Source organism: Haliotis cracherodii, unplaced genomic scaffold (genome assembly GCF_022045235.1).
Source record: "Haliotis cracherodii isolate W230 unplaced genomic scaffold, xgHalCrac1.p SCAF_6, whole genome shotgun sequence".
Lineage (NCBI taxonomy): Eukaryota > Metazoa > Mollusca > Gastropoda > Lepetellida > Haliotidae > Haliotis > Haliotis cracherodii.
In genome coordinates this window covers 19,790,836-19,862,924 of record NW_027266319.1, presented here as the reverse complement: position 1 = coordinate 19,862,924, position 72,089 = coordinate 19,790,836, and the positions used below count along the sequence as shown (strand labels likewise).

Below are 72,089 nucleotides of genomic sequence, written 5' to 3'. Positions count from 1 at the left end.
CTACAGAAGGCCTAATATCAAGGTGAGTTGTAGACGCTCTGTACTGTACCTTACTCCTAGTGTCGCTCGTAATGTACTGGGTTCTGTACAATAGCTACAGAAGGCCTAATATCAAGGTGAGTTGTAGACGCTCTGTACTGTACCTTACTCCTAGTGTCGCTCATAATGTACTGGGTTCTGTACAATAGCTACAGAAGGCCTAATATCAAGGTGAGTTGTAAGGTCCAAGGTCAATACGTCTCTTCAAAAGCTCTGTACTAAAGACGCATGCATAACTTTACTTCCACTAACTAGACTAACATCTAGTCTCTGAAATGAACATATCGTACAGAAAAAACAGTTGTTCAGTTATCTTAATTAAGATATAATAAAAGGGAGCCCAGTGACTCTCTTCATTCCTGATACTGCAGTAATCTAGACTTGCCAAACATTATAAGACTTGCATCACGGTCTGTAAGACAGACTATTCCCCTATCTTAAGCATGTCTATAAGACAAGGGCGGACTCTCATGAAAACCTGGGCCCACATTTATATAATTCATAGTAAAATTCTTCTCTCTAAATATGTTGAAGGTAGTTCTTATAGCATGTGGCCTCAGGTAAAGTCAGTTGTAGATTCTTCAAGGTGAACACTCGATAACATTTAAATTAAATGCACTCTGTATATGTATAATAACAACTTCTTAGTTTGTATGTTGGATTTAATCACATGTTTGCAGTTGCCAGTCCGAGATCCTTCGTCTGGTTAAGCAGTAACCCCGTGGCTGCAGCAGGGGAGAGCACTCTGATCGACCCGTCAAGTGTCAAGTATTACTCGCGCATGCCGGAGAGCGACAGCAACGTGGAGATGGCCGCGATCGAGCCCCATCAACCGAACAACACTGAGCACCAACAACCATATGAATCTTAGTTTAACGAATCTGACAAATATCTATTTTATATTTCATTGTTGCGTTTATGAATGTATGTTTTATTGCAGTACTACATATTCATTATATCTGCATGTTAATGAGTGGTGATATTTCGTATGAAACTCCACACTAGGAATTACTGCGTAATCGTTGAAATCCATTTTACAAGGGGTATCTTTCAAAGAAAACATTTTTTATTTTATATGAAGATGACATGTTATGTCTTTTGAAGTTTCACATTTATATGTGTTACTTAATGTTAGACAAGAATTATTAAAGGTTGTTAAGGACACATTTATATGTGTTACTTAATGTTAGACAAGAATTATTAAAGGTTGTTAAGGACACATTTATATGTGTTACTTAATGTTAGACAAGAATTATTAAAGGTTGTTAAGGACACATTTATATGTGTTACTTAATGTTAGACAAGAATTATTAAAGGTTGTTAAGGACACATTTATATGTGTTACTTAATGTTAGACAAGAATTATTAAAGGTTGTTAAGGACACATTTATATGTGTTACTTAATGTTAGACAAGAATTATTAAAGGTTGTTAAGGACACATTTATATGTGTTACTTAATGTTAGACAAGAATTATTAAAGGTTGTTAAGGACACATTTATATGTGTTACTTAATGTTAGACAAGAATTATTAAAGGTTGTTAAGGACACATTTATATGTGTTACTTAATGTTAGACAAGAATTAGTACAGGTTGTTAAGGACCGACTATTTGATGTTGTGTGGGGTGGGGTTGGAGACTGTTTGGAGAGTGTTTGGAGACTGGGTATTAAGTTTCAGCTACAGCTGCAGAGTGAGATCTTTATTTAATTAAACCTATGAAACTTTGAGCTTAATTATTATTCATAAAAACCCACCTTGCAAAAATGTATATTTTGTGACAGACATTTTTTATTAGTCTGTAGCATTATTTCATTTCTATTATGTTCCGTGACAATTTGTTGTTTTTTTCCGATAAGATTGCAGACCCACCCCCATACCACCCCCAGAATATGAAATAGTCGGTCCCTTAGGGTGTTTAGAATTTTCCAGCTGACCGAGTTTTGTTAATTTAGTTTGTGCAACACTTACAAATGTTTTGTCAGTGAATATGAGCAGTGCATGGGTTAACCGCCCTTCATCAAATCAAGTGATTTTTATCCCCTACCTACAGCCTAGCCTGTCCCTCATCCCTCTCCTCCCATTTGTCTGACCCCTTGCGATATGGTTCACTAACTGTCTGACCCCATACCCGATACCTACATGTACATGAACGAACTGTTCCGGTTATTTCTTGACGGTTGAGAACAAACAAGTTGCAAGTGATTCCGTGACATTTGATTGGCTGGCGTTGCTTATATGCCACACCCACTAATTGATCACTGTGTCCTGATTAGTTGACAATATAATGGGCGGGTCTTGTGTGGCAGTACTGCATTACTTTATGTAACTGTTATTACGATTTGAAGCTGAAAATTATTTCAAATTAACAGCTCAGAATGGTAGTTTCCATTCATAAGTAAACCTCGTTGTTGACTTGAAACCCCGCTACACTGGAACAATTTAGCCTGCCCAGTTTAGAAGCAGCTATGGAATGCTTGCATCCAGTATTTTTTGGGACACGTGATACGTGCCAGATATAACTAAACTACTAGCCATCACCGCTACAAGTGCACTCACATCAAACGACATAAAAGCACCCCCCCCCCCCCCCCCCCCCACACACACACACACACCCTCCCTCCCACTGTCATCTCAACCTCCAAGACCTCAGCACCCACACTCACCCCTCTCTCTTCACAACAACCATCACGAACGCAGCCCCGAGCCCCAACCCCACCAACATCAACTATTATGTACGCATCCCCTCCCCCTCTCCGAGCACACCAGCCATTCATGAACGCCTCCCTCAACTTCGCTGTGCCCGCCCATTACCCACCCACCCCACCACCTCCCACTACCCTAACCTCTCCCCATGTAATCATCGCCAGTATTATGTAGCTTCTGTCACGTGATAACGACGTCTAAATCGTTGTGAAATGTATATGTTTGTGTATATTGTTCATGACTGTAATTATGTACAATGTTGTTATTGACCTTTCTGTTGTTTGAAACCACGGCAATACGTGAAACAGTTTCACTTGTTAAACCTTTGCTTATAGTTTATGCTTTCTGGACAGTGATATACCGTATTCGACGCAATAAGCGCCCAGGGCGCTCTCAAAATTAGAAATGGGGGGCTCTTAATAGAATGTTATTTTGGTGAGAAACAAAACAGCCTTGAAAGATAAGTTTCGTGGTTTATACGACAGATATGTTTTTCCAGAATTTAATTGCGTATTATACGCGAATAAATAAGTCTTTTGTACATTGATCAATCGGAAGGGGTGCTAATTGGGATTGTTCACCAGCAAATAAATTAGTAAATATCGCCGTGGGAGCTTATTTGAGCAGGGCGCTTATTACGTCGAATACCGTAGTTGTCAGTAATATTTAGACAAAAACCTACACCCAATCAATTAAAGATTTATCTTACTTATTATGTAAAAATCTATTAAATCTAAAAGAACCGTAAAAATATGACAACCACTTTTTATAAGAATTCCAGAAATATCCATTTTCTGGTAAAGATATTACGCTTTAGTATACTTGACATTAAGAACTGAATGTCAGACGTTCTGTCTCGTGGCAGTGTTGTTATTAATGATAATAATGTTTCTAGCGTTCCGACAGCGAGTCGGCTACACCAGATGTGACTGTGATATATTGTTTATGGGTGTATTTGCTAGTATGTTCTCTGGTTATAAAATGACACAGTCGAGCTTGCCAGACATCAAGGGCCAGTTGTGTGGGGAACAGTACCTGCTGGGAAAACACACTTTGTTTGATGACGTCATCATGTTAGCGGACTTGTTTCATCAGATGGTCAGTCCGACATTAAACCTCAAGTAACATTTTTCTTATATTTGGTTTCCAAGTATGCTATACCTGTCGTAGTTCGCAGGTACGTAACAAGGTGAATCTATCCGTCGTAGCGCGCTGTTTCAAGGTGAATCTACCCGGCGTAGCTCGCTGGTTCAAGGTGAATCTACCCGGCGTAGCTCGCTGGTTCAAGGTGAATCTACTCGACGTAGTTCACTGTTTCAACGATTATCTATCCGCAGTTGTTCGCAGGTACAAGGGGAATCGCAGGTTCAAGGTCAACCAACCATTGATGAGTATCATATTCTCGCAAAGACATTCTGTCGTAGTATCCCGTTGTAGGTGAATCTACCCATCAAACCTTCGCGTTAATAGTCAACAAATATTGATGAAACACAAGTTTAGACATGTAATGGCGCAAGTATAAATTATCGATGTTATTTTCCCATAACATATTGTATTCTGGATGGTTGTGCACCACCTTCAGGCCCGTGTCGTTTCTTGGAGTCATTTTTTCATTACAGTTTTCGAAGCGTGTATTATTTTCTCGTTCGCTGTAGTTTTGTAGCCTTGAGCACCTCTCCGTAATGTCAGACGGTATGATGCTTTACACCATTCGTGACCAACTCGTGTTATTCCGGGACAAGCCGAATAGCGACTCGTGCCCCTCTCGTGGCCATTTTTGCGACCGGGTTCCGTCTTCGCGCAAACGGGCATACCTAAAACAATTGTCAACTCGTTGCATAATGGTTCACGCATTTTCCCCATATATTATTTATATTTTAGATGCAATTTAAAGCACATCGGGACGTGCAGAATTATACAGTATGATTGCATACATTAAACTGTGTCTTTGGTATATTTTTAGATGCAAGACATATGTAAAATCAAACATTATTTCTGAGGGATTCTTTGACGAAGAACTTGAAATCATACGCGCATTCTGATTGGTTTGTCGTATTTTCGCACATAACATTCATCGATAGGGGGACGAGTCTTCTTGCAGGTTACGGAAAGGGGCGAGTGTTGACGAATGGCTTTACACAACACCACGGAACACGTGTAGACTTGGGAGTGAACGACGCATGTGAGGTTTACCACCAGCCAGATGACCCTGCTTGATTGGTGATGATGGAGAGGTAGAGTAGGAGTGGTACGTTTGGCTCCCCAATCAATAATACACAAAATAACTGATATCAAACGCACAGTGTCTGTTTAGTTGCCGATGTTTGTTGTGCCTCTTTGAATAGATGGCAGTGCTCAGTTCCTGATTTTAGGGCATGTTTCCTCCATGTATTCCAAGGTTCAGTTTGCAGGAAAAAATTCAAAATGTTTCACAAATAACACAACGAAAAATAATTACTGCTTCAAGTCATGCATTGTACACATACCTGAGCCCAAGTGTCCAGCAAGTCCATGTTTCTATAAATTTAAAATAAACTGCCAGGCCAAAAAAAAAGTATACACTTTAAAATTTTGATTTGTCTAATTTAATACAAACGTTATCAAAACATAAAAGGCTGAAAACAGTCGTTGAAACACTGAAAACTTAAGGTTCAAAACGCGGGTATGATAACATATCAAATACATCACTATCGAACCATTTCTGATTTGTTTCATTTTAGCCGCCATGAAACATGGGTGTATACTTTCTTTTGCCTGGCAATTTAGATCCGAGATATTCGCTCGCAGTCTGTATGTTCCGAAATCGCTGTACCTCAGTTAGGTGATAATAACCGCAGAAGCCGAATGAACCCGCATGTGTTAGATTACGTCGATGATGTCCGACTCAATACTAACCATTTGGGGAACTCGGGTGATGAAGCAATTGGCACAGCTTATTTATTGCTGAATTGTTGTGTATATAAACATATATGTGTTACAATATTCTTATGCTCAATGAGTGTTTGTGTATATATGAATTGTGGTCCTCGCTAGATCGAACATTGTTTTATATTGTTAGTCTGTGATATTCGTTGTTATTTTGTAACGTGTATAGATGGTGATGATGATGATGATGATGAGGGGATGAGACGACGCGCGAGATGCTGCAGTTATGAGCCATCACGATACGCACCATGATTTTGCATCACGATACGCATCATGATTTATACTTCACGATACGCATCATGATTTATACTTCACGATACGCATCATGATTTATACTTCACGATACGCATCATGATTTATACTTCACATACGCATCATGATTTATACTTCACGATACGCATCGTGATTTATACTTCACGGTACTCATCATGATTTAAACTTCACGGTACGCACCATGATTTATACTTCACGATACGCATCACGATTTATACTTCACGATTCGCATCATGATTTATACTTCACGATATGCATCATGATTTATACTTCACGATACGCATCACGATTTATACTTCACGATACGCATCACGATTTATACTTCACGATACGCATCACGATTTATACTTCACGATACGCAGCACGATTTATACTTCACGATACACATCACGATTTATACTTCACGATACGTATCGAGATCACACCTACTTTATTTCGATATAACCGTTACGATATGTCACATGCACCTTACGATACGTATTGCAGTATCTGCCCAGCGATACGTGTTACGATGTCTACTTTACGATACGTAGTACGGTATATGGTTTATGATGCGTGTCACGATATCTGCCTAACGACACATTTCGCAATGTAGATATCACGAGAGATTTAAACTTCCTTTCTGCGATCAGTTGATGCAGTTGGGAACTTGGGATAGGAAATGTTTGCTTAAGTGTGTTTCTCTAGCTTGGAATCGAGCGTCTAGAGTATCGTGGATGTGTGTCGTGAGATGCCTATGCTCAACAGGCACTCGTCTCATCTGCAATGGAACTTGCCGGGCAATATGACGATGGTATGGTTGTTGTGTGTGTCCTAATGGGTCAACCGCATAGCTCTATTAAGCACATCTTCCCGAGGCAAGGGTGTTAACTGCGTTATATAATTCCGGAGTAAAATTTTGGCTGGACTAACGAGTCTATGCATAGTCCAATCAAATTCGCGTAAAGACCTAGACATCCGGTTTGTGAACAACATCTATTTCAACGTGCAAATTTCGGTCGACTGCAGGATTTGCAAAGCAAGTGTACCGTCAACTGGGTGTTGACAGATATTTTGCAAATTTATTCATGTTTTGAGTCAGGGTGCTCAAGTGATTTCATGCACTTCGTAGGGTAAGACCCGTTTTATTACAATATAGATCTTGATTGTCGATCAGATCGTCTTGACTGTGCGCCGCCATTTTGTTTGAAGCAAATGCAAGTGATATGAGAGATGGATCTGATTGGTCAGAAGGAGGGACATAGAATAGACGTAACTCGTAATAGCCACAGGTGGCGCTACGATCGAGCCTGGAAACTCCAGCCTAGTTCGGCAAGGGTGGAAACTGGAGTTTTATTGTCAGTTAACGCCCTTGCCTCGGGAATATGTATTAAGGACCAAGCTATACAATATAAAGGGTTTGCTATAAAAACCGTACTGTATGTTTTACTTATATCAGTATGTATTTATCAGGTGTGCAATAAAAATATCTGCTCCTGTCGATATATTCCGCAGTGCACTCTACCAAACAGTTGAAGGCCTATGTCGAAATGTTGACCAATATAGGATTGTAGTACATGTACAACGTGCGTGCGGTAACTGAACCCTCCTTTAGGAGGTCTTCGGTAGATTCTTGACAAGCAATACATCTATTATACATTGTTGATATCAAATCAGCTGCAAATTGACATGTTCCTTGACTTCCGCTTTGAGCAATAATAACAAGGGTAATCGTCCTGTCGTCTGTCCTTTATACTCGGCATGGTCTTATATAACTGTTTCCAATCGTCCCAGTCTGTTGGCGGGCCATCGCGGAACCAGCATAATTGTAGTATTGCCTCGCTTAGTGGGTGAAAGTGGTCCTGAGATGGCCAGCAGTTGTGTAAATATACTGTAAATCATGAAATTCATTTGTCACTAAATCACTGGCGACCCCTGGCCTTAAATGCGTCATAAACTTAATGCAAGTAGCCCTGACAGAGCTGTAAAAACTAAACATCAAAAACTGACACCAACACCGTAGGCGGGATAGTATGAGGCGATAGCTGTTTGAACTAATACTATCATTTGCTATCTTCACAAACTTAACTTCAACTGCTTGACGTGAAATCAAACTAAGGAAATTCCAAAAGCGCATATTCAAGCAAGATAGGTCGGGTCACCGAAGATTGCAAGGTGTTATACTAGTGTTGTTACACGAGAGCGCACAATCCTTTGAACGTAGGGGGCACAGGTGTCCCAGTCGCCTAAGGCGCCGCGATTCGCTGTGCAGAGTTGCGTCCCTTGGGCACGTCAGAAACCTATGATTGTGGGTTCGGATCCCGGTTCGCTCCGATCATGTTTCTAGGTTTGTCAGCATCACACCCGTGCTCGTGGGTTTCACCGAAGTGGTAAACGTCTGAGACCTGCATCACTTCGGGCTTTCCTCCCACATTAAGCTGACACACCGTGACATAACTGGAATACTGTTAAAAGCGGCGTTAAACCCAACTCACTCACTCAATCACCTTTGAAAGTAAATTAGCAGTTTTATGTTTTCCTCACAATCGTTGCTGCTCATGTTCACTACGTGCGTCAGCAGTTTCACACTATTAATGCAAGCAATAAACTTGGAACTTTCGCATTGAATCCATGATTTACAGTAACCCATAGAGAACATAGGTCAGTCAAACATTTTAGCATATCTTTTTATGTACACTTTATGTCCTAGCAATACATAAAATCATATTGGTCTGGGCCACGACCTACAAAGCGTTCATAGTGGTATGACGGTCGTATGTCAAAGTTGATCGTGTGTAGAAGTAGTATCGCTGCGATCCCTTTGTGGTAGGGTCTCAGCTGGTGAACAAGTCATCAGACCCACGGTAGCGATTAGATATTTTACCACCGCTTCAAGTACAAGACATCTTCACAATGGTGTTGAGTTGTTGACGACTGGAACGTCCGTCGTCGCTGTTGATGATTTGCAGGTTAAGATGATGTGAATGTTAGAATTTAGATGTTGATCGTTTGGGATATATATCACCTGAAATAAACGTTAACACACATGTGGTCTTGTGTATGATTAAAATGTGGCGGCATCTTGATGGATCGGAGCCTTCAGAGGCGATGTCAGCCTTGAGATTGCTCTCCTCGCCGAAGACCCGAGTTCGATTCCCCTCAAGGGTAAAATGTGTGAAGACCATTTCTGGTGTACCTAATATGCCTTGGTATTGCAGGAATATTTTTAAAATCGACGTAAATCAATACTCACTCACTCTCTCTCTCGTTCTAACCGTTTGCCGTTCTATCTTCGTTATTCAATACAAGGTGTTAAAATGTGCTCACAAATATTCTACTACGTTGACAGACATTTGCTTAACATAATGGCCTGAGAGCACAATTGTGTTCCTACTTTGCTATCTAAGTGATATGGGACACATGAAGATCTGGGTCAGAATAGTTCTTTGAACAGGAACCCATGCTTGTTGTAAAAGACGACTAACGGGATCAGGTGGTCAGGCTCGCTGACTTGGTTGATGCATGTCATTGTAACCCAAGTGCGTAGGTTGATGTTCATGATGCCAATCACTGGATTGTCTGGTCGAGACTTGATTATTTATAGACCGCCGTCATGTAGTTGGAATATTGCTGAGTGCGGCGTTAAACAACAAACAAACAAACAAACAGTGACATGGCAGCCCACAATACTATATAAGTCGTAGACTTGTCACACAACAGAAAAACATCACTTAATTTGTCTTGGCATCAGATGTGTAAGGGATTTACTCATAGATAGTATGCCCATGCCTACGCTTAAGCTCAGTGGTATTTTCTGATTTGTGACCCTTTGCAAAATAAACAGAGACGAAAATATATTTCAACATTAAAATATTGGCACCCACGTTTCATGGCAATCCAGGTGTGGATCAGGCAATCCAGGTGTGGATCAGGCAATCCGGGTGTGGATCAGGCAATCCAGGTGTGGATCAGGCAATCCAGGTACTGACATCATGTCCTTTAGTTTTTTTACAACGCAACACGAAGTCGTGATGGAGCCTCATAAAACGCCAACTGCGACGAATGTCACTAAGCCGGTTTCATTATGGCGCTATGATGTTAAAGGACGTTTTATCTCGCCTATCACAATGGCCGTCTTTGACGCCTACTACAACGACGGTTTAATGGTGAAGATGTGAACATCCAACAACTTCGTCTTTGACATCTACTACTACGAAGGTTTCACTGTGAAGATATGAACGTCCATCAACTTCCTCTTTTGACGCCTACTACAAAGCCGGTTTCACTGTGAAGATGCGAACGTCCATCAACTTCGTAATTGTTTTGTTAATTTATCTAATTAATCTGACCCCACAACAAAGAACCGACAGGGGTAATGTGGTCTAATTTCTGGTACCCAAGATCGTGTCGTGATTGTGTGCATGTATCCCAGTGCGTGTGATTTATGTAGTGCAACAACGCGAGCTTGTGAGGAGACAGGTGTCCATGTGTATCGGCAGGGTTACCTCCCTTACTTCACCAGACGTTGATGCTGAAGCCTGTGCTGTGTAAGGAGCCTGTAGAAACATTTAGTCCCGGAAATAAAGTTGTCTTGGTTAAAAATACGTATCTACTTACAAAAAAGTCAAAATGGAGTCCAGAACAATGTTTAGCTTCAAAGGCAATCTAGCCTTGCCAAATCATGCTAGACTTGAGATTCATTTTAAATCTATTCTCTGGGGTCTGGGACACAGGCTAGACGGAGCCCTGTTGAGAAAAATATTTCTCAAATAATTCGTACTGATGAAACATTATTTCATTCCCAGTTGTCATGTTATGAAAGAGGGACACGCATAGGAATCCATACTGTGTTATGGAGGAAGAAATTTGAGTAAACATTACTGAAACAAATGCTTAAATAACATATTTCCTTGAATTACCTTCGCAAATTGTAAGCATATTAGCCTTAAGGTGTGTATTCAAGTCTGATGCCATAGCCAGACATTAAACACGTACTTCCCTCACTTGTAGGAGCCTATCACATCGAGAACGAGTCTACCAGTTGTCAATGACATGTTTATATGTAGTTTTACGTTATTTATTATTTGCGTGGACCGCAGAGCACTAAAATACACATCTTCAGTTTGGACTGTTCTACACACGTTCAGTAAGTTCATTGAAGCCGACACACATGTTCAGTGAGGACCACACACTGTTCTACACACATGTCCAGTGAGGACAAGACGCACTTCTAAACACATGTTCAGTGAGGACTACACACTGTTCTACACACATGTTCAGTAAGGACTACACACTGTTCTACACACATGTTCAGTGAGGACTACACACTGTTCTACACACATGTTCAGTAAGGACTACACACTGTTCTACACACGTTCAGTAAGGACTACACACTGTTCTACACACATGTTCAGTAAGGACTATACACTGTTCTACACACATGTTCAGTAAGGACTACACACTGTTCTACACACATGTTTAGTAAGGACTACACACTGTTCTACACACATGTTCAGTAAGGACTAAACACTGTTCTATACACATGTTCAGTGAGGCCGACACACATGTTCAGTAAGGACTACACCCTGTTTTACACACATGTTCAGTAAGGACTACACACTGTTCTACACACATGTTCAGTAAGGACTACACACTGTTCTACACACATGTTCAGTGAGGACTACACACTGTTCTACACACATGTTCAGTGAGGACTACACACTGTTCTACACACATGTTCAGTAAGGACTACACACTGTTCTACACACATGTTCAGTAAGGACTATACACTGTTCTACACACATGTTCAGTGAGGACTACACACTGTTCTACACACATGTTCAGTAAGGACTGCACACTGTTCTACAGACATGTTCAGTAAGGACTACACACTGTTCTACACACATGTTCAGTGAGGACTACACACTGTTCTACACACATGTACAGTACAGGCTACATACACACTGTTCTACACCCATGTTCAGCGAGGACGACTTACATGTTCAGTAGGGACTACACACTGTTCTACTCAATTGTTCAGCAAGAATCTGTCTCTGAGACGTGATTTCCCTTAATGAAGTTTGGACTATCATTCTTATGGGCAAAGTAACTGTTGATTAGCTGCGAGTTCACTGACCGGGGATTGGTATATCATGCAATTACGGCTATTCTTTCTCACAAACTGAAAATAATCTGCCTTTTCACGGATTGTTTGCGTCTTTGAAACGTCCTGTTGACGTGACGGTTGACGTTTTAATTGAAACATTTTAAAACATCGACAAAACATGTATATCGCAGAAACGTGTTGTCGAGTTACCATGCCGACGTAAATATGGTGGGAGTAAAGCGTTAAATAGGAGTGACAATGTGCGATTTAGTCGTTTCGCGATATCAGAATTCAATACCAAATATAAAACCAACTCTGTACATTACAGATACTATATTTCCAATATAACATTGGCTAGAAGTAACCAAATTCTAATCCCTTAGGCAGGTAAATATTTGTCTATTTTGTGAGGGCGGTGGGGTAGAGTAATGGTTAAAGTGTCCGATCGTCACGAAGGTCCGAGTTCGATTCCCCTCGTGGGTAAAAAGTATTAAGTCCATTTGTGGCGTCCCCTATTCTGACATTGGTGGAACATTGCTTAAAAACGACATAAAACTACACTCACTCTAACTTGCGAAATTGTGATGTGAAGCGATCGAGTGAGTTGATGATGATGATGATGATGATGATGATGATCGTCCCCGTATTAGTATACTGTTGCTAAAGCAGGCGTGATATCCCACGCACCCACTCACTTGAATAAGAAGGATAAGTTCACCATACACCAAATCGATACATCGTCCTTGTACTAGTTATAACTACCAATATCCGACACGAAACAGGAAACAGATTATATTACAGCGTGGCTTGTGTCACTTATGGTCATGTAAGCCCCCTCACCTCGTCAATATCCTGTTCAAGCCCCGGCCAAGCACAACAAAGAGGATGTACATTAAACGCTTTTATTATGTGTCAACCACAACAACAGGATACGCTTTTCAGTTAATCTGAGTTGATTTTAAAAACGTTCTTACCGGATGTAATTTGATTGCGTAGGTTGTGGAGTTAGTTGAGTATCAAATCCTGCTATTTACTTTTGTGTTAGATCACCGAGGGTATTTGGAGTGATAAAATAACGGCAAAGAGATCAAATGGACACTTGAGACTCGACTTATTTCGACTAGAATCCGTATCTGTGGTATGTGGGTTAAGCTGTATGGCAAGGATACGGCTACGGGTAGAAATACGCGGGTACGGGTACGAGTATGGGATGTGTGCGGATGCGGATGCGTGTGCGTTTGCGATTGCGGATGTGGATGCGGATGCGAGTGCGCTTGCGGTTGCGGTTGCGGGTGCGGGCGTAGGTGGCTGTGGTTGAAGGGCGTGGCTGTGGTTGTAGGGGGTGGCTGTAGTTGTAGGGTAGGCTGTGGTTGTAGGACGTGGCTGTTGTAGGATGTGGCTGTTGTTGTAGGGGGTGGCTGTGGTTGTAGGGCGTGGCTGTGGTTGTAGGGGGAGACTGTGGTTGTAGGGCGTGACTGTGGTTGTAGGGAGTACTGTGGTTGAAGGGCGTGACTGTGGTTGTAGGGCATGACTGTGGTTGTAGGGCATGCTGTGGTTGTAGGGCGTGACTGTGGTTGTAGGGCATGCTGTGGTTGTAGGGCGTGACTGTGGTTGTAGGGCGTGACTGTGGTTGTAGGGCGTGGCTGTGGTTGTAGGGCGTGACTGTGGTTGTAGGGCATGACTGTGGTTGTAGGGCGTGGCTGTGGTTGTAGGGCGTGACTGTGGTTGTAGGGCATGACTGTGGTTATAGGGCATGCTGTGGTTGTAGGGCGTGACTGTGGTTGTAGGGCATGCTGTGGTTGTAGGGCGTGACTGTGGTTGTAGGGCGTGACTGTGGTTGTAGGGCATGACTGTGGTTGTAGGGCATGCTGTGGTTGTAGGGCGTGACTGTGGTTGTAGGGCATGCTGTGGTTGTAGGGCGTGACTGTGGTTGTAGGGCATGCTGTGGTTGTAGGGCGTGACTGTGGTTGTAGGGCGTGACTGTGGTTGTAGGGCGTGACTGTGTTTGTAGGGCGTGGTTGTGGTTGTAGGGCGTGGCTGTGGTTGTAGGGCGTGACTGTGGTTGTAGGGAGTGCTGTGGTTGTAGGGAGTGACTGTGGTTGTAGGGCGTGACTGTGGTTGTAGGGAGTGCTGTGGTTGTAGGACATGCTGTGGTTGTAGGGTGTGACTCTGGTTGTAGGGCGTGGCTGTGGTTGTAGGGCATGCTTTGGTTGTAGGGCATGCTGTGGTTGTAGTGCGTGACTGTAGTTGTAGGGCATGCTGTGGTTGTAGGACGTGGCTTTGATTGTAGGGCGTGACTGTGGTCGTAGGGCGTGGCTGTGGTTGTAGGGCGTGGCTGTGGTTGTAGGGAGTGATGTGGTTGTAGGGCGTGGCTGTGGTTGTAGGGCATGCTGTGGTTGTAGGGCATGCTGTGGTTGTAGGGCGTGACTGTAGTTGTAGGGCATGCTGTGGTTGTAGGACGTGACTGTGATTGTAGGGCGTGACTGTGGTCGTAGGGCGTGGCTGTGGTTGTAGGGTGTGGCTGTGGTTGTAGGGAGTGCTGTGGTTGTAGGGAGTGCTGTGGTTGTAGGGCGTGACTGTGGTTGTAGGGCTCTGGGTTGAGATTGGTGAACGAATGAGGTTGCGACAGGGAAAGTATGGAAACGGGTAGATATAGAATAAGGACTGGGGTGGTTTAAGGGATGGGTGTGGTTACGGTGTGTGGGTGGATGGGTTGATGTTGATGGGCGTGGTGGAAGGAGGTTGGAGTATCATTGTCGGTAAGGGTTGGTATAAATAATGGTGTTGGCTCAGGCCTACATCACAACCAACATCTCTCCAACAACTGAGAAAAAGACACGCGATCTCTCCCGGCCTCACCAATCACTATGATTGATTCCGGAAGTCATTTCCGGTTGCATGACTTTGCGTTTTGACAGGAACAAATACATCTGTGACAGTCGCTAGTCAGTTGCTGTCTGAACACACGGAACCTCTGACCTCACGGAAGGTCGCGAGGAGAGCGGAGTGGTTTGACTCGGGTTGGGTTATCAAAGCAATTATTTTACACTTTCGACCTCATATATCCGTAAGAGAGTTCAACAGATCCAGCGTTATTTCAAATTTTACTTCCACACAACTAGAGGTTATAAGTGCAAGGAGTGCCGTCAGTGATATCGTATCGTGTCGTGGTTTATCTTTTGGTTGTAGACAGGATAAACAGATGAATAGGTGAACGATTCTTTTGATTTAACGCTGCTTTGAAAAGTATTTCCTTCGTGAGTTTCAGGGTGTGTCAATTTAATATACGTTCACAACTGTGTTGATCAGAGTTGTCTTTCAGAACTACCATTGGGTCTATATCGATACGAAACTGAGCAGATCTCTGCAGCAAAGGGATGTAACTCTGAACACGACTTTCGAAATCACTTGAAAATAAAAAGGTGTTTTTAGATACCACGTTGATAAATCACTACTTTAAATGAAGAGTTTTCGATCCCCTAAAATGTATGTCTGACCTAACTTTTAACAATCCCAATACACATAAATTACGTCTCACCTTTTAGAACATATATTTCTGTTAACACTTTGATGGTTAAATGACCGTGTCTTGTTAACTTTATAGTGTTAATGGTTCGCGGATGCAGTCAAATCGGGAGCACAGGTGGTCCAGTCGTCTAAAGCGCCGTGATTCGCTGTGCAGAGTTGCGTCCCTTGGGCACGCCAGAAACCTATGATTGTGGGGTTACAGGCCGGCAAAGCCACATTTCGAAAATAGATAGCCCAAATTGATGTGGCTCTCGCGGCAATGGTTATGGTTGCGTGATTGTATAATGTGGCTCTCGCGGTTATGCAGTCAAAACATGCTTTGTGATTCTAACAGGTTACCGTATATAACAAAACAAGTCTTGTTTTCTCATTTTCTATTCAACAAGGATAACATATTCATCAAAACTTCACATTGATGAATATGAATAGCATATGAATATCATAATGCAGATGAAGGAGGTCGCCCACGTGGTGTGGGTTCAGGAGCTAGATCTTGAGGGACGCAATACGTGCATCGATTGCCTTGTACTTCTTTCTTCGTGAAGGTTCTGATCACTGGTGTGAGAGTCTCAGGACTGCAACCTCTTTGAGTGACTGCTCTCGCTGAAATAGCTTCACTACCTCGTAGATGTTCGGGTGGCACTTCTTGGCAAGTTTCTTTATCTTGTTGTGCAACCCTTCCAGGTGATTGTTGGTACGGTGGCCTTGGTTTTCGAAATGGTTCCAAATCTCTGGCATGAAGGCCCCCCCTTGAACCCAACAGGTTGTCACGTAGTCCATGAAGGCAGTCACTTTAGGGCCAGCAGGAGAGTCAGCAATGGCATCAAGCCACACATCATCCACTTTGTCACGAGGTACTAGAGGGAGGGCAGCAGCTCTTGTCACCAGCTTCTTCACCTCCTCATCTTCCTTATAGTCCAACACCAGACCTTCTTTCTGCACCCTCCTCCAGATACATTGGGTGAAGTGAAAGAAACACCCTCTAACTAATGTCCCAGGAAATACCTCAGTCACGGCATTGTGAGCTGCACGTTCAAAGTCCAACTGAATTGTAAGTGGGGCAAACTCTAGACCTCCTCTACTAGCAAAATCGCATAGGTACTGAAACATGTTGACATAACTTTTGTTCGATTGGACAACAAACAGTAAACTAATGGAAACATATGGCCAAACACCTCAGCATGTAAACAATAAATCTGATCAAACAACTTGGGACAGTTGTACCATCACAAAATACAATGTCTGCAGTACACAAATGTTCAATCTTCTTGTCTGTAGTGAAGATGATGATGTCGTCACTAACACGGTGTAGGAACTGGTCGCCTCCCTCAGTCTGGGAGTACCGCGCTTAGTAATTTAAATGTGGGACACTCATATAAAGGTATCGGTAATCGGATTAATTAATTACCCGCTAGAATAGGCGAAATGCACTCAGCTGAAAATGTGGCTTTACCGGCAATAGCCATTTCTGAAATGTGGCTCTCCCGGCTAGACACCGATTGTGGGTTCGAATCTTGGTTCCCCCCGATTATGTTTCTGTGCTCGTGGGTTTCACCGAAGTGGCAAACGTCTCATATCTGCATCACTTCGGGCTTTCCTCCCACATTAAGCTGACACGCCGTGATATAACTGGAATACAGTTAAAACGGAGTTAAACACAACTCACTTACTCACTCACTCACTCCAGACAAGTCGATCTGGCGCCATCTTGTAACGGTCACGTAATTTTCCCCATTACAGTCAAAAGTTAAAAAAAGATGCACAACATCAGTCACGTGACATTACAGGCAGGACGTTTACAAACAGCAGTCGATACATCATCGGTGCAAACGATTGTGCTGATGCAAAATTATCATCAGATCAGGTTTCATCATGTTAAAATGTGCATTTATGTTTTGAGGTATGTTGTCATTACTTATTGAATATTTTACCTCGTGGAGCTTAATTTGTAACATAATTGCAGCTGCAAGTGACGAACACTTTGAGGTTCAGTGGGTTGACGCGTCACCCTTGATTACGTCATTAAGCACGTGGTTACATATTGATTAGAGGCTCTCAACAAACACGTGGCGTGGGTATACATGTACTATTTACGTAATGACCCGTGAAGATCCGGGGTAGAATAGGTCTTCATCAAACCATGCTTGCCGTAAAAAGCGACTGTGCTTGTCGTAAGAGGCGACTAACGGGATCGGGTGGTCAGGCTCGTTGACTTGGTTGATGTATCGTATCCCAGTTGCGTAAAAAACTTGATTGTCTGGTCCAGACTCGATTTTTTACAGACCGCCGTCATATACTGGAATATTGCTGAGGGCGGAGTTAAACAACAAACAAACAAACAAACAAAATCATTGTAAAATATTCGGTGGTGTTCTCATCGGATTCCCTTGGTTAAATCCACCCTTAAATTAGATTCTAGTATTTGCTAGTATTTTTTTAGAGCGATCACAGATTTGATTCTGAACCCATTTTCAGTTTGTAAACGGTAATAAGATGCGTCTTGTGTAAGAAATACAGCCAAACCACTTCAATGGCAGAGAGATCACAGTTTTCATTCTGATGCCATGGTAACCGATGTCGTTACAATGCGAAGTATATCTCCTTGGAGATGTCGTTGACCTCACCCAAGCAATATCTCCCGTGGAAGCCGGATTTGGAAGATGATTTTAATAACTATACTGTAAGGGTGTTACGACAATCGGACAAAATGATAATCAAGATGCGACAATTCACGCACCCATACTGGCACGATAAAATACATTTTTTAGATTAATTTCAAGAAACAAGCCGATTTTATATTACACCAAGAGATTTCTATTGTATTACTACGTTATGAGGGTAACGTTGATTTAGCATGTGTTGGTATTGTCATTGTATGGATCCCATCCTGACACCATGTGGGGAATCGACTCGGTGTTGATGACGTCACGAGCTTTACCCACTGGGCGTACACATCGCCCTGGTTTGTTTGTTTGCTTGTTTGTGTGTTTTTTCCAGCCATATGACAGCAGTCTGTAAATAATCGAGACAGGAACAGAAACCTAGCAACTGATATTTGAGCAGCGATCCACGCCGTCGGATAACGCTGACATGCATCGCCCAAGTCGTTGATCACCCGATCCACCACGTCGCCTGCCTCTCTTGTGACGAGTTCAGGTTGCTGGGGACCGATTCTAACCTGAAGGTTTTAGGATTTTAGGGGTGGGGGTAGAGGATGCTGGGGACCGATTCTAACCTGAAGGTTTTAGGATTTTAGGGGTGGGGGTAGAGGATGCTGGGGACCGATTCTAACCTGAAGGTTTTAGGATTTTAGGGGTGGGGGTAGAGGATGCTGGGGACCGATTCTAACCTGAAGGTTTTAGGATTTTAGGGGTGGGGATAGAGGATGCTGGGGACCGATTCTTACCTGAAGGTTTTAGGATTTTAGGGGTGGGGGTAGAGGATGCTGGGGACCGATTCTAACCTGAAGGTTTTAGGATTTTAGGGGTGGGGATAGAGGATGCTGGGGACCGATTCTAACCTGAAGGTTTTAGGATTTTAGGGGTGGGGATAGAGGGTGCTGGGGACCAATTCTTACCTGAAGGTTTTAGGATTTTAGGGGTGGGGGTAGAGGATGCTGGGGACCGATTCTTACCTGAAGGTTTTAGGATTTTAGGGATGGGGGTAGAGGATGCTGGGGACCGATTCTAACCTGAAGGTTTTAGGATTTTAGGGGTGGGGGTAGAGGATGCTGGGGACCGATTCTAACCTGAAGGTTTTAGGATTTTAGGGGTGGGGGTAGAGGATGCTGGGGACCGATTCTTACCTGAAGGTTTTAGGATTTTAGGGGTGGGGGTAGAGGATGCTGGGGACCGATTCTTACCTGAAGGTTTTAGAATTTTAGGGGTGGGGGTAGAGGATGCTGGGGACGATTCTAACCTGAAGGTTTTAGGATTTTAGGGGTGGGGGTAGAGGATGCTGGGGACCGATTCTAACCTGAAGGTTTTAGGATTTTAGGGGTGGGGGTAGAGGATGCTGGGGACCGATTCTAACCTGAAGGTTTTAGGATTTTAGGGGTGGGGGTAGAGGATGCTGGGGACCGATTCTTACCTGAAGGTTTTAGGATTTTAGGGGTGGGGGTAGAGGATGCTGGGGACCGATTCTAACCTGAAGGTTTTAGGATTTTAGGGGTGGGGGTAGAGGATGCTGGGGACCGATTCTTACCTGAAGGTTTTAGGATTTTAGGGGTAGGGGTAGAGGATGCTGGGGACCGATACTAGCCTAAAGGTTTTAGGGGTACAGGTTGTGTCTTGTAAAACAGTTTACTCTCTGCTAAGAATTAAATAAATTTATTGGTAATAGCTGTGTAGAACTTGAGAGCCTGACCACTGGTCGCCTTTTACGCCCAACATGGGATGGGGACCCGACCCTGGCACTATTTGGAGACTTTATCATAGATGATCAGTTAATTATGTGTACATTGTATGATATTATTGAGATGGGAATATAACCAGTGTATTATGTGTACAATGTATGATATTATTAGTATTGAGGTCAGTGCAATACCGGTAAATTATGCATGCAATGTATGACAATAATAGTATTAGGGTGAGTGTAAAAACAATTAATTATGTATACTATGTGTGATATCAACGGCATTAAGTGTGAAACCAGTTATACAATGTATGATATTAATGACACTGAGTGTAAAACCAGTTAATTATGTATATAATGTATGATATAATGACAATTAGTATAAAACCAGTTAATTATGTATACAATGTATGATATTAATGACAATGAGTATAAAACCAGTTAATTATGTATATAATGTATGATATCAATGGCAATGAGTGTAAAACCAGTTAATTATGTAATGTATGATATTAATGACACTGAGTGTAAAACCAGTTAATAAGGTATATAATGTATGATATTAATGACACTGAGTGTAAAACCAGTTAATTATGTATATAATGTATGCTATTAATGACAGTGTAAAACCTGTTAGTTATGTATACAATGTATGGTATTAATGACACTGAGTGTAAAACCAGTTAATTATGTATACAATGTATGATATTAATGACACTGAGTGTAAAACCAGTTAATTATGTATATAATGTATGATATTAATGACACTGAGTGTAAAACCAGTTAATTATGTATATAATGTATGATATTAATGACAGTGTAAAACCTGTTAGTTATGTATACAATGTATGGTATTAATGACACTGAGTGTAAAACCAGTTAATTATGTATACAATGTATGATATTAATGACACTGAGTGTAAAACCAGTTAATTATGTATATAATGTATGATATTAATGACACTGCGTGTAAAACCAGTCAATTATGTATATAATGTATGATATTTATGACACTGAGTGTAAAACCAGTTAATTAGGTATATAATGTATGATATTAATGACACTTAGTGTAAAACCTGTTAGTTATGTATACAATGTATGGTATTAATGACACTGAGTGTAAAACCAGTTAATTATGTATACAATGTATGATATTAATGACACTGAGTGTAAAACCAGTTAATTATGTATCTAATGTATGATATTTATGACACTGAGTGTAAAACCAGTTAATTATGTATAGAATGTATGATATTAATGACACTGAGTGTAAAACCTGTTAATTTATTTAATTATGGCCACCATGGTCATGGTGGAAACGTAATTTGTGGGAAAACCCGTCTAAGACCCGCAATACTTTGGGCATTCGTCCGACGTTTTATAACAGAAACACTCCGCAAAGTGGCTATACACTGTATATTCACTATACAGTGTGGCCGTTTTGTCAAGGCGAGGTGAAATTGGGTTTACGTCGCGTCCAAGATTATTGCACTTTTATAGCGACGTGCATGCAAGTGTGTGTTGCTGCTTGTACTAGTCCGGACTGATGCCGATTTATAGTGCTAGTTCACTGAGATATCATGCCGCAGTTTAACACGAATACCCCACTCAGACACAGTATACTCACTCCGAGCCGACCAGTTCTTGTTTTAAGTGCCTTAATGGCGAGCGCTAGACAGGGTAACAACAAGTACCATCTTTTAACGTCTTTTGGTATGACGTGGCCGTGGATCGAACCCCGAACCTTCCGCTCTCCGGGTGGACGCTCTAGGACCAGACGACGGAGGGGGTCCGTTTTATCAAGGGGGTAAAATGCACCATATAGACTGTTTTGCCTCCTGTTGTACACAATCCCTAGTAAGGCATCATAACCGAATATATCCTGGCCGTTTTTTTGTGTTTTTACCAGGTATACGTTACGATCAGTTGCACATTTTGACCAGAAACATTATGATCAGTTTGACCTGATAAACAAATGCATTATGAGCAGTTTGACCTGATAACAGATGCAATATGATCAGTTTGACCTGATAGCAGATGCAATATGATCAGTTTGACCTGATAGCAGGTTTAATATGATCAGTTTGACCTGATAACAGATACAGTATGAGCAGTTTGACCTGTTAACAAATGCAATATGAGCAGTTTGATCTGATAACAGGTGCAATGTCAGCAGTTTGACCTTATAAACAGATGCAATATGAGCAGTTTAACCTGATAACAGATACAATATGATCAGTTTGACCTTATTAACAGATGCAATATGATCAGCTTGACCTGATAACAGATTCAATATGATCAGTTTGACCTGATAACAGATACAATATGATCAGTTTGACCTGATAACAGATGCAATATGATCAGTTTGACCTGATAACAGATGCAATGTCAGCATTTTGACCTTATAAACAGATGCAATATGAGCAGTATGACCTGATAACAGATGCAATATGAGCAGTTTGGCGTTATAATCAGATGCAATATGAGCAGTTTGACCCGATAACAGATGCAATATGATCAGTTTGGAGTTATAATTAGATGCAATATGAGCAGTTTGACCTGATAACAGATACAATATGATCAGTTGGACCTGATAGCAGGTTTAATATGATCAGTTTGACCTGATAACAGGTGCAATGTCAGCATTTTGACCTTATAAACATATGCAGTATGACTTGTTTAACATTATTTTCAGATGCGTAACACACATTTTGGAATTATATACAAATGCTTAACGGTTAGGTTGGTATTAGAAAGAGATGTATGAACTTAATAACTATAAATTTGGTATCATAACCAAATACCTGCGACTGTGATTAGTCGCTGTCTGAAGTACCCGTGTATCGGGAGGGTAGTGCTAGATATCTCTCAGTGTAAATCTATCAGTGACTTCGGACAGGCCTCGTTTTTCTCTCACAATTATTTCAGAAAAAATGGTCTTCAAAACTACCAGCTGTTGAAGCAAAACAAAAACATTTTTTATCATAAAACTGTGTCAGTAGCGACAGTTCATGGTGGGTATTATTAAGGGGAGACCGATCTCTGCTCACAAGGACGTGAAATTTGATGTCGCAACCAGTTTGGCATTATACACGGGCCACATTATGCTCTTAATTTACCTGTAAGTGTAAACATGACCCTTCCTGCTGCAAGAATATACATCATAATGACACGCCAGCCATCTGCCAGCCGAGAATGTTGACCTCGTAACTTTCTTGGGCTGCACACAGAGCTCATTACTCCCCATTAAACAGCTGTCGCTAATGACAAAAACGTTCAAATTGCTTTCGCGTTTTGCCAAGAAAAGTAAAACCAGCGTGCAGCGAGTGTCATTCTTCACTCAAAGAATAAAATATTTAATTTTGACATAAGCGTCGTCTGTCATGTCACTATGCCCACATAGCCTGACAATCCATCCAGCGTAGAAAGTTAATGTCTAATCTTTAACTGTTTTGTACGCTTAGTTTCCAGGCACGCTGTATTACGATCTTAAAACACTCCGCCTAGGTCTACTTTACTTTCTCACGCGTATGAATTTTAATGATACAGTTCGCCACAGAACTCAACCCCGCCCGAGGTCACAGAGTGCGTACAAACTGGGTGCCGTCTCTATATCCTCGGGGCTACAACACGTGCAGTGCGCAGCCGGGCGTGGAAGGGCGCCCACCGCGAGATATGTCAAATGGCAATTCACAATCGTCAGCTGTTTATCATTGCCTTATCGTGTGGAAGGAATTTCACTGTAAGTCACAGGCAAAGGTCAAATGAATACAATTCCCTGCATAACACGTAAATATAACAGTTCATATGCATTTGAACACACTGTACTTATAATATGTTAAGAACCACATTATTATAAAGGTTCATATGAAATCAAAATATTTTTTAGGAAATGAATAGTATTACACATATGTTTGCAAAATTCACAGTAAAAATACCAAGGACCACAATCGTGAGACTATGGAATTAGTGAGTGAGTGAGTGAGTGAGTATGGTTTTACGCCGCTTTTAGCAATATTCTAGCAACATCACGGCGGGGGACACCAGAAATGTCACACATTGTATCCATGTCGAACGCTTTGACCACTAGGCTACCCGACCGCCCCTATGGAATTAGTACATTATCCTTACAGGTCAATAATCAAATAATTAACAAACAAACAAACAAATAGTATAGGCTTAGGTACGTGTCAATTGCTGCTACTCTATTGTTTGTGTTGTTGTTATTATTAACATTATTGGGAAAAGACTCCTGTGAATACATGAGATTATAACCTATTCACTAAACATCATTAAACTTGAAAAAACAACGATTTATGGAGACATTAATTGTTGTGCATCGCATAATTCCTACTATATCAATGTTTGTTTGTTTGTTTGTTGTTTAACGCCGCACTCGGCAATATTCCAGCTATGTGGCGTCAGTCTGTAAATATGCGAGTCTGGACCGGATAATCCAGTGATTGATATCAAGAGCATCGATCCATGCAATTTGGATACGATGACATTCATCAACCAAGTCAGCGAGCCTGACCACCCGATCCCGTTAGTCGCCTCCTACGACAAGCATGGTGGCTTTTTGCGGCAAGCATGGGTTGCTGAAGACCTATTCTACCCCTCCTACTGGATCAGAGAATGGCAAACGTGATAAGGAGACCAGCTTCGCGTATGTGCATACATGTTTATAGTAAACAATACATTGTATTTAGGTAGGTAAAAGGTATCAAGGGCCGATGACAATAACAACACAGACACGGACGGTGATCACTGCCATTAACATGCACCTGAATGAAGAATTATGTTAGGAAAAAACATTAAGACATTTTCTTTTAAAAATCGTAATCTGATGTATTGTAATTATTTTTACTGTTTCAGCTGTTGTTTCACGGGTTTGTCAATACCAGGACAGGACCAGTCAGAAAAACAAAATATTGTTTGTTTGTCTGCAATATTCCAGTTACATAACCAGACAATCCAGTGATTGATATCACGAGCATCGATGAGGGGTAGGATGATATGCATCAACCAAGTCAGCGAGACTGACCACCCCTTATTCCCCGTTCACATGCGCCTCTATACATATGTGTGTATATGTGTATACGTGTGTAGATATACATACATGAGTATACGTGTCATGTGAACGCGTTTACTCATATGTGTATATTTACACCAGGAGCAAATTTGCATCATGTATGGAGCAGGGCAACTGTAAACGTAAATTTGCTCTGTGTGTTTATGTTGCAATGTGAACGTTTATGATTACGTAAGAGGAGGATCTAATTGATATCTGTTCTTTCGCCAACAAACAAATTGTCAACAGTTGCCAACTTCTATGTGTATGAACAGAGTTGAGCGGTAGGTGTTTGTTTTCTTTTGGTTTTAATGAGTCAAAACTTTGTGTACGAATTAAATCAAACACATGGTGCTTCACGCGAAAAATGTAGGTGAAGTAACTCTCTTCTCATTCAATTGGAAAACAACCTGTTTTTTGTTGAAAGTCGTGAACAGACTGATCAATAAATATGTGTGCCTTACACAATTTACATACTTTATTTACACACCTAAGTTGATTTTCATGTGAACGCATAGTACATTTACATATACACACGTATGTATAGTTACACTTAATTTACACAAAATTACATACGTTAGTAAACGTTGTGCATGTGCACGGGGTATTAGACAAATTTACGAAAAGTATGGGTAGGTAGAGATAAATTCGAACCCGGATCTTCACGGGGCCACAAAACCTTGGACATTTCAATGTCAATCAACCCCTAGCTATATGTCTGTTTCAATGTCAGTCAACCCCTAGCTATATGTCTATTTCAATGTCAATCAACCCCTAGCCATATGTCTATTTTAATGTCCATCAACCTCTAGCTGTATGTCTATTTTAATGTCAGTCACGCCTATCTATATGTCTATTTCAATGTCAATCAACCCATAGCTATATGTCTATTTCAATGTCAGTCAACCCCTAGCTATATGTCTATTTTAATGTCAATCAACCCCTAGCTATATGTCTATTTCAATGTCAATCAACCCCTAGCTATATGTCTATTTCAATGTCAATCAACCTCTAGCTATATGTCTATTTCAATGTCAATCAACCCCTAGCTATATGTCTATTTTAATGTCAATCAACCCCTAGCTATATGTCTATTTCAATGTCAGTCAACCCCTATCTATATGTCTATTTCAATGTCAGTCAACCCCTAGCTATATGTCTATTTCAATATCAATCAGCCCCTAGATAAATGTCTATTTCAATGTCAGTCATCCCCTCACTGCTGACTCGGGTAAAGTCGTGATACGTACACCTCCTACACGTTACTGCCCCTCATACTTGCTGTTATCTACTAGTATATGTTTTATAACGTTCCAGTGATACGTAGTCTATTTCACTCCAAATGCACACAAATGATGATATATAGATGTTATTGAAGACTATCAACTGGTAGTGATTGACTACCAAGACATATGTTCCATGGAAAGGAGACATTATTTATAATTGAAGTGAAACATCCTTCACAGTTGCCATGGCAATAGTATATTTTAGATTTTGCATTATATTTCGTTTCTAGCAGTTATTTCTGTTTGTCGCACGTCATTCAGACACCAGTTATACAAACAACTCAAAATAGATACATCTCTGACGCGTCTCTCTTTCTTCATTTCACTGTCGGTTTCAGTTACTGACATTTGCATCTCTGAACTTCTTCACTGCGCAGGTAAACAAACTTGTTTACAAGTAAAGAAAGACGATTGTATTTTGATATGGGGTTATTGACATTTAATTTTAGGTGGGGCATTGTTCGAGCAAATGTCGGCATCCATCACTGTGTAGTGCCGTACGAGAGTGCCGTACAAATAGGCATGGTTACTGTGCTGGATTTATCAAAATAAATATGGTCTTTGGCCGCTTTTAGCAATATTTTAGCATAAAACCGGCGTGTGTTTGGAGGGGAGGGAAATCGAACCCGGATCTTTGGAGTGACGAACCAACGCATTAGCCTCTTGTCTACTCCATTTTCAATTTATAATTATGGTGGCAGTGCTGATACGTTAGGATCCTTCTACATGTTCAGGCAACTTCCTTAAAGCTTAAAACACAAAGAACAAAACATTATTTATTTTATGAATGTGTCTACAGTCTAAGACACCTCGTCTGTCTGGACAGCATATTTCACGTGACGTGTGTCCGGTAGGTACTCCCAGCCTTCTTGGTATACTACTCAAAGAAATTAAAGAAAACCCGATTATCGTTTTTCATACGACTATGGGTTAATCTTGTCAAGGCATGACATCCACGTGACATGAAAACACCGGGTGGTCCCTAACTTCTTTTGAGTAGAATAGATACGATGCCGACTCTAAGGCTGTACTTGAACGTGGGGATTACGGGTCAGAATGTGTCCACAGGACCGCGTTTGTGTCGAGAGTACACAAAAATGAGGATAGGGTGTTGGCAATGCTTCATCTGACTAACTCATCGATCACATTCAGGCTGCCGTGATACAAACTGTCGGACAATACAAAATATATACACCCTTCTTGTTTGATAGCGGCTAAAAATGAAAAATGGTATTTCGATGGTGATGTATTTGAAACGGGTATCATAGTTGCTTTTGGGGTCTTAAGTTTGCAGTGTTTCGGCGACTGTTTCCGGCCTAACCTTTTTATAACGTTCATCATTTTTTGGTCAAGTGCATACTTTCTTTTGCCCGGCAGTAGGTGGAATAATGCAAATGGGCAATTCTCTCACTCACCAGTTTCTCCATGGGTTATCCTTACTTGATTAAAACACAGTGTATTGGGGTAGCCTAGTGGCTAAAGCGTTTGCTCGTCACGCCGAAGGCCCGGGTTCGATTCCCCACATGGGTACAATGTGTGAAGCCCATTTCTGGTATTCCCCGCCGTGATATTGCTGGAATGGTGCTAACAACGGCGTAAAACTCAACCCCTTAGATGTCTGTTATGAAGACTTGCTAATTACGAAATACAATAACCGGAATGATATGAGTTTTACCTGTGTATCCATTATGCAAGCTACTACATTATGTCCTTAAAGCGGTATGCCCACGATCTGAGCCATTGATTCAATGTAGGCCTAGACATTCGGAAAAGCACCATGTGTGAAACTGAACAAAATATCCCTGGGTATTGAGTTAATCTGTAGGCGCATATACACCCTAAAAAAGGAGTTATGATAACAACAGTATTGAAATAACAACGTTAGGACAACTAATCTCCCCGAGATGAGGCTGGCTGGCGTTGCAAATTGATTGAAATTATTCAATAGACGATTTGTTTGCCGATTCAATCTGTATGACGATGATCAGTCTTGCAATTAATGATTACCCCAATTAGAACGAAATTAAGTCTCAGGTTCACATAAGCCACTATTAGGGCCGTCCAGGCCTTAACTGGTTGCAAACGCCAGATCCTTAGACTAACATTTAGTCTCTGAAATCTTATATCACACAATATCCTTCTTGACTCTAAAAATAAAACCCAAAACGTCAACCTTATATCATACAACAACATTCAGATTACACAAAATACATTTATTATCACAATATTTATGATAAAAGTCAAGTGTATTAATCCGTATAAACGGACGTAAAAATCATCAGAGATAAATAACTTGCATCCGGGTATCTCGGGCTATTGCCTGGGTCGCCGTGACATTGACTATTCGGTGGCAGGTCAGAACTCTCTTCCTCATGAGAGGGCTATTAATGTGCTTCCTCGTGGGAAAAGTCGAATCAAGTAACGCTATACACACAATCGTTATTAATCTGTAAGCAAGTTATGGGTTGCGAAGAGAGAAATGTATATATACAGCGATATTTCTGACACCAGCGGTGCACGTTAGAACAAATTTCACCACTGAACAATGCGTTCATAACCATGTCAGTCTTACACTATTGTTCAAATTCGAGTCATCACCGGAATCACAGCAACGCATGACCAGGTCATGACTCACACGAATACGTCATCAAATACGTAGACTACGTCGTAAGATACATCAACAGGTCATCAAATCCAATGACTTCGTCATCAGGTTCGCAGCACTACATCATCAGTTTTGCAGTACTACATCATCTCAGGTCCGCAGCACCACGTCATCAGTTTGAAGTACTATGTAATCAGTTCCGTAGCACTACGTCATTAGTCTGGCAGCACTACGTCATCATGTTTGCATGATTACGTCATAGTATAGATATAAATGGATCATTCAAGTAAGGACTTAACAATATGGGTATATATATACACAATGGTCCCATAGCACTTCAACGCTTTCAGTCTTAATGAGTTAATATGCACTTAAAGAAGGGTGATGCGCATGTTTAAAACAACGTTCATTTATGCACTTGTAAAGACACGTTTTATGCGTTCACGAGTTGCGTTATGCATATAGTCACCATACACACACACATACACATACACATAGATCCACTCTCTTTCACCACAGTGACAATATCGAGTATTCCAGTATGGTATTTACACATTTCATAACACAGGGATTGTCCTTGGGGACGTCACAAGACCGGGAGTAGAAAGATTCTCCAGGCCACCGCTGATGTTGCTGAGTGTGACGGGGGAGAAGGGGATGTGCCCGTTGATGTAGCTGGGGAACTGGAAGGCGGTGGCGGCGCTCACACGGGGGCTGAGAGTAGCTACGGGGCTCAACGAGCTCCAGAAATGAAGAAGCTGGGGTGTCCGTGGCATGCCCATCGGACTCGTGAGGAGCAGCGGAGTGTGGAGTCCTGGGAAGGCCGACGCTAGGGACTTGGCAGACGGGCTGGTGATGGGAACTGTCGTGGCGGGGGTGAGGGTGGTGGACGCCCCCACGGGGGTCAGGCTGAGGCTGATGGGGCAGGGCTTTGGCTTACTGACAGACGAGGAGGATGAGGATGAGGAGGAGCGAGATTTCGATGTAGGAGATGAGGACGAGGAACACGAGGAGTGAGTCAGCTCCAGCTTTGGCTCCGTCAGATGTTTGACAGCAGATTCGGACTCCCTGTCCCTCTCTCGATCTCTTTCTCGTTTTTCTCTCTCCTGCAGTCGCTCATGTTCCCGGTCTCTCTCCCTCTCTCGTTCTCGTTCCCTCTCTCTTTCCCTTTCACTCTGGTGAGCAGCCGGGATGCTCCACGCTGAAGCTTGAATTGCTGAGGATTTGATGTCCTGTGCATTGTAGGAGGCGAAATGAGGCATAACCCTCTGTCCATACTCATGAGCTAGAGACTCCATCTTGACTTTGAAGGGAATCTTGTTCTCTGTTTTGACGATTTCAGGGAAGGACACAAACTTGTACACAAATTTCTGACCCATGACCTTCTTGATGATGTTCTTGTCATAGTAGTACCTCAGAGCTCTGCTCAGTTTGTCGTAGTTCATATTGTGTTTATTTTTTCTCAGTCCCCACAACCTAGCCACTTCTTCTGCATTGATAAGCTTGAACTCGCCGTCGTTGTTGGTCCACTGGATGATCTGGTGGTGCTGCTGGTTGACCAGGAGCTCCAGAAGAAACTGCCACAGAGTAATGTTCGAGTCCATGGCTGAAACACAACAACAAACGATCAGTATTCTAAGATGAAAGGGACAGACAAAACTAGTAGACAGAGACATTGTCACGACTATTAACACTTCTCTTGCACGGTACCTATGGTCTGAAGCATGCACATGGTGCTACGTACGTATTACTCATCATCACCATCATCATCATCATCATCATTGTCGTCATAATAATAATAATGCGCTAGATTCCATACACTGGTTTATGCTCAAAGCGCTATACATTATATTATTTCCCGATCATTAGTGTGCACTTGATTCACAACTCTCCATACCTCATGTTTGTTGTAACAACTGTATAAAACCATGGGTGATTATATATTGTGTGACATAGCTGATCGTGCGTAATCTTGGGCGACTCGATTATTTACTAGTTGCAATAACTGTAAGAACAATTATGAAAACGTCCCAAAACAACATTCACTCACGTTGACCTGAGAAAAAATTAAGCTTCATCTGGACCTGCTAACAAGGATGAACACATGAACCTTGGGATTCGAACCCGAGCAACTGCCAATAGGTGAACGCACGAGCCGCAAGACAGACATATACTACTCAAAGGAAATTAAGGACCACCCAACTATTTTATGTGACAATAGTTAATCTGTCATAAATCAGGTGTGTCTTTGGAATCGATTTCTTATGAATATGGAAAGGGTTTTGTCGAAAGGGTTTATTAACTTCTTTTGAGTAATATAAAACAATATGCCCAGGTCTGTGCACAAGAAATTGATATTTATGAGAATCAAGGGTGGTGAGAAGGTTTTTGAACTCTCAAGGCAAAGTTGCAGCCACAACATGAAATAACGGAAACACCATAACACGTAACACAGTTGCCATAAATAACTCAACCTTACAACAAAAAGCAGAAAAAATATTCCATTGCCAACTGTATACAAAGGCGTGCCGTGAAATTAATAGCGTGGCATTTCGTGTGGTCACCAAGCAATAACTTTCCCTGTTCGTAATACCGTAACGAGAAACACACGGCAGATATTGACGTCTTGTAAAGTGTCAACTCTTAGTAGACGTATTTGAGATCTGGATCGGGACAAGGCCATCGCGCATATGCTGTACTTAGCGATGTAGGCTAGTTAAATTAGTGGCAGGCATGGATGTTTGATCTGTTGCTTGATAACGTGGGCTCTCCTGGTGTGATTCCGCCTGTGCCTAAATGATCAGACTGCGTGCAGTATAGCCCGAGTCTTAACATCAATATACACCTGAACGTGGCCTCACGTCCCTATCGCACACTGACCGGTGTCTCTAACACTCCGCCAGTGACCCTATTTGTTTTCTGGATGAACTGTAATGCTATTATAGCCTATATTCGCTCCCAAACCTTTCGTCTGTTAACTAGGCACATAGCTGTGTCTTAATATGGTATCATTTATAAGCATATACTTTGAAGATTTCATTATCGAATCCCCGTTGAAAGTTGTTGAGGTTTACGCCTGGTGACAAATGTGAAGGATATTGAAAGCCACAGCTGTGATATAAGCCGAGTTATTACCGAGTTAAGGGCGCATCGCTTAGCTTAATGCACACGCTGTGCTCGATATCGCTGCTCCCGCTACACGGGGTTGTTTATTACCAGGCAAATAAGAAACAAATGTTGACCATGAAAAAAAAGACGTTTTCACCGAAGTGCCACTGGTATTCTATGCACAGAGGCAGATCCCAGGAATACATTCTCCCCGACTCCAAAGCCTTGTTGTGACACCCTACAGAATATGCATGGCTCTTCGTTGAAAAACTTCATGTGAAAATTCTCTGAAAATATTCTTGACTTACTATTCATGATAACGCCAGTTACAACAATGAAATTCAAAAATCTTCTCTCTAAAAGAATATGATCTATTGCACAGTGCAGATACGCTAATAAATTATTTTATCTTATGATGCCATATTATCACAAGAGCATCTGTGAAGCACGAGTATTTTCTATTGTTATCGCATTTTCGCGATAAATAAGAAAATATTACTCAACATTTTGAGCGATGCCACACCAACATCAAACAGGGTCCAGCAATACAGGTTACAGATGCAGGTCCTACATTCATTAATTGTAAGGGACCTGGCAGGTAATATGAGTGAGTGAGTATAGTTTTACGCCGCTTTTAGCAATATTCCAGCAAAATCACGGCGGGGGACACCAGAAATGGGCTTCACACATTGTACCCATGTGGGGAATCGAACCCTGGTCTTCGGCGTGACGAGCGAACGCTTTAACCACTAGGCTACCCGTCCGGCCCGCAGGTAATGGGTAATGTGAGGGTCCAGCAAACCAATTAAATAGTGTAGGGTACAGTAAGTTATAGAAATTACTTCTGAGCCTGATATGATTCAATGATCATGTGGACAGTGGTTATAAATTCTGGATGAAATGGCAGACAACCATAACTGTTCTTGATGTGCTTCAGGTATGGTTATTATTGTGCGACCCTCGTTACGCAGTGTATTCTTTTTCTCCGTCCATTCTTAACTTTTGTGCGTACTGGACGCGCATTTGTGCTTCGCGTAAAAGCGAGTCAGATGCTGTAACAAGTGCCAAAAATAAATGCGGTTACAGGGTTTTACATGCGTAACGGCGGTATGTGGCAGCCAGCACACAACAACATCTGATGGGATGTTGTCTGACGTCCATGTCATTACGCATTAATCCACGAACGCCTGGTTAGCTTGGGGTTAAGCATTTGCCCCTACCTGTCTCACACCTGGTTAAAGATGTCACATTGTCGCAGTTTTAACATACCTGTAACACACCTAGAAGCCCAAGTGTGACGTGAGAGCTGATACTCCCTCCATAAGTAATGATCCATTTTCAATCTCTAGACAACCCACGAGGTGCCACGAGCAACATTAGACATAAACTGCCAAGAAGTGAATGGCAATTTCTTATGATCCGAGAAAGATGATATCGTCCACCAATTTAACTAATTGAATCATTCAGTAATAATTATCGATCTTCCTTGAAAGAATTCTCTAATTTGAAGAGGCTCAAGTCACGTTGTCACGAGAAGTCTCTGCTTAAATGATAATCTCGAGGATTCTCGCCGAGTCCAGAGCGTTTACAATCAAGACTGACTTGCCATGTCAGATTTTTCATCCACAAGGAAACACAAAAATAATATTTATCTTTGACTCCAAAATCAAAGCCAAAAGTCTCCAGACAGTTCCAAAAGGCTGTGGCCACAAATGAAATTAATCGGCACGGCTCCCCCTTAACGGTATTACACTTAACCCAGAGTAAAATGCCAATCAGTGGCTCAGCTCGGGTATAGAAATACGGCATTCTTAAATCTCAAACAGCCAAAAAGTCATGCTCTTCTAAAGCCGGAGTCCCCCATTTGCCCTGGTACGTGACGCGAGAACCCTGAAGCTCTCAAAATCAACACTGACGGATACATTTGGGGAAAGGTATGCTGTATTAACAATACGTCCAGCGTTGAAAAGGCAGATCGGAGATTCCGACGATATTTTCAATGGCTACAATTGTGGTATGTTTGTGTTTTGGTTTGACGAAGTTAACTCTAGATAAACGAGGGGACATGCTAACGGTCACCACTACAGGATCAATCATCTCTCATCCCTGGAAACATTACTTCAACTCTCATTCCCAAATTACTGTCAATACTTACTTTACAGTGCTCTCCAATTCAAAACATGTCCATACAAAAAGCCATATATTATACAAATATACTTGTGTACTTTTCTTAGCAACTAATATACACTCGCAACAGACTGTCAACGAAACTGTTTTTAGTAAACACCCACCTTGGACTTCAAAGTTGATGTTTTCAAGTTTTGGAAGATAATTTTAGTGTTGTAATCTTTATTAGTTTAATTAAATTCAGAGCCACATGCACCGGCTTATCATAGGAGGTTGATGTGCTTTTATTTTATAATTAATAAAACCTATTTTTTTGTTTACGAAAGCAGCACTTAAGCTGTCGCAAATGATTTCGCCACCCACTGTGTAAAGTGTTTCATCGACTGTCAAAGCAGTTTGTTGCGCAGACTTATCGCTTCCAGTTTGGCCCGCTATCAAAAGCAAAGATTATCTCAATTTCACCCACAGACGAGATTACCGAATTCCTTCTCCCGACCTTTTTCAAGTGCACATTTTTCTTCTGACATGTTTAAGACTCTTTTTGAAAACAATGATTTTTCACATTCTTCATCAAACGATAAAAACCAAACAAATAATTGTAAACAAACAAGCATACGAAATGGCATTTATCATAAAATACTGTGCTGGGGAAAAGGCCAAATCTTTCAGCTGTCAACACAAAAACCTGTACTGTTTTATATGAGCTGCCCATCTGCTTTCAATCAACCAGACTGAAAACGCCTTTCAATGAGTAATTTACTTGTAGGTCTATATTTTTTTCATACAGAACCAATTATTTTGTTAATAATTAAATCATAATAATTATCGTAATTATCTTATCAATTACAATCTATTATTTTCAAAATGCATTTTGATACAGAAAATGTTTCACAGTGGTGCCTGTCTTCGAAGTGAGTCACACACTTCGCCATAATGACATGAGATCCGTATGTTTACTGTTGATCATATCCGCTTATCGAGGGGGATTCTTGGAATCGCGTGGCATAACGGCACATGTGTAAGTTGTTATCGAGGGGGGACAAGGAAATAGCCGGTTTGTCGTGGTTCCCTATCGATCGTGACTTATTGGAAACGAAGGACGGGCGATTGTCAGCCGAAGCAGGAAAAACTCAACCCCAATTTCCCTTCCCATTCACATCATCATCCGCCTGTGAAAAGCGGAAAACTTTCTCATTTCCTTTCGCATCACCCAAGACTTCAAAGAGGCCCAATTCCGCAATTCACCAAGAGTTTAAAATCCGGACACGAAACATTGTGAACGAAAACATGGGTAGTGTTATCAGAAAGTTATCACAGAATGTGTTGAACTCGGAGTCTGAAATTATTTTTAAAAATATTGTCATATTTCCCTTGATCGATCCATGCGTATACAACAATGGCCCAACAACAAAATCAGTGTAGTTTTAAAATATCTAAAATAGGCTGATAAGAAGTTTTATCTACTATCAGAGCCCTCCGCGTATCGGGGAAGCTCCTTCGGACTAAACACTTTCGTCATCGCGTCGTCCCAGCAATGAAATATGGAGCTAGTAATATTGACACTTACCCTTTACGCTTGGCTTGTAGTTGTTCACGCACTGTGACTTAGCATGCTGACCTGTAGGATCAGTTTGTTTAGATGTTAAACCATCAGAGACCGCTGGAGATGGGGAACTTCTAGGCAACTCTGCAAATTACAAAACACAACCCGTCCATAACATACTTTCAAATTCAACAGCAGTTCCCTCCCTTAGTGAGGTCGTTGAACTAGTGTTGTGATATGTGGTAACATGAGCGTGTCTCACTCAAGCCTGGGTCATCTATCACGTTCGTTTCCAGACGTTTGCTTCTCGGAGTGTCAACAACTCGCGAAGCCACTGTCTCTCACGACAGAATTAAATATTACGATAATTTCAAGTATTACCACAAGCAGTAGTCCCCTCCAAATTGACATCTCAACTAGACCCAGATGCTTGTTGCCTTTCACCAAGCTAACTAGTGTATCATCTCGAATCGTTTTTCACACACGCACATTCGTTCTACATCAATCGTCCGCCTTCTAAAATTTCCACGAAATCACGATTTCAAATCTAAACAAAATGCTGAAAATATCTTGCTATACGTTACCGGGCTCAAATGATAAGACAAAGTGCACTCCTCGCCTGATATTCTCTAGAACACAAGCCGGTTCGCAATTCAGAGCGTTACAAGTTCTACACTGTTTTTTGTCCGATTTTTGTCCTCTTTCGTTTCACGTGGTTATCAGCTTTTGGTGGCAACTGGAATCGTTGTGGATTAGCGCGAGTGACGGCGGAGAGGGTCGCGTTCTTTCGGTGGGACAGCCGCATAGCCGAAATTCCTCGCCCTGCGCTTCAGTCCGCTACTCGACACGCCAAGGGAAACTCTAAACCATGGCCGCATGGAATCCCCCTGAATCACGTAAACGATAACGAGACCCCCCTTTCCTCGTCTAGCCCCTGTTTCCAGTGGAACATGGCGACGGGACGAAGAAGACAACCCGTACAACACTGGCTACATAAGACACTCGCCATTCTGGGCTAAATACACACACCACAATGGGCATTTTCATCTGCGTAAACAAGTTCGTAGTTTGAAATAGATACTTTAAAAGTGAACTCGGTGTAAACAGTACGGTGTGGCAGAACGATAACCTCGCGGTGTTTATGCTCGTCAAATCCAACAAGTAAACACTATTCACTTGAAGCGGCTTAACGTGATTGATTGCATAAGCAATAAAACCAATTGCCGACACAAGAAAACCTGTAATTATTAAACAATTAATTCATAAACATTAAAACTATTTGTTTACAGTTTTATAACATCGAGAAACGGTACCAACATGGTCTAAATTTTGCAGATGTGGGGGTATTTTTTAAATAATCCAATCGCTGTAACAGCAGAGAGATAAGGTAAATTAATATTTAATACAAATAACAGCAACAATTAAGCCTTCAAAACAGGAATACAGCTTACTCGTGCATTGGAAAGCGATATTACAGATAAAATTTAAAAATCAAAACAGTCTGTCAACAATATGCCGACGGGCGGGCTTAAACTGCGTGTACGGTGCACTTAATGATACGGTTTATATTTATCTGGACAGATGCTTAAATAACTCGACTCACCGCTCATGCTGAAACTGCACCAGGGGTACAGGCAGGGTAGAGGAAAACTGGGTCTCGTCACTGAAAGACAATAAATACTCTCTATGACACACGGAAACAAACACTGTTAGTGTTGCGAAAACGTAACATCAGCTTAGGTGGGATTTTCCACAAAATACTTCCCCTTTCCTCCACAAAATTGCCCGGAACTGTCAAATCCTTCCTATTGTCTGCGCCAAAACCTACCTCCGTTCCAGATATTCTTCCGGCTTGAAAATTAAAGTCTCACATTCACTTGTCGTTTGACGCCAAGCCATTCAATAATAATAATAATAATAATAATAATAATAATAATAATAATCCCAACAAAACAACAATAACTCTTTCCTTTTTCCTCAAAATATGAACGACTATGGGGACTATTATTATTCTCAGTAGTAGTAGTAGTAGTAGTAGTAGTAGTAGTAGTAGTAGTAGTAGTAGTAGTAGTAGCCATCCCGATCTTAAGAACCAGGTTAATAATGCTAGACTGGATGCAATTCGTACACTGAAACAGGCCATCACAACCTGAGCGACTATGAATCAATACACACCGGTTACACAAACATGTGCTATCGATGATATCCTAGCAACAAGTGATGCTGTGAGTATAGAGCTGTATACACTTATGTGTACAGATACATACGTATACACACCACTACATTGTATCCCAGTCGGCGGGATCGGATGTGACAAATGTCACTGGCACTTCGCAGGTGTACAAAGGAAGCGAAAATTGATGGATTCGTTTGCAAATTTCCGGTTGAACTTTCCAGCAAACTAGAATTATACAGAGAAAGGATGTCGGCGGTTTGAAAATATTCATCAACTTTTAAAAAAGATAACCGCTCAATTTTGATAGCTTTTGGATGTGAGTTAAAGTTGGGATATAAACACGATGGAGTCGTCAGTGCAACAGTGTATTGCGATACAAATTCTTTGTGCTTCAAGATCATTACAATATACAATAAAACGCCAAGGCCAGAGATATAATTAGTCCAGATTATCTGCCTAAAACATATTCCATTGGGGGCAAAATTGCGGTGAAAAGTATTTGTAGGGATCACTGAAAATTCACGTTTCGTTTAAATTAGTTTGGGGATATTACTTACTCCAAACGGAATGCCTCATCATTTCTTTACAAGGCATCAAACTTTACCAGGCATTACCATCACAGAAGCCATAACATCAAAGATGAAAAAAACTCTAAGATTTTTGGGGGATATAATTCATAAAGACAACCACAGCTTTGACTAGTTAGATGTCCAAGAATTGCCCGATCATAGGTCTGTCTTTACGGTTGGTGGAAATATTTCGGATACTTCCATCGCACGCTTCATAAATCATCAAGCCGATGTGTTTTACGAAAGTGGACTCTCACATGTGCTTGAAATTTATTGCCAGTCTTTCCTCTTGTGACACAACGTCCGCGTCCGAGCAGGGTCGCGATATGTGTGAATCAACACACACGACTTTTTGTTAAACTATTCTATGCTTGTGGATGCATATTATGGAGTTAACGCAACTTAAATCCCCGGTGATCCTGATTGGAATTCAGCAATCCATGCTTGTCTCGAGAGGCGACTATGCTTGTTGTAAGAGGAGAGTAACGGGATCGGGTGGTCAGGCTCGCTGACTTGGTTGATGCAAGTCATCGATCCCAATTGCATAGGTAGATGCTCATGATTTCAGTCGCTGGATTGTCTGGCCCAGCCACGACTCGATGCTGAGTGCGGCGTTAAACAACAAACAAACGAACAACTAAGCAAACAACACAGCCCCTCGCATCACACATACGTTATCAGGCTGTAAGAGAATTCAGTTTGTTTCCTTGTTTGCACACTATCTGTTCAGCAGACTGGCTGGGTAGGCTGAGGCTGAGTGTGGATTACCATATGCAGGCTGTTTGTCACCGAAGCCCGGGTCACGTCAAACGTTCCTTATCGGGGTGAAATGCAATGGTTTAATTGCTCCAGACCGGGTTTAATTCAGCCCAATGCAGGACATCACGACACAGCCGAACGCCTGTTGACACGTCAAAGGTTGAGTATGACGTATATCACATGTCAACCCGACCAAGAATACAAAAATCCCGTTTACAACCGCGTGCACTGCACTGCAGTACATCACAATCACAATCACTAAGCCACAGACTCACTCACTCAAACCACTCCTATGTAAAACGACTTTCCTCCTGTCTAAACAAGACATACATACAAGAACTAAAAAAAAATATCCTTCATCAAGTTACAACTTTACACATCTGCGACACACAACAATGAAATACACTCACTAATCAGAGTCCACTGCACACGTGGTAACAGGAATTCCACGTGTAATTTATATGCATCACACATAAACTACAAGGATGATTACATGTGGGTTTAACCACGGACCTAAATATGTAGGTCCGTGGTTTAACTGACGGGAGGGGAGTCTAAGAGACCTGCACGTGCACACTGATATTTCTTCTCCTCTAAGCTCCGGGGAAACTAAAACAGGGGGTTCTCAATTTCTAACTGCTAAAGAACAGTTGGAAAAAAGATATGACCCTCATGAAGTGAACGACTTCATGCCGCGAAGAGCTGGCTTAAGACGCGTTATCAAGTGATATTTAATCATTCTTCTTTAACGTATGCTTATGTAAGCTTATCTTCTTGCGACGGGTCAGCTAGTTGGAGTTAAGTTTGACAGTTATATACTTTCGACTCGACTCTATTTCTGGCGATTAAAATGTTTACATAGAGTTGACGGGTGATTAGAAATGGTGTTACTTCTATCAATTTCGCTTCAGGTTCTAGAGAGCTTAACTTTCATATGTCAGAATAAATACACGCCTGCAATAGTATATTCCTGATTGTACTCACTGACAGCATCTACTGAATCGTTGAAGAAAAGAATATTATTCACTCCGGAGTGGACATGTACTTGTATGATATTCACGATAAGAGGAACTTACAAAAAAACAAAGTTGTTTCTTCAAAAAGAAGTGGAAAGTTGTTGATCAAAACCCGTCCTCCTAAAAACCAAAGTCGTGTATAGGCAGAGCGGTACGCCGTCACAACTTCAGCGCGCGGTGATTTGGGGCATCACTCAAACATCACTTACGTCATACGATAAGAAGTCGTGCAAACAACCGTTGTACGTACGCGCACGTCCAGTATACAGGAAAACCAGGCCATTCCTTACACCGCCCCGCTGACAATGATTTGCGTCCTTGTCGTTGTACAGTGACAATGTTGCCTAAGTTGGGTCACCGAGATTAAACTCTGCTACGACAGGTATAAAGAATAACTCCCGAAAACAGTAAACAAGAAACATCTGCTCTTGTTTCTCAATGTTTCTCAAGGCAATGTCATGGCTATAAGGTACATAGTTTAAATTCCAACAACCCGAGATATTAAATCTGCACGACATTTTGTAAGGAGAAAACGTGATTTTTATAATTACCAGGAAAGATTCCGGATGAATTAATTTATGCGGCGGCAGGTCTATCGCGCTTTCTGTGCATGTGCACTAATAGTTTCGGAATATGTGCGTGTTGGAATTTGGTTTGGGAGAAGTGGCACGCGCCAGGGGTACAACTTCTGATCATGGGGGGTAAGAAAAGACGTGCTTACTTTAATTCTAGAGTTTTTCATGAACGCTCTATTCTCGGATCGATAATTGAAAAATATAATCTTCTAAATGCAGAACTTAAAGGCATGGGTGTATGTCACGTTTAGTCTCAAGATGTTTGACTGATGCAGCGTTAAACAATAATTACTCACTTACTCAAATTGTTTCAACAACAAATAGCAAAATGTGCACTCGGGAGTTGATCGGAAACTATGAAAACAATGAATAATAAAAACAAAACAAATTTGAACAAGAATATTACACGATAGCAATGAAAACATCAACGGTGACATGATGACTTAATACAAAAACTTAACAATCAGAGACGGGGAAATAGACAGACAACCACGAGTGGGTTCGAAACCTGAGCCACACAATGATAGTGCTGCCCTTCTAACGAAACCTGGGAGAAACGATGTGATACCTATCTTGCAAGAAACCTTGATCGTGTTACATCGACTGCTGAAACACAACGTGCACCTGCATATGACTGCGACGACTAATCAAACACACCGCCACATAGACAGCTATTTACATGTTAAAAATGTGAACACCGTGGTTGCTAGGAGACGCTTTTTCATTCGATTGGTCACTAATACCTTTATCACGACAATAAGACATCACGTCAGTGCTTGACGTATCACATTGACGTATTTTTCAGGAAAGTTGTATGTTAATTAGACAAAGACTTAGTCTATGAAAACATTTCTCTGAAATAATTGTAATATATATTGGTTCAAAAGAACCTTTTTCTCCTCTGCTGTTTCAGGTGGAATCACGGAAACTAGACTTGAATTAGTTTGATCTAGACTTGCCGAGGCTTTAGTAAAACATATATATATACTCCAGTCATGGCGCAATAATGTTAATATAAATTTAACACTATGTGACCATATTTTTCGTACATCAATTTTCGCCATCTCTCCTGCAGTAACCGGTTCGATCATACTCTTGCCAGAGGTGTAATCAGTGGGATCTAAGAACACCAACAAGGTGAATATTTAGTGTGAAACAAGGATGTTCGCTGTAACTTTCAACATCCTGTTCATTGAACATGTCAGCGTTGGCCGTTTCATTCGTAATGGCCATAATTCGCAGTAACACTAATTGTAGCTTACAGCTTTTTAACAGAGACGGTGCACATTCCTACTCTCGCGGCAAACTGTTTTGCTTTAATAGACTCTACTATGAATAACCCGGAGTCTGTCTCTCTGCTAGAACTGACCGCAATACAATATCAGAGAGTCTCCCTAAAAAAATTACCCACGCCACCATTTTAGAGAATCTCTCAGGCATTGACAACCCATTACACACGATCTTCTCGCCACTATCTCTCAAACAATGGTTGATAGACACTACGTTCCACACAATAGTTGATAGACACTACGTTCCACACAATATTTGATAGACGCTATCTTCCACACCATATTTGATAGACACTATACTACCTTCCAAATAATAGTTGATAGACGCTATGTTCCACAAAATATTTGATAGACACTACCTTCCAAATAATAGTTGATAGACGCTACGTTCCACACAATATTTGATAGACACTACCTTCCACACAATATTTGATAGACACTACCTTCCAAATAATAGTTGATAGACGCTACGTTCCACACAATATTTGATAGACGCTTCGTTCCACACAATATTTGATAGACGCTTCGTTCCACACAATAGTTGATATAGTTGATATACGCTATCTTCCACACAATATTTGATAGACACTACCTTCCACACAATTGTGGTATACACAAATTTCCACACAATATTTGATAAACACCTGCTTCCACACAACATTTTATAGACACTAACTTCCACACAATTGTGGTATACACAAATTTCCACACAATATTTGATAAACGCCTGCTTCCACACAACATTTAATAGACACTAACTTCCACACAATTGTGGTATACACTACCTTCTACACAATATTTGACAGACACTACCTGACAGACACTATCTTCCATACAACGTTTGATATACCCTATCTTCCATACAACCATAGATATGCTCCCCACTGCGAGGGACTGCCTATGCAGAAACACACAGGTTGGATCCTCAAAGTGTGGACAGTTCAGCTGGGACCCCTGGGTGCAACTTTAAGCCTTCACACCATGTTTGAGATAACACCTATTACAAATACTACACAAGGTTTCCATCATGGAATCAATCCAATTATTCGTTTTTTAAGACCAGGTTTAGTCTGTCTTACAGACCCTGATTCAAATATATCAAATACAGCCCATGCAAGCCTATATTGTTCGTCAAGTCTAGATTTCTGCAGCATCTGAAAATGAAGAGAGTCTCTGGGCTCCATTTTGTTAATTTTTTAATAAGATAATATATAACAATTATTCTCTATCTGTACGATATGTCCATTTCAGAGACCAGATGTTAATCTAGGTTGTGTGCGAATAACACTAAACACCGAGATCTTCCAGCAGAATCCTTGAACCTTAGTTCTGTGTACCACACACTCAACATTAAAATCTACCACAATCCTTAAAGGATAGTGTCGTGTACATCACACTAAACACTGAAATATCCTACTACAATAACAGAACGATAGGAACATACATCAACAGATAATTCTTGAAGAGCAACATCCCGTGTACTGACTGAATGTTGAACGCATACACAAGATGCATGTACACAAACATACAACGTAAGGACGACCTACCCGAGTGACCTACCCTTGATGTGCGACCGACTTCAAACACACACTGATGATTGTGGTCAGAGAAAATCTGAACTCGCATTTTCCGGATCACTGCTACAGGTAACCATCAAAGGGGTGCCGCCTTTATTGTTAAGTATCACGTTAAACCTTTTGTGTTGCCGATGGGTCATAATGTCTATGTGATGTAAGATGTTAATTAACAAATCCCATTACGTCACAGATCACCCCCGGGCGATTGGAAGATGGGGTGTTGATGCCGTACTGTTTTTACCCCTTGATATATGCCGACATTTCTCGGTCTACGGGGACGTCGGAGACGTGGTGTTTGAGTTAAAAACATGTGTATTTTTAGAGCGAGATAAATTTAAGTTGAGGAATTCTCTGTGCAACGCTGATAACGACTGCTGGCGAATTGTGATCCATAGCATACTCGCTTAATGTGGGTGGTCCTAAACCCTGTCGACTTCCAGAAGCGAAACGAAACGATCCGGAGGTGCTTTGTGTTGAGGAATGTGCTGAAATGACCCTCAGTGGGATCCGACCAGGGAGGTAATGCGATTTGGTAATACAGAGACGAGTAAATTCCGGGGTTAATTTGTCGTGATGGGGATTAAACCAATAATGTTCTGAGCGTGAAACAAATGTTATCGTAACAGGATGGATTCCATAACGAATTGCCCTGGGAGCTTCGTTCCACCTGAGCGCCTCTGTACCCGTGCCGGGCCATGTTTAAAGTACGTAGAAAATTTGGTTTTAAAAGTAGTTTGTTTTTTACACCCCCCTTCCCCCCCCCTCCACACCCACGTTTTTACTAAGCATTTACATTATCAATTGAACATTTCAAGTTCAAAAAAGCATATCAGTATTATTAATAGGACGAATGTTTATTTATTACGATAATTGATGAAACCGTAATCTTTCTTTCCTCACGATAGCTGCTTCTTCCACAGGAAAAAAATATTTACTTCCTGCCAAAGGCATAGAATATCTATTTCCTGGTTTTCTAATTTAAAAAAAAATAATTCCATTTCCTTCATAAATAAGAAATACATGAAACCATACATAAATAAACATCGTGACAATTAGATGATTAAATCAATTTAGAAAGGCAAACTAATAAATAAATATATATTTGTTGTTTCGGAACCATGAAAAGTACTCATACAAACTTTAGCGGTAAGGTGATATCTCTGTCCCATAAAAAAAACAGAATCCGGGTTGCGTTTAAACTGGTGTGTGGGTGTGCTCTGGTTTGAGGTTTCTGAATGCCTTGAGAACGGCGGGGATTAAATGGGATTGTTTCAATATCATCACAGTCAAAATTCAACTAACAGTTCAACTGAAGGTTCAAGAGACAACAATGTTGGCGGTGTCATACTTGTGATCTAAAATACCATACAGGTTTAACCAATTAACGCCGATGCACTGTGTTACTCAACTATATCAATATGGTTCGAAATATACTCCTTGGTAATAGTAAGAAACACGAGCAAACATACCAGGGGTCTCAATTCAGTTGATGTACACAATGTCCAAGTCCTGTGCCATGACTATGGAATTGACGTTTTTTAGGTATTTTTTTTATTACTAAAAGTCAACATCAAACTAACCAAGTCAAGTTTGCATTGAGGAGAGATTCTTTCGAAGAAAAAAAGACAATTATTTTAAAGAAATGTTTTCATTAACTAAGTGAGTTAGTGAGTATAGTTTTACGCCGGAAATGGGCTTGACACATTGTACCCATGTCGGGAATCGAACCCGGGTTTTCGGCGTGACGAGCGAATGCTTTGACCACTTGGCTACCCGACCGCCCCTCATTGAATAAGTGTTAGTCTAACAATGTTTTATCATATGTTAATACCCTTGATATGCCTTGAGGATAACCGTCATTATACAATACTGTATCTTGATCGTATCTATATTATCATCGATCAACAGAGTTATACAACAGTGAACCTGTACTATAGATCAGAGTTATACAACAGTGAACCTGTACTATAGATCATCAGAGTTATACAACAGTGAACCTGTACTATAGATCATCAGTTATACAATAGTGAACCTGTACTATAGATCAACAGAGTTATACAACAGTGAACCTGTACTATAGATCAACAGAGTTATACAACAGTGAACCTGTTCTATAGATCAACAGTTATACAATAGTGAACCTGTACTATAGATCAACAGAGTTATACCACAGTGAACCTGTACTATAGATCAGAGTTATACAACAGTGAACCTGTACTATAGATCATCAAAATATACCATAGTGAACCTGTACTATAGATCATCAGAGTTATACAGTTGCGAACCCGTACTATAGATCAACAGAGTTATACAACAGTGAATCAGTACTATAGATCATCAGAGTTATACCATAGTGAACCTGTACTATAGATCATCAGTTATACAATAGTGAACCTGTACTATAGATCATCAGAGTTATACAACAGTGAACCAGTACTATAGATCATCAGAGTTATACCATAGTGAACCTGTACAATAGATCATCAGAGTTATACCATAGTGAACCTGTACAATAGATCATCATTTATACAACAGTGAACCTGTACTCTGATCAACAGAGTTATACAACGGTGAACCTGTAAATGTAATATCGATCAATGCAGTTATACAATAGTGTAATATGATCACACCTGTATCATCGACCACACAGACAACACAGAGTAGCAAACAGCAGCCAACTGGCTATCGATTCATTGACACAAGTATTAACTATGTTAATCGATATGACTGTTGTACCTTCAGGGTAGTCATGTCGTTATAACAGTAAACGTGTGTATATACATATCTATATGTATATTACACACCAATGTCTACACTACGTGGCTATCAAATATCACTGACTTACCGTTCACTGACAACAGGTGTTTGTTGGACTTCGGTCGGAAGAGCTGACTTCCCACATGCGTATGAGGTCATATAAATTGTTTTAAGTCTAGATATGCGTGAAAGTCCGGTTAGAGAAGCATGTTGCGACACGAGCGAGTAGTATAGAGCCTTATTCACATGAGTCACGTCCGGAAGCGAGTGGGTGGTTCGTCTGTGTTGACTGGGAACATGTGAACAACGGACTGCGATTTCAAACGGATGTGGAATCTACAACGGGATTGTAATATGTTTGTATCCCGCTCATCGCTGGGACCTAGTTCCCCGTTATACCATGAACTGGGACAAATTAAGGCCTACTCACCTCGAGACGAAGTCTGGTTTAGATTCTGTTTCTTTCCTTGTGGGCCCAAGCTAAATCTAAGTCCGATTGTGATGTTAGTTAATTATCGATCGCTCATTCCACAAGTTTCAGTGTTAAACTCGGGGACAGGATTCGTGTATCCTTCGTGTATCTGACGTAATAATTCACCACAATCTATCCGACAACAAATCCTCGTCTTCGTTTCAAATCCTCGAATTACGGGAGCTTACTGACCCGAATCCAAAATCGTTTGAACGCGAGGTCAATCTTTAGGCTCCACTCCCGAATACCTCGCATGTCACAGCGTGATTCATGGCTATTGAATATACAATCACCCGGAAGTCTATTATTTACGATGGGAACTCCTTCTGACGTCACTGTGACGTCATATGTCCATAATCGTCCTAATATGGCAAAGAAACAGCCTATCATTGTACAGGCAAGTATATGTCGTCTTGTGGTTATACTGCCGCGGTCGATCGTGTGGCGGGGATTGTGGGTCAACGGGACCTAGAACTGTTAGAGAAACAACCACGAATGAAGTGTATTCTAGAATATGGCACATTAGCTTAAGAATAACCAACTTATCACAACTGGGTAAAGTAAAGATTGTCATCAAACTATTTGATGCGACAAATTTACTCTGAGATAATTGAACGAGGCAATTGGTTGAATATGTAACTGCTTTGTGAAAAAAATGTATTATGGTATGCTGTAAAAAAAATATGATAAATTATGAGATATTTTAAAATCACATTAGATTAACATAAAATTGATTTATAACTATTAATGGCAAAACACTCCCTGGAGTCTTCACGGCACCAGTGTACGTTACTATGGAAATATTTTATTTCTGGCTTTCATTTCTTAATATACTTTCACGCCGAGTTTCTGTCATAAACATGCGTTTTTAATGTGGTGCTATTTGTGTTTTCTGGCATGTATTCTCCACAATTAGTGGATATTTAGCACCAGTGTACATGTAGATACATACGGACCTATATATAGTATACCCCTAGCCACCACGACACTTCGCCAAATCGTAAATCAAATCCACCTGTATACAGTGAATCCCCGTTAGGCAAGAACCCCTGTGTTCAGGCGTTTACAATTTACATGTAGGTGTATAAACATACAAAGGGAGATTGCTCCATACCTATGATACGTCAATCCGGACATTTGTTAAACCGGACAATCAATCAATGAGAACAGCACCGTTCGGATTAACGAGGTGTCCCTGATTCCCCTGATTTCTCCACCAGTGCACTTCAAAACACACATGTGTCATGTGACGGGACATATACCAGAACCAGGGGCGTTCTGTGTAAAAATAGTTCATTTCTAACGGTACAGTCGCCGAGCATACTCGTGTAAACAAAACTTGTTAGATTTCATGTCTGTGTTGATTTAAAGCATAGATACAGTGCTGAGTGTTTGTGTAACATTTCCATTAAGTTGTCGAAACTTGTTTGTGCATAGGTAAAGAAGGGGTTTGACGTGAGTTCAGATTCATTAATACGACTCGAGTAACTAACACGGTAGCACTTGATGTTAGTCTGCCATACAGACCCTGAAACAAATATATCCAATACAGCCGAAGTATATAATGTTTGACAGGTCTAGATTACTGCAGTATCTGAAAATACTCTGGGCTCTTTTTATTATATGTTATAACTATAATTTTAACAACTGTTTTTTTCTGAAAAATATGTTCATTTCTGAGACAGAGATGTCAGTCTAGACTTGATGTGTACGTCAGAATCTACACTGTTGAAGTGTATGGAGATAGATATCGCGATGCTTGGTCAGTGTGTGAGTGGACCCGTGAAGATCCGGGTTAGAACTGGTCTTCAGCAACCCATGCTTGTCGGAGGAGACGACTAACTGGATCGGGTGGTCAAGCTCGCTGACTTGGTTGATACATGTCATCCATCCCAATTACGTAGATGATCGATGGTCCAGACTTGATTACTTACAGACCGCCGTCGTATAGCTAAAATTTTGTGCGGCGTTAAACAACAAACAAACAAACACACTTACAGGAGAATATGGTGCTGTCTATGCATGAATATAACTACATCTCTACAAGTGCGGCGTTGAACAACAAATAAACAAACAAAACAACATCACGAAAAAACAATGAGTGAGTGCAGCGGCAATCATGTTTTCTGTCACTGGATTGTTTGGTTCAGATATTTACAGACCGCCGGTACACAGATGAAATCGAACTAGTTACAAGTTAAACAACATCCACACAATCACTCACTAGACGGGGAAACCGCATCCACACAATCAATCACTATATGGGGAAACAACATCCACCCAATCTCTCACTAGATGGGGAAACAACATCCACCCAATCTCTCACTAGATGGGGAAACAACATCCACCCAAAAACTCACTATGTGGGGAAACAACATCCACCCAATCTCTCACTAGATGGGGAAACAATATCCACCCAATCACTCACTATATGGGGAAACAACATCCACCCAATCACTCACTATATGGGGAAACAACATCCACCCAATCTCTCACTAGATGGGGAAACAACATCCACCCAATCACTCACTAGGCGGAGAAACAACACCCACCCAATCACTCACTATATGGGGAAACAACATCCACCCAATCTCTCACTAGATGGGAAAACAACATACACCATCACTCACTAGGCGGAGAAACAACATCCACACAATCACTCACTAGACGGGGAAACAACACCCACCCAATCTCTCACTATATAGGGAAACAACATCCACCCAATCACTCACTAGATGGAGAAACAACATCCACCCAATCACTCACTATATGAGGAAACAACATCCACCCAATTTCTCACTAGATGGGAAAACAACATCCACACAATCACTCACTAAATAGGGAAACAACTTCCACACAATCACTATATAGGGAAACAACATCCACACAATCACTCACTATATAGGGAAACAACTTCCACACAATCACTCATTATATAGGGAAACAACATCCACACAATCACTCACTAGATGGGGAAACAACATCCACTCACTCACTCACTAGACGGAGAAACAACATCCACACAATCACTCACTAGACGGAGAAACAACATCCACACAATCACTCACTAGACGAGGAAACAACATCCACACAATCACTCACTAAATAGAGAAACAGCTTCCACCTAATCACTAGATGGGGAAACAACATCCACACAATCACTCACTAGACAGAGAAACAACATCCACACAATCACTCACTAGACGAGGAACAAACATCCACCCAATCACTCACTAAATAGAGAAACAACATCCACACAATCACTCACTCGACGAGGAAACAACATCCACACAATCACTCACTAAATAGGGAAACAACATCCACACAATCACTCACTAGACGAGGAAACAACATCCACGCAATCACTCACTAAATAGAGAAACAACTTCCACCTAATCAATAGATGGGGAAACAACATCCACACAATCACTCACTAGACAGAGAAACAACATCCACACAATCACTCACTAGACGAAGAACAAACATCCACCCAATCACTCACTAGACGGAAAAACAACATCCACACAATCACTCACTAGGCGGAGAAACAACATCCACACAATCACTCACTAGATGGGGAAACAACATCCACCCAATCACTCACTAAACGGAGAAACAACATCCACACAATCACTCATTATAAGGGGTAAGAACATCCACACAATCACTCACTAGACGAGGAACCAACATCCACCCAATCACTCACTAGACGGAGAAACAACATCCACACAATCACTCACTAAATAGAGAAACAGCTTCCACCTAATCACTAGATGGGGAAACAACATCCACACAATCACTCACTAGACAGAGAAACAACATCCACACAATCACTCACTAGACGAGGAACAAACATCCACCCAATCACTCACTAAATAGAGAAACAACATCCACACAATCACTCACTCGACGAGGAAACAACATCCACACAATCACTCACTAAATAGGGAAACAACATCCACACAATCACTCACTAGACGAGGAAACAACATCCACGCAATCACTCACTAAATAGAGAAACAACTTCCACCTAATCAATAGATGGGGAAACAACATCCACACAATCACTCACTAGACAGAGAAACAACATCCACACAATCACTCACTAGACGAAGAACAAACATCCACCCAATCACTCACTAGACGGAAAAACAACATCCACACAATCACTCACTAGGCGGAGAAACAACATCCACACAATCACTCACTAGATGGGGAAACAACATCCACCCAATCACTCACTAAACGGAGAAACAACATCCACACAATCACTCATTATAAGGGGTAAGAACATCCACACAATCACTCACTAGACGAGGAACCAACATCCACCCAATCACTCACTAGACGGAGAAACAACATCCACCCAATCACTCACTAAATACAGAAACAACTTCCACACAATCACTAAATAGGGAAACAACATCCACCCAATCACTCACTAAATAGGGAAACAACCTCCACCCAATCACTCACTAGACGGGGAAACTGCATCCACACAATCAATCACTAGACGGAGAAACAACCTCCACCCAATCACTCACTAGACGGGGAAACCGCATCCACACAATCACTCACTACACGGAGAAACAACATCCATACAATCACTAGACGGGGAAACAACATCCACCCAATCACTCACTAGAAGGGGAAACCGCATCCACACAATCACTCACTAAATAGGGAAACAACCTCCACACCATCACTCACTATAGGGGGAAACAACATCCACACAATCACTCACTATATAGGGAAACAACTTCCACACAATCACTCACTAGAAGGGGAAACTGCATCCACACAATCACTCACTAAATAGGGAAACAGCCTCCACACAATCACTCACTATATGGGGAAACCGCATCCACACAATCACTCACTAAATAGGGAAACAACCTCCACACAATCACTCACTATATGGGGAAACAACATCCACACAATCACTCACTAGACGGGGAAACAAGATCCACACAATCACTCACTAAATAGGGAAACTACCTCAACACAATCACTCACTATATGGGGAAGCAAAATCCACACAACCACTCACTAAATAGGGAAACAACCTCCACACAATCACTCACTAAATAGGGAAACAACATCCACCCAATCACTCACTAGACGGGGAAACAACCTCCACACAATCACTCACTAAATAGGGAAACAACATCCACACAATCACTCACTAAATAGGGAAACAACATCCACCCAATCACTCACTAGACGGGGAAACAACCTCCACACAATCACTCACTAGACGGGGAAACAACATCCACACAATCACTCACTATATGGGGAAACAACATCCACTCACTCACTAAATAGGGAAACAACCTCAACACAATCACTCACTATATGGGGAAACAAAATCCACACAATTACTCACTAAATAGGGAAACAACATCCACACAATCACTTGATGGGTAAACAACATCCACACAATCACTCACGATATGAGGAAACAACATCCACACAATCACTCACGACATGAGGAAACAACATCCACCCAATCACTCACTAAATAAGGAAACAAATCAAACGAATATTCCATTGAGAAATTGCCTGCAGCTGACGTCTCAACCGTGACAAGTGGTATATCATTTAAATGTGTGATTACCTATCACATTAACATGACTTGCAAAATGTTTTGAAATAAATACAAGTACATATTTTGTAAAGAGATATTTATGAATATTATTATGTCAAACTATTTCCGCTTGTGGGTCTCGAGATCCCCTGCTGAGATGTTACAGATAGCACCTATTCATAGGGAAATTCTTCGCCTCTAGAATCTCAACATTTTTCGAGGGTATGAGAAAAGAAAGTGACTTGCAAAATTCTCTTTCCGGAACGCGTTGCAAGACACAACTGAGTTATTGTTGGAATATAATAGTCGCCTCGTGGTGTTCACGGCTGAGTGAATCTCGGCCCAACTCGGGTCAACAAGACAGGACCACATTAGATCGGCTACACCCGGGGCGCTTGAAGCGTTGACAGGGTTGTTGTTGCTCTTACACTTTATAACTGGATGGTGAAGGATTGCATGGTTGTCATGTAGTTTTTTTCAGAATTCTGTTCATATACACCTCTGTTGTCACCTGCGTAGGCGGGTATGCATGTGAGGTGCTTCACACTCTTGGAATGAATTTGCTATACATGCGACTATTGTTAAATTTGAATGTTCGTATTCTTGATAAAGAAAGAATGGTTGAATTGATGCGTTCGGTGATTTCAATGCGTTCGAAAAATATCAACCACAAGATATACAAATAAGTTTTCTTGGATGTTTTTTTTTAATATTTGAAACGCAGACTATATTCAATCTAGACACATCTCCACTACGAATTTATTTAACGGAAAAGGGCGGAACTAAACTTAGAAGAATCAACATTGCTATGTATTGGTTTCTTCCATATTGCAGAACTTCCATTTTAGTTCTTTAAGTCTCAAGACATGAGGGGCGACTGGGTAACCTTGTGGTTATATAGTTCGCTCGTCACGCCGAAGGCCCGCGTTCGAATCCACCCTGGATGCAATGTGTGAAGCCCATTTCTGGTGCTTTAATATTGCTAAGAGCGGCGTAAAACCACACTCACTCACTCCCTCAACCACTCAATCACTCACTCACACTCGTGAACACCATTGTTGTTTTTATTTGTATTTTTTAACGCCGCACTCACCAATATTCCAGCTATATGACGGGGGTCTGTAAATAATCGAGCCTTATACCAGACAATCCAGTGATTGATGTCATGAGCATTGATCCACGCAATTGGGATACGATGACATGCATTGAACATCATTGGATACGATACTATATATGTATAGAATTAAACACATAAGATAGGGGTATTACAAAATGTCGTAAGAGGCGACTAACGGGTTCTGGTGGTCATACTTGCTGACTTGGTTGATGCATATCATCGTATCTCAATTGCACGGATGGATGCCCATGATGTCAGTCACTGGATTGTCTGGTCCAGACCGCCGTCATATAGCTGGAACACTGCTAAGGGTGGCGTTACACATCAAACAAGCATGCGTTGTACATAGAGAAGCAATATGCTCACCCACTGAATTTCCCAAGTAATGCACATCAAAGCAATGTATCATGAATATTTCAGTTGTAAAATGTCCGCAAGTTTATTTCTCTCATCTATCCCCGACTGGCCCTGTATGGAGCATGTGATCCGTCCATCTTTGTAGAATGCATTACCGGTCCTCATGACTGGAATGGGGTGTTTTGTATTCTATTCTAGTTGCATCCGTGTTTCTTTTCAAATGCCACGTCTATGATTATAGGCTTTGACATTTGTTTAGATACGACATGCAATTCTGACTAATCATAAATATCGTCTATATCAGAATAGCATAATACATACAAAATAATATGATAGTATCTACAGATTAAGAGGGTAATGCCGATAGAAACCATTATAATTATATGAATCGAAGAATATGACAATGTCAAAAGAAGATTTAGATTCTCAGGAAGAATATGATGCTACCTATAGGCAAATATGCCGATATTGCGATAATACGATACGATCAGTAAAATATGATACTGTCTATTGAAGAATATGATACTGTGTATGTAAGAATATAAGTGTATTTACTGGTTAGCCAGGATATATTGAGCTGTGATCTGATAATTAGCCCCATATGACTATTTATTAGGTTCGCCCACTGGCGGTCACCAATGGCGAGAAAGGGGTAGCGGGTGGTCCGCGACAAGTAGTACGATGGTGCGTGTCCTGTCTCAGCTAACAACTAGTTCTTGTGGCGTGTCCAATAGCACATAACAGTACGTGCTGATGGCAGGTACCCAATGACTGTGTAAACGGTGACGGCAAATTTGCATAGATAACAACAATTGAGAAGTATTGTGAAAATGCATTTGGTCATGCTTACCCAGCTTTTACATGTTTATTTGTTTGTAATTAACTTCTTACAAATCAATTTTAGAGAATTATGTTATCGACTTGTCACATTCACCTCTACATAGCATTAGGAGCAACCATGGGAACGTAGTGTTTCAGCGTCATGACCATCTTCCCGCGGCAAAGGTGTTAACCGGACACTGGACTTTTATAAAGTCAATTAACACCTTTGCCTCGGGAAGATGCGCCATGACGCTGAAACAAACTACGTTCCCATGGAAAACTCGTGTTGCTCATAATGCTCATCTACAGACGAATAGGATACTGTCTATGTAAAATATATGACTATAGCTATAGACGAATTATGTATTTACCTATAGTAGAATCTGTATATATCTATAGAAGAATATGTATTTATCTATAGGCGAGATATGAATTTATCTATATACGAATATGTATTTATCTATATAAGCTGTATATTATGTATTTATCCATAGAAGGATATGTATTTATCTATAGAAGAATATGTATTCATCTATAGAAGGATATGTATTTATCTATAGAAGAGTAATCCGCAGATTGGCCCTCTAACCACGCCTCTGTGGCAGCCTTTATGTCCTCGTCATCCTGGAAGCGTCTACCACGTAGGGCAGAATTCATTTGCCGGAACAGGAAATAGTCACTGGGGGCTAAGTCTGGGCTGTACAGTTAAATCACCTACCCTACAGCCCAGACTTAGCCCCCAGTGACAGATAGAGAGTATTTACTGCATCAAGTTATCTTGTGTCAGTGTCTGCTGAATAGGGTTCAACGAGAGATTGTCCGATTATCATAATACGTGGATTCTAGTTAATACGTTTATAATGAATAATAGTGTATTCAATCGTGTATCCATGAGATATGAAAGACATAAGACGAAAGAGATAAACATTAACTTCAACTCTTGGTTTATATCGGTATCACATTTGGATCGAAATACGGATAAATCGATCTATTGGGGATGACTTCATGGTTACAGAAATACTAGCAAATTCTTCTCCGATGAAACATATCGAATATGTTGATATATAACATGTAAACATTTGGTAATATCTTCGTGGTATATATGTAGTATAGATATGCTTTTCGTTTCAAGTAAATGTCAGTGTTTAGGACTCTGAGCAAACATGCACACGTAGGATGGTTTAACAGGGTATTTAGAGAGTTCTTCCAGGGCATTAAAAGTAATAGCCGAGGTTGTTCCGAATGTCTGGAAGAAAGTTAAAGGAGCATAGGAAACTTGCATTCCGGATACTTATTGACAATCTTGATGTTTTATTTGAGAATATCCTATCAGCATATTCCCCTTATTTGATACACTGATCTGTTTTCTACTTCTTTTCATCAAAGGGCCGAACGTATATACTAGTACCAACAGAGTTGTCAACTAAAACAACACTAACACAATGATAGCTGCAAGGAAACCATTCTCACGCTTGGCCATCAAACATACGGGCAATTAGCTTAAATAATATTATAATAAGGAAGGAATCTCACACTGAAAAAACATGGACAGGGGATTTAATGTGCACAGTTATTTTTTTTATCTCTGTCTACTCACAGTTCGTGCTCACAACGTCATTTGAAACAAACGAAGCGTTTTCAGGTAAGGCTTTTATTTACGTAGGTTACATTAATTAAAATAACACAGAACATAAATCCAGCGCATATATTTTTAGGAAAGGGTATGGGCACTCGCATTTTTAAAATGCGCATTTATGTCTAAGCTCGCATTATTTTCATGTCGCATTAAATTCCTGTCTTACAGTATATATTCCATGCACTGTGGAAAACATTAGGTGAGGTGAGGTGAAATTGGGTTTAACGTCGCGTCCAAGATTATTGCACTTATATAGCGACGTGCCTGCACGTGTATTTGTGTGTGTGGCTGCTTGTACTAGTCCGGACTGATGCCGATTTATAGTGCTAGCTCGCTGAGATACCATGCCGCAGTTTAACATGAATACCCCACTCAGACACAGTATACTGACTCCGAGCCGACCAGTCCTTGTTTTAGCCCCTTTTATGCCGAGCGCCAGACAGGGTAACAACAAGTACAATCTTTTAACGTCTTTTTGTATGACGCGGTCGGGGATCGAACCCCGGACCTTCCGCTCTCCGGGCAGACGCTGTGGAAAACATTAGAATTCTTACCAGGCAAGCCGAGTTCAGATCGTCCTCTCCAAGCGTTATACGTGTACCTTGATGAATGATGCATTGTTACTGGGCAGAACACCAAGAAAACGATTTATCTGATCCACTTAAGCATGGTGTGAATGGGTATAAATAAACGAGACCTCCTTGTCATCGTATGCAAATAGTCCACTCAATGTCATTTATTGAAAAGGGACAAAAACGCCATATGAGCTTTGACGCATGCGTGAATGGTATATAGATATACAGCATACATTAGTCGATCAGACGTTGGCCTTATGTTTTGTCAACAGGTGTGAAGTGCCGGAAGTGGCGCAAGGCACGACACATCACAGAGGTGACAGCGCATGTCATCACATCCCTACTGGTGCAATACCCGCCATCGTCTTCCGGCTCCGGGGACAGGTACTTTCCTCCGGCTAACATACGATTTCCATAATGCTTTCACGATTTGCACTGCGTTTTCCATGATTCCTAGTAGTGCAACTTACGTGAATCTCATGCACTTCTTGATACCTTAACCGTTTCCTGACGGTGCAGCAACATGCAAGTCCAGGCTCGCCAATCGTGATCCTATTTACATACCATGGCACCTGCGATCCACAAATTACTCCTTTTTTTCTATTTCTTAATTTAAAATCAGTCACATGTCAGACTTTGAATTGAGCATGCTTCGTTGTACTTTTGCTTCTTACAACAAAGAAGTGTAAATGAATACAAAACCCGTTAAAAACTGTATGTGTACTCTTTGGACTCTGTGGGTTACATAAGCCTATTGAAACAAACAACAGTGATGACATATCTGTGACTGTTTACTGTTAGGCGTCTGGCTACATGTATTGCTCCGTGCAGAGTCCTTCCATGTTTCCATGTATAGAATGACGTTGTGATTTCACGGAGATGGAATTGCGAAACAAAAGTTTAAAATGTCTGCCAGATTTCTTCAACGTCTTCATAAGAAAAGAAAGCTCATACAACAAAAGGGCCACCTGAACGAATGAAGATTTCTGAAATGCATAAACTCTCGTCACATGCACACAAACGCATAAAAGCGCTGACTGATGTATCGCGATCATACTGCTGCATCACGAAATACGCACATGCGGACTTTTAACATGCACATATATGCAACACACACATAAATTGTTTTTGTTTGTTTAATTGTTGTTAAAACAAAACAATAAACTAAACAATATTCCAGATATTTGGCGGTAGTCTGAAAATAATCAAGTCTGGACCTGATAATCCATTGATTGACACCATGAGCTTTGATCTACGCAGTTGGGATACGATGCTATGCATCAACCTGGTCAGCGAGTCTGACCGCCCGATCCCTTTAGTCGCATCTTATAACATGCATGGGTCGCTGAAGACCGATTCCTGACAGTACACATATAAAACGTATATAGGCATTTGGCACATACTGACGCTTCATACGCACAATGACGCATTACACACATACAAACGCATATCTTACACTTTGAATCTTTCCCTGTCAAGCCCTCTCACATATCTTTTTCTTACGAGATAGCACAGCACAAGTGCTGATATTTCACCAAATGTACTCCATATGGTTCCGACAATGGTAATTAGTGTCAAGGCCGTTCATTGCGTATTTACTGCAATGAAGTGAGATTCATCAGCATCGCGTTTATCATAATCCAGATAGCATTAATGATGAATTAATTCTTTTGCTGACGCAACTTTGTCGTTTGTTCGGCATGCTTTCGTGCTCAAGTTTGGAAATATTTACAAAATATGGAAAACCTGATGAACAACTAAGGCAATATGAAAACATGCCGGATTATAAGGTTGAACGATGCTTGAATATTGTTGGCATAATCTCCCTCAGGTCAGGTTTCCATGGTGATGGTCATGACAGATTATCCTCTGTCAAAATAGCCGTAATGACAGATAACTATGAGAACTGCTTGCATGGAAACTTATGACCTGGTCACGTGTCCTTGAACCCGACGGCGTTTATGACTTTGGCGGCCATCTTGCTACGTTGTTGTGAACACCGCTAAAGGTCGTTCATGACGTCAGTATTGATAACGTTTCTTTGTAGGTTCGTCATCTTTTTGTCTTTTATTTCATTGGGGGATCCATTGAACATCAGGTTGTTTGTAATTGAGAAAACACTTGCAAGGCCCTCGTGTTTTAACTATAATAGTTCAGGGCAAAACTACACCTTTTTACGCTACACACGGGAAAAGATCAAAATTGATGACTTCTCTAAGATGCCGAATTTGAGACTACCCTTGCGTTTATTGGAGATGCGTTTAAAATGAAATCTGTTATATGCAGTGCCTTAAATTGAAAATTCTCGAACAGGGCTAACTGTTCCCCAGTTGCCTGTACCTTCATGTTAAGGGACAATGTACGTTTAAAACATTTTACACCACTAAAAGGGGTAGTTTATGTTGAACTCAGACTTATTTGGTTATCCACATGCAGCAACAAGAAGGATATAAATTTAAATGTTAAGAATAATTCACTTCATCAAGTGACTCGATATGGTGCATTGTGATTTGTGGAGCTGGGACTAACACAATCATGTGAACATCGCCGAAGTTCGGTGCCACTGGTTGTTGTGAGTAGAAAAGCTTTCTGTCCTAAAATTTGCAACTTTGTTTCTACCACTGATGTTATCAGACTGCAACAACTGCAATTCATGAAATAGAGTGCTTACCGAGCTGGTTGCGCTACGTCATGCCGTAACCGACGTTAATCGACGGCCTTGGGGCGAACGGGGTAAAAGCAACATCGGTCGTTTTGTTTGACTGCAGTATTTTGCTACATGCCCTACACAGAAAAACAGGAGGTTATGAAACTCTTCCAGTTAAGTGCAGCGATTCGCTGTGCAGAGTTGCGTCCCTTGGGCACGCCAGAAACCTATGATCGTGGGTTCGAATCCCGGTTCGCCCCGATTATGTTTCTAGGTTTGTCAGCACCATACCCGTGCTCGTGGGTTTCACCTAAGTGGTAAACGTCTGAGACCTGCATCACTTCGGGCTTTCCTCCCACATTAAGCTGACACACCGTGATATAACCGTAATACCGTGAAAAGCGGCGATAAACCCAACTCACTCAATCACTCTTCCAGTTAAGCCCATGCCTGTGTTCAGAGACATACCGAATTCCTAGAGCACCAAAGCCCGCCTCGGACAACTCTTTGACTGCTGTGTCACGGAACCAGTGGTTTGTGTCTGTTGGGGAAAGCCCGCGGCATGAGGGATGGTTGACATCATCTTGACATATTTCTTCGTAAGTAATAATAATTATTCAAATAACCGACAAGTAACAAAAATATTTTACCGATAACTTTTTCATAATTTCAAAGGACCTGCATCACTATACAACTGAATAATATATGACTGAAATACGGCGTTCAACAAAATTCAGTTGCTCAACATACGAGTTACTCATTTACTTATTCACCATGTTTGAACACTTTTGGCCTAACCTGTATACCGGGATGGCTATTTTCTTTCTAGAAAAAGTTTGGCCGGACACCCTGACGTCCTGCTATTAAGTTACACGTGCACGGCATGTTTGGGAATATAGGGGTTCGATTAATAAGACGACCCATCTTTTCATATTTAAACAATACAGTACTTACAATTTTTATTGTGCACGTTATTGCTTTCAGGTCGAATTATGATTGTCTTGCTTTATCAGTCAACATTTCAAAGGTTCTTTAACTTCAGTGTCGAACAAAAGAAAATATAGACCAATGTTTGATGGTGGCTATAATGAAGCAACAAGAAATGGTTATTCGATGGTGTTTGACACGGGTATCATAGTTGAGTTTTAAACCTGAAGTTTGAAGTCTTTCGGCAACTGTTTTCTGCATAGTAACGGGTGTTTGTTTTTTTTAATCTAATTTTCAAGTGTATACTTTATATTTTACCAGACAGTTTATGTTTATCAGTTATCAGAGAGGAACTCGTTCTAAGATATTAAATGAGTCCACCTCTAACAAAATCTTCTCAAATATATTTACTGTCGCCATAATTTCTGATCCGATGACCGAGACGCCAGGTGAGTTGTTATATTCAGCTCCCCCATTAGACGGCCGCCACTGAGGTGTGACTGAGTGATTGCTGCAATAAAACACGATTAACACGGAACTAACTGCGCCAAGGAGGAAAACATTTTCCTAATTATGATAATTAAATGATAACCACCAAACAGATGTTTGTTGGGCGTGTCTATTCGAGTGCATGTGTAGGTCAAGAAAACCTGTTTCAGAACCAGTAATCAGGTCAACACCGGCCATTGTAACACATTCTTTTTAAATTTTAAGACATAACATATAAATCTATATTCACCTCACACCAAAAAAAATATTATATACAAAATTGTTGAAAATGACCACTACAACTCATAACAAATATAAATAAAACGTATAATAAGTAATTGAAACCAAAACAAAACGCCTCGGAAACTACATAAAGTCGACATATAGGTTCTTATGGAGAATGAATGAATGAATGAATGAATGAATGAATGAATTTAGCCTATTGCTCGACATACTTTAGTTGAAACGTTGTGTAGTTAATAGGTACACTGTGGATAGCGTTATACTCTCTAAATGATTAAAAACAGCATCCGTGAGATACTAGTATGCAATTATGCGATGAAGCTAAACTGTCGGGCAAAAGAATGTTTACATCCCTGTTTGATGGTCGCTGAACATGAAACAAACACGAATGGTTATTCGATGGCGATGTATTTGATCATAGTTGTGTTTTGAACCTTACGTTTGCAATGTGTGGTGACTGTTTTCAGCCTACTCACGTTGTGATAATGTATGTGTACTTTCTTTTGCCCAGCAGTATATTACCTAAACTTGGCTTCATTTGGGATGCCACACTATAGTTTTATTAATGGCTTCAAGAATCCGATAAATGTCTGTGTAATGTAGGGTTAAAGAGGCATCAGTTGAAAGGGACCATCCAATGGTCTCACTTGAAGACCGTTACTATATCTGTAATTGCATGCTTGCCTCGCCAGTGTGATGCTCCACTTAATGCTCTGTACATCCGGCGCAGTTGATTACATAGATCACTGCTCCATCTTCACAGCCCCCAGTTGGCGGTTTGGTTAATCATGAATGTTGCTGTGCGGTGTAATTCACACCTGCTGGTCTGTTTCACTGACCACTAGTGAGGGAATATGGCTTTACGACGCTTCAAGCAATATTTCAGCAATATCACGGCGGAGGACACCTAATTGACTTCACACATTGTTTCCATGTGGGGAATCGAAACGGGTATTCGGCTTGAAGAGCGAACACTTTAACCACTAGGCTACCCCACCGCCCAACACTGACCACTATACTGAGGGGGGTCAATGATATTCTCTCAAAAGTTGTTTGATCGGAGTTAAAACATTCACGTCATTGGTTAAGCTTTCGTTTTTTAATGAAGGATATTTCAAAATGTGACGTATCAGTGTCCAATATGATGTCCGATGCAATACTCTTTTTCGACTTGTACAATATGTTTCCGTGTTTTTTTCAGGTGAACAATTGACTTGCCTTTTCATGTGTTTGTGACGGGTGCCACCAGTGGTGCAACTGGTACTATCATTATTTAATTCATAAACACATGCTCCTGATATAGTCGAAATTGCACAATCGAGTCATTTCTCAGAGATGATTTCTTATGAATATGGAAAGGGTTTTTTCGCTTTTATTTGCATGTGTTTGTGTTGGGTACATTTGAAAGTGATTCATAACTATATGCTTAATCGTTTAATAGATTCTGCTTGTAACAGATATTTCATATGGATAAGGTAATGATTGTTTGATAGGCATTTCTTAGAAGTTGACGGATGACAAAGTAGACACACTTTATGGATAACAATGTCACTATTACAGTAAGCTATCCATAAATAGTGTCTACTTTGGTTATGGAAGAGGCTTGCTTTTTTATTTTAATTCTTAGGTAGTCATTAAAATCAGTAAGTTATGTTTCGTGTCTGGCGGAACTGGCTTGTTGCGTGTGTTTTTACACACGACAGAATATCAATCTTCAAGCCGTTGTTCTTGCCTTGATTTCTAACACTTCCATTTTCTCTGGTTCCACCTGGCATCATTCAATTACTGCAAGTAGGATTTCAATTCCTTTAAAGCCTGGCCAGTTTATCCGATTTCATTTAAGTTTAAAGAACCGCCAGATGAAAGCACTGCTCCCTGATGCATCACGAACGCAATACTGTCACTCCTCGTTCGCAGAAAGAAATGTATGTGTCAAAATGATGGCCTTGAAAAAAAATCTCAGCTCTGATGAAAATTTGAGTACATGAGCTTTCAGGTTTCACCATTCTTACTTCCCCTTCATCGTCTTCGGATACATGTCGTTCAATTTTGGATCTTTAGTGCGCTGTCTGCATGGCAGTTTCCCATTGGCAATGAGTGAGTGAGTGAGTATGGTTTTACGCCGCTTTTAGCAATATTCCAGCAATATCACGGCGGGGGACACCAGAAATGGGCTTCACACATTGTACCCATGTCGGGAATCGAACCCGGGTCTTCGGCGTGACGAGCGAACGCTTTAACCACTAGTCTACCCGACCGCCCCCCATTGGCAATGGATCTGTCAGAATTGTAATGTTCCACTAAGTATAACACTTCTTCTTTCAGGAATTTTACTGTACATTAGCGAGCAACTGGCGATTCTCAAAAGTAATACTGAATTCATCCATGTAGTAGTCTCGGTTGGGATTAACATTTCGTTCCCGTTAAACAAGCGGATGGTTCCCTTACCAAACCTTTCATATAATGCTGATTTTATTTATGTAGGTTACATTTGGATTTTGTCAGGATTTGATTTTGCTGTTTTGACAATATACATATCTCGTTTAAATTAGTTTTGAAACGTTATGTCATTAATATTCATGATGATATATGTATCAAATTGGCCGATGAGATAATTTGTATTTTCGTATCTGTTAATGACTTTTCTCAGTGTTTTCATGTAAGCATTTACTATTAAAGGAATGGAACCTGCAACAGATTCTGGGAAGAAATGAGAGACTCCCGAATGGACTTGTACCATAGTTAGAATTTTCGATCAATGTCAGTCATATGATTATAAGTTAATTTGAAAAACAAATTTCTATACATAAATGTTTGTGCTTTGCATAAAGCCTAAACACGACCCATTCATATAATTTCACAACTATTTTGCCCTTTACAGACAATGGAATCTATTTCGGCAGTTGATTGATTCTTCTCTGGCGTTGACGTTTAGTATACATTTGTGAAATAAACCTATATATGCTGAGATCAAACGAGGACACTGTCTGGCTTTGTCGCAAGAGGTCGACATCTAAGCAGCCCATATGCAACTATAATATGAAACGGGTTGTAAATGCTCACATGCATTTTGACGTACACATTGTTGAATTATTACATTTCTCATTTATTTTTCCTGGAACGGTTGATAGTGGAGAAATCTCGCAGCGTTAACCGACCAAGACCTTAATGTCTCTCAACGGATGATGTAAGAGCCAGCCACACGTTTAATCGCTGTGTGAAACAAAGACGCCGTTTAACGTGAAAACAAAACAGGTAAAAAATATGGTAATAACGATGTATAAGAAATTCTATAGGATTGTGTTTGTCCTCCTACATGGCGACTCACCGGTAGGCAAAACAGGGAAACTCAGAACAACCAGCCTCAATCGTCCACCAAAAGAGACTCCTAGTCTAGTCTTAAATAGTGAAAATTATATGAATGGATCGCTGAAAATCAGCGATGACGCCAGGTTTCTTTCCATAAATCAGTATTTCTCATGCCAGAGACCATTCGTAATACATGTTTGTTGTTTAACGCCTCATTCAACAATATTCCAGCTATGTGACGGTGGTTTGTAAACTATCGATTCTTGACCCGACAATCCAGTGATTTACATCATGAGCATCGGTCTACGTAATTGGGATACGCTGACATGCATCAACCAAGTCAAGGTGGCTGAAGACCCGGATCTTCACGGCTTAATATAAGTAACGACCCCGTGCATTACACGGTCTGTACATATTAATGTTTAATGGGTCAATTCAGAATTGACTTCCATATGTTTTGTGATAATGGTGGTATAACCTTAAAACCAGCGTGCACACAAATAAATGAGAAACAGAATTAATTTCACAGATTGGTTTTTTAATCATGAACGCAAACGACAGAAGACACGGATGCAAATCAGTGACACCGTTTAGCAAAATAACTGAACGCAAATAGTCCGCTAGTGGGCGTGGCCTATTTCTTAGGTTTGCGAGAGACCAGACTTTTTTTCCCGGCGGTCTATTGGAAGATGATTTAACAAAACAAAATATTTTCATTTCAGAGACTAAAAGACCGCCAGCCTTTGACTATTTGGTCAATCAATTTTTCAGACTCGAGAAATATGTCCTTGTTTGAAATTGTCGTAAGTGAGTTGGTTATTATTAGTATACTTTCTTTTGCCCGGCTCTTTAGTCGTAACCCGAATAAATCGTACATGGGTATTTCTTATGTTTGATTCGATGTCATGGCATAGTAGTTTTGATATTCTTCTTTTTTTATTGCTTCAATATAATCGGTCGTTGGTTGTTTGCTTGCCTGCTTGAGTTGGAGAGTGCAGTATTTTCACCAGTTATCCTCACATTCAGGATACTACACAAAATCAGCCAGGCCACACATACAAACAAAATCCTTTCTATATTCATAAGAAATCTCACCTAACGCCAGATCTGGTTGTACGAATCCGACTGGTGTTCGCGCAATAGACACCCAATCCCCATTTTCGTCTTTTACAGGCAGCTTGGCGTCCCGACAGAGGATGTATGGTGCAGGAAGGGCACGGTGTATTTACCAACCACGCGACAACATGGTTGACATTATCCTCCTGCAGTGGTGTACCCGTTCTTCCCGGTGTTGCAGCTTTTAAGGCGATCTGCATATTAACCATCGTCTCATTTCCAGTCACGTGGTCCAGGCACGCTATCAGGTACCCGGATGTGAGTACTGTTATCAGAACCTTCCTCTTCCTTGATGTCAGCTCGGCTTACCGATTATTCTAATAACGTTGTGATTTTTCTGTTTTCTTTTCTTTTGTTTGGATAGTGCAGGGTTGCGGCAATGATCATCATTACTAAATCAGTAAGTCGAGTAAGGTTCCCGAAATTTGATATTCAAATGGAAGGAGTTGAGGGGGTACATACTGGATGAAATGGAAGAGTGAGAGAGTGAGTATTGTTTTACGCCGCTTTTAGCAATATTCCAGCACTATCACGTCCAGGGACACCAGAAATGCTCTTCACACATTGTGCACAAGTGGGGAATCGAACCCGGGTCTTCAGCGTGAGTGGAACCCACGCACTTCCACTCACCGGGCAGACGTTCTACCCACTAGACCATGGAGGTGGTCCCCTAGTCCTGCACCATGACCGTGGAATATATTTATTTTATTAAAAAAAATAATCTAGAAATGCATACAAAAGCAAGTCTAGCCAGCTCAAGCTAGCTCTATTCCACACTGAAATCAGCATAGGGAATTTTTTATTTATTTTTAGAGTCAAGAAGGATATTGTGTAATATAAGATTTCAGAGACTAAATGTTAGTCTAGTGGTCCCCTTAAATCTGAGATTAACTAAAACATAATTACATCATTATGAATACAAAGGCGAAAGAGGACGGAAACATCGGACATTCCCAACATTCCTGACCTAATAGCGATTGGAACAACCAACATAAACCTATTTTACTTAATGGTCTATGTACATACGTTTTAATTAAACATAACATGACATGAAACACTGTAAGTTGCTAAGAACAGATTCCACGTGCATCACGCGAAAACGAATATACAGTCTACATAAAGGATATTAGGATTTCTGGTTTATTTAAAAAATATTTTCCACTAAAGAAGTTTTCTGAAAGTCTAAAAATTGGGATGTATATGTTTTTTCAATAAAGCAAGAACTCTGACAAAGTAGGGATGTGTTTGAAGTTTGAGGACAAAATCGTAACTGTCGGATTGTAAATAAGACTAGTTCACTTGAGTCTCAAAATAAAAACTATTTCCGTCAAATTCAAGTGTACATTAATTGAAATGTTTGTTCTGTATAATGAAGGCATCAACAACCGATAACTAAATTGTCTATTCATGAAAAATAATGAGTGAGTGAATATGGTTTAACGCCACTTTAGCAATATTCCAGCAATATCGCGGCGGGGGACACCAGATATGGGCTTTACACATTGTACCCATGTCGGGAATCGAACCCGGGTCTTAAGCGTGACGAGCGAACGCTTTAACCGTTAGGCTACCCCATCGCCCCGAAAAATATATAACAAACACGTGACGTCGCATATGAGTTTTAAGGGCACAGAACGCTCGGGCAAATGGAAAGTATCCATGTATTCGGTAGACTACGAGTGAGTAATGATATTTCACGAGCCTCGAATCTGGACCAAGAAAACCAAAGAGCGGATGCAAAAGCAACGTGGCACAATGACACGCAGCCACACAAGGCGCACCGATCCACCGTTGTGATGAAGTGGCGAGTACTCCTGGCCAAGGGAGTCTCTGTTCTGGGGAGTAATATCCCCACAGTGCCTTACAGTGTCTATAACGTCATGCATACATTAATGTTACTGCATTGATAAAGTGTGTGTGTGTATCTGGAACAAACCTACATAACCAGATGGAACCAACGCAAACGACTGTCTTGCCCCCAGACTATCAGGACCACTGTCCCTGCATGACTGCCTATGTCGTGTCTTGTACACACGCTAATACCTCCTGGCTAATCCCGGGGGTAGGGGTCGAGCATGACGGGAGTTCCGGGAGGTGCCAGGCTCCGTGCAGGGTTACCGTTAAGAAACGTGCACATGACACGTGGACACACCTGCATTCCCCTAACACCTGCTTACACCAAGCAGATAACTATCAGTGAAGGAGTCTTATAGAAATTTGTATCACAGACATTAGATCATAGAAGTGGAAGTAGTTGAATTAATTAACGCACAGAGAGCAGTGGTACCAAATACCGAACTGTTTGTTGTTTAACGCCGGAATCAGCAATATTTCAACTGTTCTTGTGTCTGCCTGTTACTAATTGTGTCTGGACCAAGAAAAGCGGCCCGTCACAATGTCCCTCGCCGTCGAGATACGAGAACACTCAATCAACAGGTCGCAGAGCCTATATCCCCCGATCCATTAAGTCGCTTCGTACGACAAGCATAGGTTGCTGGTGCTTTGTTCGTACCACGGGGTCATACAAAAGTAGAACTGAGCAACATCAAGATGATATATTAGTACACGTAAGTAATGCAAGTAATAGTAGACGATGGGAGAGAGTAAGTAACATGGCAGAACTACCTTACAAGAAGGAGAAGTAAGTACCATGACAGAACTACCTTACAAGAAAGAGAAGTAAGTACCATGACAGAACTACCTTACAAGAAAGAGAAGTAAGTATCATGACAGAACTACCTTACAAGAAGGAGAAGTAAGTACCATGACAGAATTTCCTTACAAGAAGGAGAAGTAAGTACCATGACAGAATTTCCTCACACAAAGGAGAATTATGTACCATGTCAGAATTACCTTACAAAAAGGAGAAGTAAGTACCATGACAGAACTACCTTACACGAAGGAGAAGTATGTACCATGACAGAACTATCTTACAAGAAGGAGAAGTAAGTATCATGACAGAACTACCTTACGAGAAGGAGAAGTAAGTACCATGACAGAACTACCTTACAAGAAAGAGAAGTAAGTACCATGACAGAACTACCTTACAAGAAAGGGAAGTATGTACCATGACAGAACTACCTTACAAGAAAGAGAAGTAAGTACCATGACAGAACTACCTTACAAGAAAGAGAAGTATGTACCATGACAGAACTATCTTACAAGAAGGAGAAGTAAGTACCATGACAGAACTACCTTACAAGAAGGAGCAGTAAGTACCATGACAGAACTATCTTACAAGAAGGAGAAGTAAGTATCATGACAGAACTACCTTACGAGAAGGAGAAGTAAGTACCATGACAGAACTACCTTACAAGAAAGAGAAGTATGTACCATGACAGAACTACCTTACGAGAAGGAGAAGTAAGTACCATGACAGAATTACCTTACAAGAAGGAGAAGTAAGTACCATGACAGAATTTCCTTACAAGAGGAAAAAGTATGTACCATGACAGAACTACCTTACACGAAGGAGAAGTAAGTCCCTTGACAGAACTACCTTACGAGAAGGAGAAGTAAGTATCATGACAGAACTTCCTCATAAGAAGAAGTACTTTGACAGAACTATAACAAGAAAAACAAGTGGGTGAGTGGGTTGGATTTAACGCAGCTTAAAACCGTGTTTCGGTTATATCACGAAATATCAGATGTGGGACGAAAACTCGAAGTGATTCAAGTGAAAGACGACAGACTGTTGGTTTTGTTCGTTGAACTCGCTTCTAACAGAGACGGATTTACATGAGTTAGTTGACAAACTCCTGCATGAAGCTATACTAAAAAAAACGAAGTTAGGAATTAGGAATATTTTTGGGGATATTTTTTGTAGTGAAGACTGAGCACACAATTTGACAAAGTAATATCCCAAAAATTATTCATTACCTTTTTGTTCAGTACATGGATAGTTTGAACATATTTAGTTCCACAAACAAGTGACACTGATTTGGTAAACAAGTAAATTCGGTTAACAAGTAGATTCGATAAATACCACTCCTGTTAATGATTCAAAGAAACAACATCAAGTACATTGCAAATAGATCTTTGACAAAATTACTTGAATTAATATCATGTCACCATGTAACTGATGCGTCAGTAGAAACGATACTGCCCCATCCGTATAATATCATTGTATTTTCACACTGAGGTTTAATAACACAAACGTCTATTTGCACAGGAGTTTCAAATCTTCGATCTTTAACGATACTGGTAGGTATTAACTTTAAAACATACTACAGCAGTTGAAAACTTACACTGAAACCTCGTTAATCCTGACTATTACAGTTGGGATAATGAATATAGTGTTAATCCTGACGATTACAGATGGGGTATTCTTTATAGCATTAATCCTGACGATTGTAGTTTGGATATTGTCTAAAGCATTAATCCTGATGATTAGTTGAAATATGGTATATAGCATTAATCCTGACGATTACAGTTGAAATATGGCGTATAGCATTAATCCTGACGATTACAGTTGAAATATGGTGCATAGCATTAATCCTTACGATTAGAGTTGGGGTATTGCATATAGCATTAATCCTGACGAATGCAGTTGGAACGCTGTCTTTAGCATTAATCCTGATGATCAGTTGAAATATGGTATACAACATTAATCCTGACGATTACAGTTGAAAAATGGTATATAGCATTAATCCTGAATATTACAGTTGGGATATGGTATATAGCATTAATCCTGACGATTGCAGTTGGGATATGGTATATAGCATTAATCCTGATGATTGCAGTTGGGATATGGTATATAGCATTAATCCTGACTATTACAGTTGAAATACGGCGTATAACATTAATCCTGACGATTACAGTTGAAATATGGTGCATAGCATTAATCCTTACGATTAGAGTTGGGGTATTGTATATAGCATTAATCCTGACGATTGCAGATGAGGTATTGTAAAAAGCATTAATCCTGACGATTAAAGTTGAAATATGGTGCATAGCATTAATCCTTACGATTAGAGTTGGGGTATTGCATATAGCATTAATCCTGACGAATGCAGTTGGAATGCTGTCTATAGCATATGGTATATAGCATTAATCCTGACTATTACAGTTGAAATACGGCGTATAGCATTAATCCTGACGATTACAGTTGAAAGATGGTATACAGCATTAATCCTGACGATTACAGTTAGGGTATTGTATATAGCATTAATCCTGACGATTGCAGTTGGAACATTGTCTATAGCATGAATCCTGATGATCAGTTGAAATATGGTATATAGCATTAATCCTGACGATTACAGTTGGGATATGGTATATAGCATTAATCCTGACGATTACAGACGGGGTATTGTATATAGCATTAATCCTGACGATTACAGTTGAAACATGGTATATAGCATTAATCCTGACGATTACAGTTGGGATATGGTATATAGCATTAATCCTGACGATTGCAGTTGGGATATAGTATATAGCATTAATCCTGACGATTGTAGTTGGGATATGGTATATAGCATATAGCATTAATCCTGACGATTACAGATGTGGTATTGTTTATAGCATTAATCCTGACGATTACAGTTGAAAAATGGTATATAGCTTTAATCCTCACGATTACAGTTGTAATTGTATATTGCATTAATCCTGATGGCACTGTTTTACTGGAATCGTCCGGATTACCAAGTTTCCGTATTAACGATTTATTGGTATGGGGTAATGTACCTTTGATAACACATACACGATTCAAGATGCATTCCTCCGAGTGGGTCCGTACAAGCCATGTCCGGATTAAAGGGGTTACACTGTACACAATTAAATAATATCGAACACATATTTCCACTACACCTATCAAAAGATGTACTGATTTTTAAAAACCAGGTCCAAGTCATTAGAACAAAATGTTGTTACATTAACTGCATCCTAAATTTAGGATTGTCTCGTACATAGGGAAACAGCTGTGGTGGAGAATTCATAACGCCATGGCAACCGTAGTACTAGTGAACAATACAGACAGTTGGCTTATCTGTTAGTTGGCAAAACGTGGGTTAGCAACCGCCATGCAGGAGTGGTAGGTAACCTTGTAGGGCTGTTTTCTATAATTAGCAGATTACAAGGGTCAGATCAAACTTGTTCTGCCAAATATAGGTATGATAAGGGTATGACGATAATCTGTTCGTGTGATGCGGATTTATTCTAAAAAAAACAACCCCCACCGGTGGTACATGAGCATAAATAATAATAGAATTCATATAGATAACATACAAGACGGCTTATAAATAAATCATATCATATTTTATGTACTTGTATTTATCATATAATACATGTCTGTTCACAAAGGCTATTCATGTCATCAAGTGCTTTTAGGAAATATATTTTGAAGGTTTGACAGATTTTGATTACTTGTCTTCGTACTCCGAAACCGTGGGATGTTGCTCATATTATCAATTACTGGTTTGTCTGGTCCAGA

At 40.7% G+C, this 72,089-nt stretch overlaps 2 protein-coding genes and 1 pseudogene across 5 annotated transcripts; 1 reads left to right on the top strand and 2 right to left on the bottom strand.

Annotated features, from left to right (window-relative positions):
- LOC139444773 (major facilitator superfamily domain-containing protein 4A-like) overlaps nucleotides 1–2,623 on the top strand; it is a 116,356-nt pseudogene extending 113,733 nt beyond the window's left edge.
- Nucleotides 2,624–13,770: 11,147 nt separating this feature from the next.
- LOC139446300 (soluble scavenger receptor cysteine-rich domain-containing protein SSC5D-like) lies at nucleotides 13,771–17,261 on the bottom strand. The gene is made up of 2 exons (XM_071227650.1): nucleotides 17,237–17,261; nucleotides 13,771–14,618 (listed from the first exon to the last, which is right to left on the bottom strand). The coding sequence occupies exons 1-2, from the start codon at nucleotides 17,259–17,261 to the stop codon at nucleotides 13,771–13,773; spliced, it is 873 nt and encodes a 290-aa protein (XP_071083751.1).
- Nucleotides 17,262–28,484: 11,223 nt separating this feature from the next.
- LOC139445166 (ETS domain-containing protein Elk-3-like) lies at nucleotides 28,485–47,115 on the bottom strand. 4 transcript variants are annotated; one of them, XM_071226284.1, is made up of 4 exons: nucleotides 46,796–47,115; nucleotides 37,251–37,310; nucleotides 35,672–35,791; nucleotides 28,486–30,475 (listed from the first exon to the last, which is right to left on the bottom strand). In XM_071226284.1, exons 2-4 carry the CDS (start codon nucleotides 37,255–37,257, stop codon nucleotides 29,427–29,429), a joined length of 1,176 nt encoding a protein of 391 aa, XP_071082385.1. In that variant the 5' UTR covers nucleotides 37,258–37,310; nucleotides 46,796–47,115; the 3' UTR covers nucleotides 28,486–29,426. The 4 variants fall into 4 exon arrangements, with proteins under 4 accessions (XP_071082387.1, XP_071082385.1, XP_071082384.1 ...); XM_071226283.1 differs by lacking the exon at nucleotides 46,796–47,115 and adding an exon at nucleotides 46,454–46,668; XM_071226285.1 differs by lacking the exons at nucleotides 37,251–37,310; nucleotides 46,796–47,115 and adding an exon at nucleotides 36,232–36,650.
- Between the last annotated feature and the right edge of the window lie 24,974 nt (nucleotides 47,116–72,089).

Coding starts and splice junctions, on each gene's coding strand:
- LOC139446300 (XM_071227650.1), bottom strand. CDS start 17,261: ATGGCGCCAGATCGACTTGTCTGGA. Junction 14,619..17,236: donor GCCAGATCGACTTGTCTGGA/GTGAGTGAGTGA, acceptor ATCTCAACCCAG/AGCCCTACAACCACAGTCAC.
- LOC139445166 (XM_071226284.1), bottom strand. Junction 30,476..35,671: donor CTACAAGCCAAGCGTAAAGG/GTAAGTGTCAAT, acceptor GTTGTGTTTCAG/CCATGGACTCGAACATTACT.